The sequence below is a fragment of the Mytilus galloprovincialis genome, chromosome 2 (assembly GCF_965363235.1).
Source record: "Mytilus galloprovincialis chromosome 2, xbMytGall1.hap1.1, whole genome shotgun sequence".
In the NCBI taxonomy this organism is placed as follows: Eukaryota; Metazoa; Mollusca; class Bivalvia; order Mytilida; family Mytilidae; genus Mytilus; species Mytilus galloprovincialis.
The window spans coordinates 111,145,698-111,217,786 of NC_134839.1; the positions used below are offsets into that span (position 1 = coordinate 111,145,698).

The 72,089-nt window shown below is 32.5% G+C and overlaps 1 protein-coding gene across 3 annotated transcripts; it reads right to left on the reverse strand.

The window, feature by feature from the left end:
- Positions 1-4,966: 4,966 nt before the first annotated feature.
- LOC143065373 (calcitonin gene-related peptide type 1 receptor-like) lies at positions 4,967-54,709 on the reverse strand. Of its 3 annotated transcripts, none has more exons than XM_076238909.1 (14): positions 54,593-54,709; positions 31,619-31,693; positions 20,570-20,652; positions 17,742-18,183; positions 16,309-16,400; positions 15,908-15,999; positions 15,058-15,211; positions 13,439-13,589; positions 13,191-13,251; positions 12,380-12,446; positions 11,359-11,441; positions 9,386-9,521; positions 8,687-8,728; positions 4,967-7,576 (listed from the first exon to the last, which is right to left on the reverse strand). In XM_076238909.1, exons 3-14 carry the CDS (start codon positions 20,621-20,623, stop codon positions 7,295-7,297), a joined length of 1,656 nt encoding a protein of 551 aa, XP_076095024.1. In that variant the 5' UTR covers positions 20,624-20,652; positions 31,619-31,693; positions 54,593-54,709; the 3' UTR covers positions 4,967-7,294. The 3 variants fall into 3 exon arrangements, with proteins under 3 accessions (XP_076095024.1, XP_076095022.1, XP_076095023.1); XM_076238907.1 differs by lacking the exon at positions 54,593-54,709 and adding an exon at positions 47,274-47,408; XM_076238908.1 differs by lacking the exon at positions 54,593-54,709 and adding an exon at positions 45,687-45,901.
- Positions 54,710-72,089: the final 17,380 nt, after the last annotated feature.

Here is a 72,089-nt window from a genome sequence, read left to right on the forward strand (position 1 = left end):
TGTCCTCAATTTCTAAACAAACGTGCTTTGGGAAGTAATGTTTCGTGAACACATGTTTTACTATGGTACCGTAACTTTCAGAGATAGTTCATATAGTCGTATAGTCTCTTTCTTTGGACAATTTGGTCTCTAGTAATAGTTGTCTTATTTGCAATTAAATAAAATTTCCTATATACATACGTTTTAGGTCAGATTTATGTCATTTCGAAGACTAAAAAAATCGTAAGTCATCGTTTATCCTGGTTATAAATTATTTTTTGTTTTCCGAATCAATCAAATTCTAGTAGATGTTTTTCCTGGCGACCTTTGTTTCACTTTTCGATGTTCACACTCTTTTTTTTGATTACCTAACATGCTTTGAACATATGTAAACCTTTACAACGAATGGTCCATTTAAAATTGACTGTTTAGTCAATAATGCATTATGAATGTATTTTTAGCTCACCTGTTCCTTATGAGGTGCTGGCCAAGTGTTGTTACTTTTTGCCAAATTTGATATTTTTTATATGATTTCAAAAACCCAAGTAGAATCAGGTGAGCGATACAGGCTCTTGAGAGCCTCTAGTTTCATCTTATTATAACACACTTGAACCAAACTGACTGCTTATAGCTAAATTATATCTCAATATATCTCTTTTATGAATGTTTTAAACAAAACCCTTTTTTATCCTATTCTTGTTGCTTAGTATTTAGTTTTCTATGTTGTGTCGTATGTACTGTTATTTGTCTGTTTGTCTTTTTCTTTTTTGGCCAAGGCATTTTCCGTTTATTTTCGAACTATGAGTTTGACTGTCTCTCTGGTATATTTCGCCCCTCTTTCGTAGCTTCAATGCTTTATTTGGTTAACTAGTTAATTTCTTTTTTCCTTGAAAAATCTGTTACAACGTTTAAGTGGATATTCAACTCTGACTTTTTCGTGAACTAAACTTGCATGCTAAGTATGACCGATAACACAAATGATAACAAACATGTCTCGCCTCACACTGTGAATTGTTTTAAGATAGTTTAAGCTTTGAATTGTTTTAAAAATATCGGTATCTTCACATGTTTCATAGTATACAATGCACATGGCAAATTGTCGTACAAAATTATATCACGCCTAAATTCTGGAAAATATTAGTATGCTTTCTGAAGTTCCAGTACCTATACGCCTGCTACTCTGCACTAACCACTACTTTCTGTTTTTTTTTCTTCAAAATCCGATCTTCAAGCTGTTTGAAGAGAGAAACCTTACACTGTCAACGGTCTTCTTAATATACGTCTCCCCTACTGGTTAACTGTTGGATCAGAAGCCTTTTAGATTTGTTTTTCTAAACAAGGTTCTTCGTCAGCAGGACCTTTCAAGGTTTATGATAAAACGCGATTTTTGACTCGTAAACACATAAACTTTCAAATGACTGTTACATAATTCACTATATTTTGCAAGGCTACCAACATTATGTGTATCTTATTCAGTGTATGTGTGGTAATAATTATCAAAGGTACCAGAATTATAATTCAATACACCAGACGCGCGTTTCGTCTACATACGAATCATCAGTGACGCTCAAATTCAAATAGTTGTAAAGCCAAACATGCCCAAAGTTGAAGAGCACTTAGGGCCCAAAATTCCAAAAAGTTGTGCAAAATATGGCAAAAGTAATTCATTCCTGGGATAAGAAATCTTTTGTTTTTCTAAACTTTTTTTTTCAAATGTAAATTTATCAAAATGACTGTATAATTGATATTCATATGAACACTGAAGTGCTGACTACTGGGCTGGTGGTACCCTCGGGGACGAAACGTCCACTTGCAGTGCCATGGACCCAGTGGTGTTATTAGTTAGGTACCAGGATTATAATTTCATATACCAGACGCGTGTTTCGTCTAGATAAGACTCATCAGTGACGTTCAAATCAAAATAGTTGTAAAGCTAAACAAGCACAAAGTTTAAGAGCATTTAGGACCCAAAATTCCAAAAAGTTGTGCCAAATACGGCAAAGGTAATCTATTCCTGGGACAAGAAATCCTTAGATTTTCTAAAAAAATATTTTTTTTTGTCAACGGTAAATTTATCAAAATGACCAACTTTTAAAGCACAATGGCGAGTTAGAACAGCAAATGTATGAGTGGAGATCGTAGTGACTATGAGTGTAGGTTAGATCTATAGTTGTCCAGCTGGTCTCTTGTTGATTAACATCGCATTTACAATTATACCGGACTCGTTCATTCTCCTTCCAGAGTTTATTCTTTAATTTTTTCCCCTGATTTATATATATGAAATTTGAACAATGGTATCCTTATGTCGCCTCTAATGTACCACCTTTTCTTCCTTTTCTGGAATTTTTACATAGCCTGCTACTGATTAATATGAAGTTGACATTTATAGTAGATCACAGGTATCACGTGCACTAAAAGTACAGTTTTAGGAATGTTGTTTTAATCTGTAGTTTGGTTGAAGAATAACAAAAGGTAATTTCTCTGTGTGGATTTTTGTTCGCTTCCTAATGCAATACTTTAAAACGCCTTTGAAACAGAGAATAATTTCAAGATCATGAGCGTTGCATGTGTTTAAATTTCAGTTCTTATTCATAAAGTAAATTAAATCTACAAAATGCAATTCATTTTAGATGAAACCCAATTGACGTACTTAAAATGTTAGATAATTAGATAATAACGTAGACAAACAAAATTGAATTAAAAATGAAACGATAATCAGTTAACCATATTGCTGAATTGTTAGATATCTTTTAAGCAATCATATTGTCATCAATTGAAAAGTGTACACACATAAGAAATATAAAAAAGTACAAGAATTAATCGTTATCATTAGACAATGATAATACATGATAAATTGTTTGCTGAAAATAAATCACAATTAATAAATAAGGCAAACCTTAACACATAATCATACCAATAAGCAAATTTCTTCACAAGGATTACACATACACCGTCACACTATAATTGATGGAATTAAACACTATCTTACAAAATTGGAATAATATTAATATTAATTTTATCTTCAGGTTTAACCAACCATTTTTCTTCGGAAGATCCCTGTTTCAAGTCAGACATGTGACAGATAGATACTTCATAGGTTGATAAAGTTGAATATTGGTTTTGTCAGTTTTTAAGGACTCTTCAATTTTTGATTTATCTTTGAAATCGGTATTTTTGTTGATAAGTGCGCCTAAATATTAAAAACAACATATCTGTTGGAAAACCGGTAGGTAATTACCAATCATAGATATATAATATAGTTTCCATCGGTACAGTATGAGATGAATAGGTCATACATTTCTGCAATTCGGCATAATCTTAAGCATATTGTTTTTCTATTTAAGGGGGTCGCGGGTCTAAATCGAATTTTTTATTTGATATAGGATTTCGCTATATTTTTCTATAGTTGAACTTTATCTTATACTGAATAGAAAAATAAAATAAAAAAAATTGCCTTCGAAAGAAGCATGCATTTTTGTAAAGGTACCTTTTTTTGTTGAACTAATAGGAGAAATAGAGGTAATATCGAAATAAAAAAGAACTTAATTACAGAAATCACTCAAATGTTACAATAGTTTATTTCAAGTACAGCTAATTTGAAAATAATAATAAAAAATATAGGTCACCGATGAGTTAAAAAAGATATTTTAATTTTCATGCCAAAAAATTGCATTTTTGCACAAAAGGGAGATACTTTTGTGCTTTTTCAATGACATCTATATTTTAAAATTCATCTGTGGCCGACACAAATCGACTTTTTTTAATGATTTTGTACCATATGATAAAGTAACAACTACTTAAGGTTATAAATAAAATTTGTAATGAAAAATAAATGTTTATTTTTTTTCTGAAATTTATACCCTCGAGCCTCCTTAATGCTTTAGAAAAGAGATTAACGGTACCATGGAAGCAAACACCTGAGGTGGGAGAAAAATAGAAACCACAATGATTAATAAAGCAGATGAGCAGACAACACTGCGCTGCTCTAGAAGGATCATTATTTTAGCCCACATGAGTATCATCGTCGCGATACTTCTGTAGAAAATAAGGACAAAAACACCATACTACAGTAAATGGGTAAATATAAAAAAACATGTGGTATGATTGCCATTGAGACAAATCTCCACAAGGGACAAAAATAACACAGAAATTAACAACCATAGGTCACCATACGGCCTTTAACAATGAGCAAAGACCATACCGTATAGTCAGCTATAAAAGGCCCCGAAATGAAAATGTTAAACAATTCTAACGAGAAAACTGACGGCCTAATTTATATATTACAAATATGCAACACATAAACAAACGGCAACCACTGGTTTACAGGCTCCTGACTTGGGACAGGCACATACATACAGAATGTGGTGGGGTTAAATATGCCTTTTTATTTAGTAACATTACATGTATCTTATTCAAATGCGAACGATATATTTAATTTTTCTAATTATAAATCTGTTGAAAAGTTTGAAATGAAAACAACTTCTTATGTGAAAAAAATCAAGAAGGCACATCACACACAATCATTGTATAAATTTTTTCTATTACTTTAGAAACAACACCAGAAATCCCCTCAACGATCCTCTATTGTTAATGCGCACATACTGGAGACGGAGTTGCACACGTACCATCAACTGACACAGATTTCTAGAGTGCTTTGATCGATTGTATCGTTTTGTTGTTGTATACCTACCTGTTTCTGGTTGGTTCTGACCGACTATGAAGACGTGTTTTTAGTCAAAGCTGGTTTTGTTTATTTTGGATAATATATCTATTTATGTAACAGGTATTTTCTAAATTTAGGCATTTTATAAAATGCCTTAAAACTTTAGGCATTTCCTACAATGCCTGTAGGATTCAGGCACTTTAAATAATAACTTATTTTCTGAGGCCTTTTACAAAACAGCTGGAAAAATCGAAAGACATTTTATTAAATGCCTGAGATTATTTAATAGAATGAAATTTAAAAAAAACAATTGAAAGCTTTGAACAAAAGAACATTTTTATTTATGATAATTACTAATTGTTAAAGTTTGCAATTTAAGAGTTATGACAAATTCACACAAGCACATAACTCGACAAGTATTTGTTATTTCTGAAAATGTTTGGATGCCAGAACTGTTACACAATAGTTGTCCTATTTTTTCGAATATATTCATTTGTGTAAAATCTGGTTTAAGCACTTTGAACACATTTTGAGAAACCTGGATCATGAACAGTTTATATGTTCCCCAAAGTGAATTGTATGATTTTTAATTATGTATGCAATGCAATAAATATTACATGCTATTTTTTACGCAATCACATTTTTTTATCAATTAAAAAGAACTGAGCACTACTCACTATTGCCTTCGTATATTTAATAATCAACACTAGTTATACAGTGGGCACTTAGAGTGCATTTAACACATCATACTATGGTATGAGTCGAAAAAATGAGGAACATGTTTTACTGATAATAAATAAACTCATCATAGAAACCAGGATCAAAATTTTATATTTACGCCAGACGCGCGTTTCGTCTAAAATGACTCATCAGTGACGCTCGAATAAAAAAATGCTTGAAAGGCCAAATAGAGTACAAAGATGAAGAGCATTGAGGACCAAACATTCACAAACGTTTTGCCAAATACAACTAAGGTAATCTATTCCTGAGGTAGGAAAGCCTTAGTTTTTCAAAAATTCAAAGTTTTGTTAACAGTTAATTTATAATTATGTACATATCAATGATAACTCAAGTCAATACAGAAGTGCTGACTACTGGACTGGTGAAAAAGAATAATTTTCGTCCTCTTCCTGTAAAAAATCTCCATACTATTATTAACTGTTTGCAGACGATGTTCCGTCTTTTCGACAGCTTGACGTTCTACAATTAGCTGGTTGTGATAGGTCTTTAACTTAATCCAAAATAACTTGATTGATGGTTTTAATATTTTTCTTCTATAAAGGCAAGTTATAGAGAAGTACAATTGAACTTTTACGCACACTTAAAGAATATTAATATGCCTTTAATAAGTCAGATTTTAAAAAGAATTCACAATAATAAATATATAGACAAATATGCCAAAAAGAAGTAGTCTGTAACCCAGATTTGTTTTCTCACAATTGATTTATGACTTTTGAACAGTGATATACAACTGTTGCATTTATGTATTATAACTATACCCATTCATGTTAAATTCAAATTCTAAGTTAAATTAAGTTTTGCTATTGAATCTGAACAATATTACAATGTGTCATGTAAGTATGTAGATTTATGTTAAAATTCATTATTACAGTCCAAGTATTTATCGAATTTAAAACGGTATATAACAATGGAATTTCAATTACTTTTTATGTACAATGTTTCATTTTTCCCTTCAAGTTTTTCTATTTCGCTGAATTAAAGAGTCAAATGTTTAAAGAAATTTGTTTATGAAACTAAAAAAAAACAACATTTAATTTTCCAATGGGAATCTTTCCGTGCACCGTTTATTTCCTGTTTCTAAAATGATGTCATCCATGGATTGTCATTGAATGACGATTTGTTCTGTACAGTATTATGTTTATTTTAAAATCATTATAGTATGTGAAACCAAAATCGTTCAAATTAATTTTTTTTCAAAATGTATATGTTGATTCAGATTGCCATAACAAAAATATAGCATGAAAAACATCTTCTCCTACTAAAATTAATTACTAATACTACATGCAACTGTCCAAGAACACTATCTTACTCCATTGTACCCATACGCGTATTTCTTTTTAAAGAAGATTAAAAATGAAAGCCGCATGATACATCTTGTTGTTCGTGTTGTTAGTGAAATCCCGGATTCTAATAGACCATTTTCAAATTACCGACTTTTTACTCCGGAGTTTAAAATTTTGTGACAGGTAACCTACTCTGTTGTTGGACTTCCTGTTACTCAGTCATGAATGAGCAACTTAAAAAAAGTAAAATCAAGCACAATCGGTACAATTGTTTGGGAAAATTTCCTGTTTTCTGTATTTTTTTAAATTACAAACAAATCGGAAAACAAAAACTTTTCCTTGAATTTTAACTGATCATATGTTTGATATTCAGTTCTTTTGGTTGTTTTGAACTGACCTTGTACCAGGATGTCTTACCGCAGAGTGGGTTACTTGTCGAAATAATATGTAATCCGGAGTCTAAAATCGGTTATATGCAAAAAGTATTTTGAAATTAAAAATGAGGTTATGACATTAAAAATATTTAATAAAACATTAATTGTGTGTAAAAATTCTGTTAAATACTCTTGACAAACAACAATCATAAAAGGCACTAACATTTACAGTAAAAAAAAAGACATGAATCATTTTAAGTACCATTGTTACTTAGAAGGACTCTATTACATGAATTGTCTAAACTGTCATCCTTGAAATTTTCACAAGGAATGTGTTCATTAATGTCCCGACTTAAATGATCTCCACCATTTTCCTCGACTTTATCACATAATGATCTATGAACACATTGAAAGTCACCTTCTGCCCTCGAAGTAAGAGTCATATTAACTGACGTAGAGTTAAATTTACTTCTAGAATGTGAAATACCACGATCCCTAATTCGTCGGCGCCATGTCCGGCGTAGGTGTGAAAATACCTGCAATCAAGATATTAATAATACAAAAATGTTTTACAACGAGATACTTCTTTGATATAATAACGAAGAAGAAAGAATCAATACGAAACTTGTTTTCGTAAAATGATACTTTCGAATCGACAAAAATGCTATAATGTTTGAGAAAAAAAACCCACCAAGATGTGGTTTCTCTTGAAAAAAAACCACAACTCAATGTTCTCGAAATACACTTTCGAATGAAATTAATATTTGATAATAAAAAAGAATTATTACAAATACGAGATACTTGATTCATAACGCTCGAAGTGCGCTGCGAGTACAAGAATTATCAAAGTAACGTCGTAATGAATTTAGTTTGAGAACAAAAGCAAATTCAAAGTTGATGAGCATTGAAAACCAAGCAATTCCATGAAGAAGTCATTATAATAAAACTACTTGGTAACCCACCTCTATTTACGATATGTTATGTATCAACGTTTTTACTAGGAAACATCAATTCGATAACAACACTTTATTGTTTATTGTTTTATTTGGTCAATAGATATAATTAGAATCAAGCATACTGCCTTATTAATGCAAGTAAAACACAATTGACAATAATCGAATAACAAAAAAGGTGTCAAAATTATGACAAAACATTAACGATGTTTCTTGCCTAGAGCAGAAACACAAACATACGACATGGATAATCTAGTCTTTTAATATCTCAAAATAGTATGTTACTGTTTGAAACAAACAGTAATAATTGCAGAGCAAAATATTGACAATTATCAATACTATCAAAACAAATACATCTATTTCGATGTTCGTCTTTGAATTCGGGATCGTTTTTCATTTCGTTTGTAATTTGATTTGTCTAAAAGGTTGTACAAAATAAACTATACTATAGCTGATTGATGGGAAAGGAAAGGGAGAAAATATAAAGGAGTAAATAAAGAGAAAAACTGTCCATTGAGTATGTAGTTAGAACACTGGTAAGTGTAATTATGGTTACCTGCATTTTTTTCTATTTCTCTGTATATCATATTTACATACAATATATTAAAAGAACATGGTATTTTTTTTTTTCGTTTCAACGTGTTATCTTATTAGTATTGTTTAGTTTCAATAAAACTATATTGTTTTACTTACTTCATTGTTTAGGAAACAAAATATCAGTGCAACAAGAAATCCCTAGAAAAAAAAATTCTTCACAATTAGAAAAATGTACATTTTTGGTCACCTTGTTCTATGCATATTTAGTTTTGACACCAGCGGACTTCCTCTCGCTTTTACTATCAGATAATATGTTTTGTGTGAGTAGTTTTGTTGTTGTAGTAAATAAAAACTAATGCGACCCGTTCAAGATCTGTCCCAAATAGGTATGAGAAATGTTGAGACAACTGTTCATAAAGACAAAATGATGCACATAATAATAATTACAGGTCACTGTGCGGTTATGTTTAGTATATATTTTGTTTTTGCAAACTGTAATTAATATTGAACTGTCTAAAAATAAATTAACATCATTTGATCAAATAACATTCTTTGAAAAGCGATCAACATGTTCTTGTTTAGACATTTCAGATGAGTATTAGATAAACTTTAAATTTTCAAGCTGAAATTTCTTTACCAATTTTTAGTTAACAAAATTTACATAGCTAGCACACAAAATAAGTACATGGCACACCGGATGAGTTTGATTTAAATCTTCCAAATCAATAACAAACACGTATAAAGAACAGTAGATGCGTATAGAATTTCGTTAATTTTCACTCAAATGATGGTTTTATTCATACATGCTTTAACAAAAAAAATAATATTTATTCATAACATTATAGATCTTCTTACCTGTAGATTGTTAATAACGATAGAAAATCGTTCGTACTGTAAACCACCTGGTTCAGTGATTGGAACTCTATAAATAGTCACAACCAACTGTATACCAAACAAAGGTATTAACACAAACATTGCCTTTAAAGCTTTTCTAAAAATAAATTAAGAATGTACTCAATATATAGTCAATACCATTTGTCTTCTTTGTTACATATTTGTTTTTGTTTTTTTAGTGATTAAGATTATAACACAATGTTGACTGATTGCTGTATATTTGAGTTTTTAACTATTACATCTGTTTGTTTTGTTCACGCATCGTTGTTAATTAATGAAATTTGATGCGACGGTTAAACTAGCTGTAAAACCAACTTCAGTCCACCATTTTCTGAAATGCTTGTACCAAGTCAGGAATATTACAGTTGTTATCTACTTGTTTGATGTTTTTGAGATTGTGATTTTGCCATTTGATAAGGGACTTTCCGTTTTGAGTATGAATTTTCCACGGGGTATGTTTGTGATTTTATTTTTTTCTAAACAAAGGTAATAACACAAACAATAAGTATGATACTATTGATATAGTCAATATAAAAAAAGAAGATATGGTATTATTGCCAATGAGACAACTCTTCACAAGAGACCGAAATGACACAGAAATAAAAAACGATAGGTCACCGTACGTCCTTCAACAAGGAGCAAAGCCATTACCGCATAGTCAGCTATAGAAGGCCCCGAAATGACAATGTAAAACAATTCAAACGAGAAAACTAACTACCTAATTTTTGTACAAGAAATGAACGAAAAACAAATATGTAACACACAAACAAACGACAATCACTGAATTCCAGGCTACTTTATACCAAACAAAGGTTTTAACACACACATTGCCTCTAAAGTTTTCCTTAAAGAATCTATATGTAGTCACTACCAACGGTATTTGAAACAACGGGTTTAACACAAAAATCACATTTAGTGCTTTTCAAAAGGACAAATATCCGCTTTACAAAGTCAGAACAAACTATAACGCAAAGATCACATCTCAAGCTTTTCTAAAAGTGAAAAAAAATATAAAGTATTCCAAAGAAAGGTTTTAACACAAATATATCATTTAAAACTTTCCTAAAGGTAAAAGTTAGTTAAATTACCATGTATGTTTAAAAATTAGTTCGTGTTAAAGAGGATAATTGAATGAGAAACTATTATGTGCACTTGTATGTTTACAAAAAAGTAAAGTCACCAAAATACTGAACTCCGAGGAAAATTGAAAACGAAAAGTCCCTAATCAAATGGCATGATCAAAGGATAAAACAAATCAAACGAATGGACAACAACTGTCATATTCCTGACTTGGCACAGTCATTTTCAAATGTACAAAATGGTGGATTGAACCTGGTTTTATAGCGCTAAACCTCTCACTTATATGACAGTTGCATCAAATTCCGTTACAAGTTTCTGTCTCTCAATTGATCTTCAGTTTATATTTAAAGAGTAATTACAATTCAGGAGGTATGAAACGTTGCTCAATGAGACTACCATTCATTATGGTTTCAAGGTCGTGGATGCAGGCATATATATTTCGTTGCAATTATTACAGTAAATGTTAAAAAAAATATAGAAAAGGTAAACCAACCAATGAACTGGGAATATATATTAGATTAATGAGTTTAATAATTCGTTAATGAATCATGTATAAATATACTGAAAGTCTAGTTTTAGAGCTTTGACATCACACAGAATAGCGAAAATAGTTTTGAAACATCATATCTTTCAATGATTATCAATTTGACTGAAGTATTCTAAATTTATAAATTATATAGGCACGTGTTTAATGGCTCATAAATAACGTTTGTTTTAATTATTCCTCTTAATAGCATAACGATGATAACTTCAAAAATATTTATAATCGATGGAAAGTTTTGGATTGATTACTATATAATATTTAGGTACTTTCTCATTTGCACAGCAGTTTATACTCATAAATAGCTACCCACCTGAAATTACTGGGTTCATTGGGGTGAGACTGCATCTGTGTGAGTAGTATCCGAAGAATGTTACAAAGGAATATTAGATTCACCTGTTCAAGATAAAAGAACATTATGATAATTATGATAATTAAGATATACATCATAAATCGATCAATACACGTTCGTATTAACGAAGGAGCCTTAACTTTCTTCGTACTTTGTATTTATAAAACTAAATTAAATGAAACCGTGATGACAATTAGACTGATATACATATAAGTATTTTCAATGTAATTTTTCATTGTAAATATGGTCTTACTATGTTGAGTTTTACATAGTTCTCATTTAAAAAGCACTGATAAAACGCTATCATGAGCTGGTCGACCATTGTGGAATATCTGTGTCACAACTGATCACAATTTTTCTCCGATTGCCGTTACAACATTTACCTTCCCTTCTCTTCTCATCAATTTGATCGTCATCTAAATTTCACTTACTCTCAGTAACATAACAGTAGCACTAGTAGAGAAAGAACTGCTCACCTTTATATGTTGCTCAATCTACAGTTTTCTTTGTAGTATTTTGTGCACGTGTTTGTCTTTTCGTCTTCGTTCTTATTGTTTTACCATGGCGTGTTTCTCTAAGAGATCTGCCATTTGTTTGTCCTTTTCGATCTTTCGCCTCTTTATTACAGTTTTTTCGATTTTCAAGTTCTATACTAGTTTTGCTAAATTAGATTGAGCTGATATCAATAACAACAAACTAAACATTTTGATTGTACGACAGTCATTACCTCGACCGACATAATGACTTACTTGAGTTTGCATGAATATGATCCGCTGATCTACTTATGTCGTCCTCAAGACGTGTGATTTTGACATTTATGTTGTGTGTCACTTGTCCATGAATATAGGATAATGTTTATAACCCGGATGAAAACTGTAGTGTTTGGTACACTGACAGACACAAGTAAATAATGCGGCTTAACCATATCTTTATTATAGAATATCAAAATTGGAAAGATGAAAAAATTAACATCGATACTTACAACTAAAAAAATAAGATTTGGTACATCAAATATCCATTCGAAATGTCCGTAGCTAGTTGACCAACAACTGAAATAAAACACAAACAAACCCATTTAAATGTTTAAGTTGATTTTGCATTACAAACAAAAAATACATTTCAGCATAAACAACAAAATAATGTTGACATATAACTATCTTTTTACAAGTTTGAACGAAGACCAAAAAATTTAACAAAGCTTCTTGTCACTATTGCAACATTAAGCATTTACGAACATCAATTGCCACTACTTCAATACTTTGAATAAAGGAAAATTATCAGGCATTGAGATATACTAAGACGAGAGACTATTTAATTTTTGATACATTCTGAAAAAACTATATTTGATGCTTTTCAAAAAGTAATCTTATATATAAGTTACGTTTATGACTTTGTTTAGTTTTCTAACTTTTTTATCAGACAGTCACTGATGTGTCACATGTAGACGAAACGTGCGTATGGTGTATCAAATTATAAGCCTGGTACCATTGATAACTAGTATGACCAACTATATTTGCCTGTGTATAACGAAATATTTAAGGTGCAATAATATCAAAACAGCAAACGTATTGAATGCAAGAGATGTGTCATATATCAAAAAGAAACGTTGTTTACAGATAAAACACTGACTTCATTGCACTTTAAAAAAATGAGGATTTTGTGGCAAGTCAAGCCAATATTTTTACAGAAAATTCAAAGACCTTATCTCAGAAGATTTAAATGTTCATATGTTAAGTATTAAAAAACTGATAGCGTACACAATCCCTTGTTAACATTGATGATTTTTTTCTTACCTTTCATTAGCAAGCACGGCACGTAGAATTGCGTAAATGAGTGTCGTTGTAAAAGGAACAGCTGAAATTGACAATGTGTACACTGAATAACATTTAAAATAATCTAAACATTGATCATGCTAGTAGCATACAAATGATACATTTCCCTATGCATTGCTACCTACTTGTTTTTCAATGTATATACAAATAACACGAATTAATTTGTGCACGATTATTTGGATACAATCTGAGAAATAACATGTACTTACTCCAGCCGGCTATATAAAAAGGTATAAGTGATCTGGGAGGAGAAAAGGCGTCACTCATTAGTCGATGTAAAAACAAGCCTTCACAAAACATCCAAGTAAAGCTGGCACATTTAAAGTAGATTTTCACAAATGAAAGGATCTTACAGCCTGCCTGAAAACAAAAAAAATCGATATATCTTGTATTTTGCATTTTAAAATAGTGAATTATCCATCAAAACAATTAAAAAAATGTTATAAAAAACGGGTGCTTTTGTTTTTTCTTAAACTTATTCTTATATGGTTATTTAATAATTTTAATTGAAAAAACTGCATGTAGTTTCAATCTTCCAAAGCCGCTAATTTCAAGGTTGTTTTTTTTTCATTTTTAGCCATAGCGCTGTTTGTTTATTTTCGATTTATGTTCCTCTGGTATCTTTCGCCCCTCTTTGCATACGTATATTAGAGCAAAACAGACATATATTGGATTAGTTAGGATTATTCAAATAATATACTGACCGACTTTAGAAACGCAACACTAGATTATTCTTTTTAATTCCCATTTTCAAATATGCATTTTTTTGTAAACAAACTTACGAACAGAAAGTTCTTTCATTACTACAATGTTTAAAAAATGCCAGTTCGAAGGTTGAATTGATTACGTCATTTTCATTGTTCAAATATAGTGGTATACACTGAAGCCCTGATTTTCCCCTTACAAATTATCGTGTCACCATCAAAAGCAATGACTGCCTGTAACAAACGCCAAAAGGAGTTTCAGAAAGGTCAACAAATTCTGTTTGGCACGTTTTGGGTTCTGTTTTGCATATTCTGATTTTGCCATTGTTCCACCCATTATATACAATGGGTTTTGGCAATTAGGTGGTTGAAACTTTAAGGCTTTAAATGTTTTTTCTGCAGTCAATTCTTTGGCAGTTCAGTTAAAGGAAAATATATATGGCATAAATCTGTGCAAAATAGTTTTCAACAATTTGAATGGCAGTTGACGTTTCGACCGTAGACCTGTCTCGTAAATGACGTTCCGTAATCAAATTTTATTGACGTTGCATTGTCACTACATGTTGATCTGGTCATTGATGGTCTTCAACAAATCTCGTCAACTGACATCATTGTCGGAAAGACAGTAAGACGAGTTTCTGACATCGAATTGTCTGGTTGCAACAGGTTCACGTTTTCCTGTTTGCAGTATTCTAATGGGTTGATTCACTTTTTTAATCCTCAGTCTTTGCAATATGGAGATGCAACATGGTTTAACTGATTTAAGTGTGGCCAAGGATTGAAAGAACTGTTTCACAAAGAAAAAAAATGAAAAAAATCTTTTATTGGTTCGAAATTTCGCTTTCTGAAATTCCGTGCGATCTCAATAATTCGGTATGTTCAATAACCACAGGTAAGTCAGATGTTGACTTTTTCGAAACAGATAAAAGATTGATAGGCATGAATAGCAGTTGTATTAGGTTCGAACATGATTTGGTAGAATAAATCTACAAAATGAGTGTTGCGTTTTTAAAGTCAGTCAGTATATTTTGAAATGAATATTAAGGAATAAAAAGCAGGAATGAATGAAATGTTTTACTACTAACAAACAACATGTTGAAAAGTATCAATGAACGAAACTTTACCCCATTCCCCGCAAGTACTGTACTGCTTGTATCAATATTGGTCATTCTCTCGTACGTTACTAACATATCCCAGCATGCAACAGCAATCTCTTTAAGCAGTAATGATAGGAATAAATTAATATGCAAACGTATTCTGTGCTGCTTCCGGAGACCTCTGCAATGGATTTAAGCAAAACAAATATTTAATTTTTAATCATATGTATCAAGACGATAAGTATGAATCTGGATTCTTATTTTCATAAGTTTCTATCTCATCGAGATTTATCTACGTATATCAAATGATGGGACTGGTAATTAATACAATAACTCAATCTTGATAAAATACTCTTAGACCTGTCATAATAAATTACATCAAGTTTACAAAATATAGCTTTAACAGAAACAATGCTCTAAGATATAATCGAAAGATTATTACCAAGATTCGATGAACATAGTACAGATCTATTCTTTGGTCAGGCAATAATAAATTAAGGTTAATATGGTATTGGAGGCAAAATAATTGCTTTCTCCATTTCATCAGATTTTTTCATTACAGTGTTAGATTTTTGTCATGAGGTAATTTATCCCTATTACAGTATCCAAATGAATAAAACATTAAGAAATCTAAGAAAAACTTCCATACTATGAATCAATTTAAAAGCATATCATTCGTTTTGCCATTTAGACTGTTACGCATTAAGAAGTCGTGATAAATAATGTAACAGTTTCAATAGCATTTGCATACTGTAATTATATAAAACAATTGTATATGATTTGTTAGTCCAAGATGATCATTTAATCATGGAGCAAAATTAAAATGAAATATTACAAGACCAACAAACGACAACAGGTATTTATAAAAAAAACTTACTGATATCGTATAAAAATGAAAATAGCCGGAAACAGGACGAGTATACTACATATACTACAGCCAAGGCCAACAAATATTGACGTTTTCAAATCCTAGAAAAGAGTATACAGAATTAAAATTTAATATCAACAAAGCAATTATACCACATCTTCTGATTTATCTATATATGTATTATTTTTTATATGAGCGTCACTGATGAGTCTTATGTAGACGAAACGCGCGTCTAGCGTACTAAATTATAATCCTGGTACCTTTGATAACTATTAAATGCTATAGTATATGATACATTATCAAAATGATGATAGGCTTAAACATGTATATAAATTTGTTCTGCAGGTATTTATTTACATTTTGCAATCATAGTAAACTGATATAACTTTAAACGAATAAACTAATCTTACATCAACTTTTAAACATGGCTGATAATTTGTCCATTCTCTACCATCACGTCTTTCCCAACTAGCATTATGATGACAAGTTTTCACTGCCTGTCCTGAAAATATTATATCGTATACACAGCATAAAAATGAACCCGTAATTGTTATTAGGCAAAAATATAAAACAATATTGAGGTTTGGGTGACCTTGTAGTCGTTATCAATTCGTTTGTCAGTGTTGCATAGTTTTAATATTTATTGTTTGTTTGTGTAACAGGTGCATTTAGTACCAATTCTAATGGTTGGATATAATACTAATAATAATCGTCGACAGTTTGTACACATTCTCATTGTTCTTACTGTCTTATACTTTGTAAAGATCATAGACACGACTTGATACTAAAAAATATAAGACAATGACGTCATGTATCAGTATAGAAATATCACGTGGTGAAGTCCATCCATAAAAATGCACGCAACCAACTATTTAAACGTTTTGTATGCGTAAAATAAGATTTAATAAATATGAGCATTTTACTACATAATCGTAATCAAAATTCATTAGCTCGAATAGCAGGTCGCACATGTAGTCTCGCTTGATATGCTTGCTGATAAAGTTGGTATCATCAACGAAAATTCCATTACTCTATAAGTATCTAATACTTTATTTCGTTCATTAGATACTAAAATATTGCAACAACTGTGACACCCGAGGAAAAGAACGATAACCTAAATGTGAAATTTTCTTGTTACAGCGATTGTTAGAATCCGTACCAGTTGAAGATTCTAAAACCTACGAAATTTGGAATGCAATTCTATATTTGAAATGATATTTGTAAGGCAAGATAAAAAAAAATCCATAAATCGGTTTTGTTGAATTCGCAACGATAAACAATTTTAAAGATTTAAGGCGTGTTCGGTAAACGTCGATACGTAAACAATTCAACAACACACACAAAATAAAACAAATAAAAGAACACATGCATGTCAATATATGGCGGTCAAAACATTTACAGAATATGCCAGCCCTAAATCGACCCATCTTAAACACGTTGTTATAGTATTTATTTGTCTGCCTGATGTCTTTTACCATATGAGCTATATCAGGCTAAAGACAGATTTGAAACCATTATTCCCGTAAAATAGGTGTATGAACTTAACGAAACATTCGTTTGATGTGTTCAATTGATGTTGCCATGTTAACGAGGGACTTTCATTTTCCTCGGAGTGCAGTATTTTTATGATTTTACTTTTTTATTTGTCTTGTAGTCGTCGATTTTTAGAAATAATTAATCTTTTTGAATTGCATGCTATTACTCACTCATATTAAATATGAGACAGAAAATAAAATGGATTAGTATAACTGGCCACATATCTGCTCCGAGAAAATAGACGTGTAAAGACAAACAAAGAACAGGTTTTGGGGATATCACTTCTCTTGTTTTAGTCTACACTTACGTATTGGTAGTGAATATTGCAAATAAAGTGGACATGACAAATACACTCGCTTGTCTGGTTCTGTGTCGTCCCAACATCCCCATCCATCCCATGTCCGACCGCATGTTTCATTTTTGTCTCCAAGATGTGTAGATAACTGTCTTCTACAACAATCATTGGCAGCAACACAACAAGATTTCCATCGATGACATTCATCATTGTCAACAGTGGAACATACTTCATTTATAATTGTCTGATTATTGATATCTGGTGAAATAAGAAGCTTCTTTAAGGGGTTATATAAAAGGGCAAGTCGATCTGAAGCATACAACTGTCGTTGAGGTTTGATGCTAAACAAGTGTTCATAGCACCATGCACAGGAGAAAAGTTCAAACACATCTGGATTGTTGTATCCCAGTCTTGAATGACATTTTCTTTCAAGCGTAGAATAAACTACAGTAACCTGAAAAGTGCAAATATGGTTGCATAAATGATAATACGTATACAGTATATCCCTTCAATGGTGGATGACGATATATCACGTTCGAACACGAAAACATCCAGTGTCTTCTTGTTATGCGAAACATTTCGTTGCTTATAAAGGCAACAGTAGTATACCGCTGTTCAAAAATCGTAAATCTACGGATAAAAAACAAAATCGGGGAAAACAAACTAAAACTGCGGGAAACGCATTAAATATAAGAGGAGAACAACGACACAACATTCAAATGTAACACACATAGCAACGGACTAAGTATTAGACAAAATCCGATAAGAATAACCAATATAACATCAAAACCAAATACATGAATTTGGGATAGAAAAGTACCGTGACACGTCTTATAGTAATGTGAATTCAAACTCAAATATAGTAGAAAACAAACGACACAACGTACGGAAACACAACGTAAAATGTTACACACACAGAAACGAACTATGTTATAACAATGGCCATTTTCCTGACTTGGTACAGGACATTTTTAAAGAAAAAAATGGTGGGTTGAACCTGGTTTTGTGGCATGCCAAACCTCGCACTTTAATGGCATTGTTAAGTATAACATTAAAATAACAACATAATAATATAGGACTTCAATACAAATAAAGAGGAGAACGTATTAGGCAAAGAAAAACATGAATAATAAAAGGCATCAGGTTTAAAATTCAATACGTCAAAACCGCGCCTCGTCCACACAAGACTTACCAGTGACGCCCAGATATAAAAGTTCGAAAGGCAAAAAAAGGGTCGTAGTTGTACAGCTCTGAGGATCAAAAGTTGAAAAAGGTTGTGCCAAATACGGCTAGGGTTTTCTGCTTGTGATAATAACATCCTTATTATTTAGAACAATTTATGCTATTGCAAACAGTAAATTTTATCAAATGAATATAAAAGATTTACATGATAAAACTGACGTCTTAACTAATTACAGAAAACAAAACCCGAATACATAATACATTGAAGACCAACACAGAAAATAGACACACCCGACTTGGTCCAGGCCTCAACGCAAAAAGTCATAAAATGACGTCACATACGAAGTAGTAAAATAGCACAAAAATTACGTCACGCAGACATTTGAATTTCTGAAACAGCACGAAAATGACGTCACATTTGGAAAATAATTGTAAGTTTATCACTTTTAAAAATGTAAAAATAAGAGATATAATCAAATGCCAACAAGAATGTGTCCCTAGTACACGGATACCCCATCCGCACTATCATTTTCTATGTTCAGTGGACCGTGAAAATAGGGTAAAATATCTTATTTGGCATTAAATTTAAAAAGATCATGTCATAGGGAACATGTGTACTAAATTGCAAGTTGATTGGACTTCAAACTACCTCGACCAAAACCTTTAACCTGAAAGCGGGACGAACGGACGGACGGACGGACGCACAGACCAGAAATCATAATGCCCATAAATGGGGCATAACAAATGTATATGTCAGATATACTGTCATTATAAATTAGAACTTTTAAAATCGTCTAGAACATTATAATCAAATATAAATAAAATTAGTTTTACTCATAGAACATATAAATATTGAGTTTGAGTGACTTGAAGTAAAGCATTATCGTTATTTTTCTTTCTTTATCAAAGAAATTACATACAGTGTCTCTATCGATTGTTTGATTGGTTAATTGAATTATTGCCAGAAGAAGTTTTAACACGCGCAGGTGCTTTGAAGTATTTAGTTATAAGTATTACATGAATTCCCAGGAAATCTCGATACAAAAGTAACATCATAATTGATCACTTTAATCTATCAGATTGCTTTCCCTAATAAGCTGAATAAATATCTACGGGCAAAGACAGAACGCTTTGTCTCTAAAATTCTCTACAAGTTTTTAATTTATCAGATATTGTCTATATCTAGAGCGGTATCAATACATGGTAAAGAGATATTATTAACAAGTAACAATAGTTTCGTTGATAATAGCACAAATATATTACTTTAATCTCGATGCCTTTTTGCTTAAAACGATAGATGTGCTTGTTCATGTCTTTTAAATTTCGAAATTACTCGATGCTTTACTGCATCAAGAAATATATATTACAAATTGCTATAAAAATTTAAAACCTAATTCAAGTTATGCTTAATGTTGCCTTTCAAATAATGTCAGCTCCGATAAAAATAGGAAAATTAATTGTCCGCAACCATAGACATAACCTAACCGTATGTGTCATGTTGAACAAATAAAATGACACACTTTCATCATACTGAAATCTTATTTCCAAATCTGAGTCACCCTTCAAGCTACGAATTTGGAGTCAAGTACATGCATTTTATTTCATCCTGAAGTTGAACATTATACATTTTAGCTTTTAACTTTGAATTAAATCATTACCTGCGAAAAGTACCAGCACAGGAAAAATCTGTTTACTATTCTGTTTTTAATCATGATCTGCTGTCCATTAAAATTGCCAGCGTCTGTAAAATAAAATAGTTACATGTACGTCTAGAAATTCGTATGTGTGGCTATGTATCTATATCTATGAAGAAAGCAGTGTATGTTAGTCTTGTTACCTTTCTGTCAATACCTTTGTCTAAATTTATATCATTTGAAACTTGTATTTTATGGAACATTCAATTAGAACCAACCTATGTAATGTATCACCAAACTCTAATGAACTGAACCAGAAATTTACCAAATGCGGCGGTTACACGGATATTAATCTGCCAAAGGACGGGTGCTATGTGAAACCAGGAACTGCTTACTCTTACACAATATATAAGAGCATCCTTAATTTTGTTTTAATTTTGAGTGTTTTTTGCTCTTTATTTTATTTTATTTTGACACTACCATCTCGTTTATCGTTGTGTTTGTAAAAAACCCATTTCCATTTTAATTATCGCAGTCTGTCAAGGTGTATAATTGAATTCACATGTGCAATCTGTTAAAACAAAATACTTATCTATCGGTTGCAAAATTGACTGAAGAATATATATATGTAGCACCACAAGTGTCAGTAGGTCAGAACGAATCGATTACCCTATGAAGCACTGAGTTTAGTTTCTTGGTGTTTCCTTTTAACCATTGTCAGTGTTTTGTATTTTTTTCAAATAGAATTAATTTTCCATTTTACTACAAATTAGTATTTCCGACTGCTCACTTAGGATCTTCAATTTTATTTTGCATTGTGGTTGAAGTAAAACGGTTTATGTTTGTTAGGAAAATGCAATTGAAAGTTACAAAGGACTTGATCATTAGTTTAAATATTTTATCTAATTAAGGTTAAACCATGGATTAGTTGTGTTAAGTAAAATAAAAGCAGCAGTAGTATACCGCTGTTCAAAAGTCATAAATCGACTGAGAGAAAGTACGGGTTACAAGCTGAACCCGAGGAAAACACATCAACTGTATGAGGAAAACAACGGAACAACGAAATCACTGAGGAGCAACACAAACAATAGTTATCAAAGGTACCAGGATTATAATTTATTACGTCAGACGCGCGTTTCGTCTACATAAGACTCATCAGTGACGCTCATATCAAAATATTTATATAGCCAAACAAGTACAAAATTGAAGAGCATTGAGAATTCAAAATTCCAAAAACTTGAGCCAAATACGGCTAAGGTAATCTAGGCCTGTGATAAGAAAATCCTTAGTTTTTCGAAAAATTCAAAGTTTTGTAAACAGGAAATTTATAAAAATGACCACATTATTGATATTCATGTCAACACCGAAGTGTTGACTACTGGGCTGGTGGTACCCTCGAAGACGAAACGTCTACCAGCAGCGGCATCGATCCAGTGGTGTAAATAGTTATCAAAGGTACCAGGATTATAATTTAGCATACATACATAGAAATATATACATAACAACTGCAATATTCTTGACTTGTTATGGGACACTTTAAAATAAAATAGTAGGTTGGACCTTGTTAAATTCGTTTAATTATGATTTGAATTTGACTTTCGATATCACATTTGCATACAAATATTCCATTATAGTCCGGTAATTGTCTGATTGTTTTAAGATGATATCCCTGTTATGCTAATGTGTTAAGAATGAAAAATAAATAAAATTATTGTTTCCTGCAAACGCATTTCTACAGAATATACATATTGTGGTATGATCCTTGCCAAATAAAAACAATTATGCATAACATTTGAAAATAAAAAATATCAACCGAACGGAGCATAAACGTATGTCAGATTAACATAACAAAAAGGATTAACTCTATATTTAATTTAGTCAGCTATATAAACGTATTGACACTTTAGTATTTAGATTTATTTTGTCTCCACATGACTTTAGAACAGTCTTGAAATAACGTCAAGGAACAATAACTATTTTAAATTGTGCTGTTACGAGAACTTGTGTGATTTTAAGTAATGGCGAACAAATGGATTCAAGTGTAAATAGTCTAATAAATGATAGTTAAACCCATAAAAACAAAAACGTTATGCAAAATAAAAAAGAGTGGAAATAAATAAAAATAAAACTCATGGACTACAGATTACATAGCAAAACCAGAAACAAATGCTGGCACTACACAAAATGAAATCAATACTAAAATTAATTTTATGTCTCAGCATTGATTTCTTTTTGGAACACAATCCACCACTAAAGGTATATTGACTTATATATGTAACGGATAGACTTTTGATGCAACATTACAAGTTTCTAAGATGTGCACATTGGTTGTATTTTATCGCATAATGACTTGATACTTAGGAAAGACACAAGAGCGTGTTGTCAATCCCATTTCAGATTATTTTTCCTTCAAAACGAAAGAAAAGTTTAAAAAACATTAAACCTTTAAAAAAGTCATTAAGATTCTAGTTCACAAAGTCGAGTAGGTGACATATACATTCTTATATTATACTTACAAGGATAAATTAATCCCATGGCATAAAGTTCTTACTTTAAACTTATCTTTTTTCTCACGTTATACTGAATAAACAAAGTGCGTATCCCATAAAACCTTTATATGTACATATTACACAAGTATACTCAGCCTCAGGTTGATGGAACCACACTGTCATGACAACAACTCGTCAACGATACCAGGTTTATCATTTTGTACGCCAAAATTAAATCAACAAAAACATTTTGATATGATTCTGGACGAACACATTAGAGGTTCACGGATAGACGAACGGACTAACAATAGAAGCAGACAAACAGCCTCACCAGGCCAGACACATAGTGCTTTTCCCCTGTTGTTTTTATAAGACAGATCATTTTGATAAACGTTTTAGGTACTTGTATTTAAGCTTAATGCACTCCTGTTAAAACATTTTACAGTCAATAAAAATTTGCATTCTGCATTTAAAAAATAAACATACTTCGATAAGAAAATCGCAATAGAAATAATCAAATTCATGGCAGATTTCATAGACAACGATAAAGATAAATGACACAAAAGCACTATTATTACGAGGACCATTACAAATAAATGATCCACGAAAAACACACAAACCATCATTGCTAGAATGAAAATCGACGACAAAAGACTACACAGAATATTAGAGAATTACAGATATGAAGCAGCCAGAAGCCGATGTTTTATATGGTGCCTCAGAAGGATAAGGAGATTCAACAAAACCGGTATCACTAGTCGTGTTGCTAGTGACAAGTAGTGAATATGCAATCAGTCACATTTGGTGATTTAATAATGGAGGACCGAAGAACAAGATGTTTGTTACAATTAGAAATATGCATGGCAATCAGTTGCTTAATAATGAGGTCTGTATACTCCAACTGTACAAAATCATTGTAAGCAGTCACCATCAATTAAGAAAATTATTATAGGAAATGCAATGTCTTGGATATTGTTCAATATGTAGGCGCTGCTAAAAGATTGCTACATATAGTGTTATTTGTATTCGTAAATATTTTCAATATAGTTATGCAATGGTTTCAGGGAAAGATATTTACTATTATTAATATTAAATTAATATAGAGTCTATTTATATATTGGATATATGTTATTTGATGAGACGTGTTAATTTTTCTAAATTTTATATACAAGACTGTATACTGATCGACTGAACCTATTTAGCTTTCCAAGGTGTCGCATTAGAACTGACTAAATTTACAAATAAAGGCAACAGTAGTATACTGCTGTTCGAAATTCATAAATCGATAGACAAAAAACAATTCCGGACCACACACCAAAACCGAGGGAAACGTATCAAATATAAGAGAACTACGACACAACAGAAACACAACATTAAAATGTAACACACACAGAAACAAACTATAATATAGCAATGCCATTTTTCTGATCGGATGCAAATGGTTTAAATTACCTACATCTGAATTATTTATTTACACTATTTAAATCATTTGACATTTTTTAAGAAAGAAAAAAAAAGAAATATTGATTATCAGAATAATATGAATGTAGACTTTCATTTTTGCGATTCCATTGCGTGTCCATGACTGTAGGTGCATGAAATACATTTTATATTAACATTTAAGATTGACTTTTGAGATCGCCATATATTGATTGGAAGTAGGAAAAAAAGCTATTGCTTCCCCTGCTACAAACACAAACAAATCTGTCAGACGTAACCTTAGGACACAGTTATACCACTCACACCAAACAAGTATTATGGAGGGAGTCCATATCAAGACGGACATTTTTAATACCCCATACAACTACCAGAAAGCATCCAAACCTAGAAATAAACGTTGTAGAATAAATTGTACAGAGGGGTTGAGAAATCGATTGTCCCGTCCTACTTCGTACACGAACACAACAATCTCAAGAGGCAAATCTGACTGCCATAGCCTTAGAACAACGGACAGATATTCCGTCCCAAACTAAATAACCAGGTCGGAGTAAGGGGAAAAAAGGAAAAGAACAACAGCAGATCCATCGCTACAACTATAAGCTCATGGAGTCCGCAATACCTACCCAGGTAACTGGACACCAAGACGCAACATTATTACCTCTTTTTTTAATGAGAAAGAAGTTTAACAAAAGATATAATTCTAAAGCAAGTAGACAAAAGACATTATAGTAAAATAGAACATTCAATATCAAAATTGCTAAACTTTTAGGAGATTCTTTTTTTGTAGTTTTAAATGAATTTTCAAATTGCACAAAACAAATTAAGTTATTGACTTTTGTAGCGATATTTTGTTCGAATTAGAAGGAAATTAGATATTTGTCGATACATACTTGTATAAAGATCTTTAACATCATATGTTTGAAATAATACCTGAACAAAAATAGAAATGACTTTAAAGAGTCGAGTGAATGAAAATGGTACGCCTAATTTTGATATGTGTTAGTGTAAAAGCAAATATTGCTACCAAAGTCTATGCAACGTTATAAAATATGGATTTACAAAAATATTAGAGAAACTCAAGCGTTTTCAATCGATAATAGAATATACCTCAAAGATATGTTAGACAGGTTATATTCGAAGGGTTGTCATTTCATCAATTTTCACAATTATCTGAGATATTATACCATTAAAATCTAGTAAATTAGACTTTCTTTGTTTTGCAATACAATATATCCTTTAGCATACTGTAGTTATAAAACGTGTAGGTTTTTTATTCTATATGATTCACTTAATCTAACTAGAACTAATATCAATCGTCTTAAGATGTCCAGATAAATGTCAAACCTAAACAAAGATACCACACCTTGATGAAAACAGGAACAAAGAAAATCTAAATATATGCTTCACAGCTGAAGTTAATACACACAACGTTAATTACGCTTACATTAACGAATGAAGATAAATGTCACTTGATGAATTTTTGCAGATAGCTTTCACTGATTTAAGAAGAAAATTATAATATACTTATAACACCCGGTTTAATCCAACATTGCCTACTTTACTACGAAAATGTCTGTATCAAGTCAGAAATATGACAGTTGTTGTCCATCCGTTTGATGAGTTAGATCTTTTGATTTTGCCATTTAATTAGGGATTTTCCGTTTTGATTTCTCCTCTAAGTTCAATATTTTTGTGATTTTACTTTTTACCTTATTTTTCAAAGATAAAGAATAATGAATTCAAATTATATTTAATGATCGCTTGGTGAAATATTTTCTGCCTGTCTGTTATTGTTTATATCAACGTCAAATTAAGGAGTTCAAATTCCCGATAAGGACAATGGTGTTAATGTCTAATGTAAGTGAATTCTTAGAAGTGTCTGGTCTTAAATTTGTAGGAGTTTAAAGATTAAAATCGATGAGACATGTCAGTCTTGCTGTCAATTTACCGCAATATCCACTGTGGTAGATTCAGTACTTTTTAAACACTGCATAATAAATTGTGGGGTCTGTTTATATTCAGAATGTTTATTAACTATTTTCACTTGCGCTGAACAATACATACTGAAAGATCTGAAATACGACTTAAAAGTTCAGGTTTGACTGTCAGAGAAATATTATTATCTGAATAAAAAACTGCATTTATGTTCGGATATTTCAAATAATAATGCAAGTTCCAGACAAAAAGTAACAAATGAATATCTGTATTTGTTTATATAATAATTTTTACATCTATATAAAAACGGCTATAGGGGCTATGAATTATTAAAACACGAGAATATTTCTGTTCCTGAAACTTTTACATAAATAAATAAACAATTCTTCATGGTTCTTGTTTTCCAGGTGCATTATTAAAGAGACAAATGAGTGTTAACATGATTTATTCACATATATTTCAAAGGACAATGGTGACTGCTGTCCCCTTACTTTTGATATTTGTATGGTATGTTTGTTTAGTTCATGCATCGACAGTTGTTATCCATTCGTTTGATTTGTTGAACTTTTGATTTTGCCATTTGATAAGAGACTTTCCGTTTAGGGTTTTCCTCGGAGTTCTGTACTTTGTTATTTTACTTTTTCATAGTAGGCAGAGACCAGTGCTCGTTTTTAACTCTTTAAGATCGTTTAAATATTTCTAGACATCGGTTTATTTTGACTTGTTTAGTGATGTCTACTTGATCACAGCCCTCATGTTGAAAACAACGGAAAGTATAATATTTTGTTACATAAGTTGTAGTAATATTTTACATAAGATAATTATAACATATTCACACTCTAAATGCAGCACTTTGGTATTTTAGCTTCCATAATCTTTAAAAGATTACAAAAAGGTCTTGCTTGTCAATTAGTCAAGAACATCAAAAAAGAAAACTGTTGTTTTAACCAGCGGACAAAGTAACCAACTCTTATGCTGTTGTTTGAAGGAATAACTGTGCTCTTATACATTAAATCATTTATTTTTGTACTTTCATTAATATTTATCTACATTGGACGAAATATCGTTGATAAACAAATATTACATCGTAAGTTGGAAATTCAACGTCTAAGTATTCAAACTATGCACATGATTCCTCAATTACATAGAATACACGATTCCATTAATTCCTGCTTTAAACAAATTTCTTTTACCAATTTTCGTAACAAAGGTTATTAACTAATCTAATAGTATTTAAATAGCTGCTTGTAATTAACAAGATACTATGAAACTGCAGTATCAGAAACGCAATGTTGGTTTAACCTTCATTATAAACGTTGAAAAAAAATCAATTGAAAGTCAGGGATGTTTAAATATTGAGAAGCTTTATGGTCAAACGGGATGGATATGGCAAAAGATTTCAAGAGAACAGTTGATAAATGAAAGATTGATTCAAAGTCTTCCAACTGGACAAATCGATATAAAAATGTAACGACGTTTAAGGATTTGACGTTAATTTTCATATTTTTTGCAAATGTTCAAATATTGAGTTTATATTTATGAGTTGCTCGACATTCACGTGTTTTAAGTAAAATTCTCTTATTTACACATACATTTTTTGTCATGGTTTTGTCCTTATGAGTTTGAATGTCCCTTTGATATCAATGGCCTCTTTTTTGCAGTTTAATTAAAAGAGTTTATTAACAAACCCGGATATTATATATCGGGACATTTTAAAGCATATTTATTTATCACATATATATATATATTTGATCGATTGTCAATCAACTCCTTCCTGAATTGACTTTTTGGAAGACTATTTATAAAATTGTTGATATAAATTAATTGAGCCTTGTACTTTTGTACATTATCAACTGTCATACTCAGACTTAAGCGTTTTCCTTTGTTTTTTTTTCCTGATTTTTCAATACGTACATATAATCAACCTATACATTGTATTTAGGTTATTCTGTATATTGATCTTACTTATAATGCTGTTACACCTTGTTACACATGCAATCAATCAATGAATACAAGCAAAATCATGGTTTCAAAGTCTTATTTGTGCATATTTTTTGTCCACGACTAAAGGCGAGAAGGGGACAATTAAATATCATAAGTCTAAGATAAACAGACAGCCACATGGTAAAAACACAATAGTCAACAAAACACAAAAAAAATCACGTGAAGAGACAAACAACAACAGAAAACACTTGAAAAGAAAAACTTAAGTGAACAAAAACACTGGACAGAAAACTAGAATCAAGCAACAAAATCAAGTGATTAACTCAGGTTCCACGAGAGGATGTAGTTCCTGTATCGCCTTTTCAAGTAACAATAACAAAAGGGTACACACTCCAGGAATAAACCACAATAAACCTGTTTAGACATACAAAATCTGACCAGAATTCAATACAGGTTATTATATTGTTATTTCTATTTATCAAAGAGCTCACATGTGTAGGAATAGTGTTGCATTCATGAAAGCATCTTTTAATGTCGATAATGATATTAACCGTGTAATAAAAGAAAGAAAATTGGCAGTTGTTACGGGTCTAGTTCTTGCTGTTCATTCTCCAATAGAATATATAAATGTGTTCAAATCATTAAACGTTTATATTATAATGTTATCCATTCATTTGATGTTTCTGAGGTTTTGATGCCATTCGATTAAGGACTTCCCTTTTTGAATTTTCCACGGAGTTCAGTATTTTTTTCACTTTACTTTATTTTTTTGTATGCAAAATCTTTATACATATATGAAAAAAAGTTCATAACCCTCATAAATACGCCTCAATTTCTGTCATGTAGATACTAATTTTCAATGCATTTTTGCTTTTGTCTATGTGCCAGCGTCATACTGTTAGACTATAGGTGTAGGGATTTATTAAGTGGAGAGATTAGCAGGTTAATTACATGTAGTTGATTATAATGTTGACCTCTGTTCTGTTGGTGGATGGTTGATTCATTAACCATCATACCGAATCTCCTTTTATATAATTATAACATTTTGTAATATTTCCTACCATCACGGTGATAAAATGGCCACCGATAATAAGTTACAAGTTACAGAAGTTATAACAGATTTTAAATGGATTAACTTTAATATGAAGTTTTAATAACATTTATTGCAAGGTAACATACATAAAGATTTTATGCAAGTTCTTTCTCTGCATAGACACTTTTATTCTTTTCACAAAATAGTTCAAGAAGTAATGATCATATTTAAAATGTACCATAAATAAAGCAACAGTAGTGCACTGCTGTTCAAAAGTCATAAATCGATTATGAGAAAACTAATCCGGGTAACAAACTAAAACCGAGGAAAACACATCAACTATAAGAGGAAATGAACGAAGCAACTGAAACAATGAAATGCAACAAAAACACACGACAATTCAATACACACATGAACATTGCACACATCATTAGATGAACGGTCTAAAGCGGGTTGCTAAGATTTGGTGTTTTGTTCTATCTATTGTCAATGTTCGATTAGTGTTTAGATATCAGTATTGTGGTCAATCTTAAACGACTGATTCAATCATTTTCAGACGGCTCGGTATGTACTGATTAGCTAATTAAAATAACAGTTTTGTGCACAGTAAGGCGTTAAATGAAATGATTGCTCCTCATATAAGATAATGAGTAATTACAAGGTAACAGTAGCCGTTGATGGACTGAAACCATTTTTGGTTTCTACGGTATATCTCTTGAATTATATTCCAATCATTTATGAAAATGGAAAATGATCCTAGGACAGAAAAACGATCCGGTAGATATTTGGGTTAAATGTCACTTAACATAAATTCTCAGTAGACTTTGCAGTCGTCATCATTAAAACCCTTAATTGTTATTTCCTGGCTCAAAATTGATGTTTCTGCAACTATTAATCCATTTGGATTGGAACTCGGCTTAAGCACCCACGATACATCCGGAGATTTTGGTAGATATCACTTTCACTGTAAATATATTAATTTGAAAACGTAAGAGAGGTCGGTCAATTTAATACCATGTGTGAAATAAAGTTAGTCTTATCTGGTTTTATCTTCGATGTTTTGGAGTATCAAAACATGGATCACTTTCATACAATGTTTTGATTTGTTTGTCAACATTATTGAATTCTGATATTGTTCTTTTCCTGTTAAGATTTAACTTATCTAGAATATTAAATTGACCATATCTCACACGGACCTTATGAGTTCGTCCGAAATAGTTAACTTTAAACACTTGACGATGGCTTGCGATAAATAAAGATCCTATATTAAAACGGAAAGTTGAGCTTTGAAAAATGTTTAAATAAAGACGCGATATTACTTTTGATTGAATATTTTCGTTGTGTTTGCTTCAAATTTATCTTTTATTTATTTAAATATTTCTACAGATTTATCATATGTATCAATTTGAACTATTTCAACCGCTTGTGGTGGACTATATCACTATGACAAGAAAACGTTTTGACACTTGAATACAGGTCTCCCTCCTTTCATATTGTATAATTAGCAAAGTAGGGTATATTTAAAATATATATGATCCAACGGTACCGTAATCGTACATTCTGCAAAAGAGTAATTATTTTAAAAGGAGTATGTAAAGTTTCTAACATATAAATGTAAAATGCAGATGGTTTAATGTTGACAAACTTCCCGTTTGTGAACATTTTCAGGCCATGGTTTGCAATTGCTAATGTGCTAATAGCCTTGATCTGTAAAATATTAAATATGTTGCATGTACACTGACTTAATAACGTCCCATACGTCCCCACTTGTTCCCTTGATTAAATATTACGTCCCATACGTCCCCACTTGTTCCCTTGATTAAATATTACGTCCCATACGTCCCCACTTGTTCCCTTGATTAAATATTACGTCCCATACGTCCCCACTTGTTCCGTTGATTAAAAGAGTTTGATTTTATCACTTTGTATGGACTTCCGCGTTATGAATTTGCCTTGGAGTTAAGTGTATCTAATTCTACAAGGATTAATACTTTACAATGTACAAATATGCAAATGCTATTAAATATTTCTGTCACTTCCATCATGATAATTAATTTAGTAAAGGTACAAAAAAGGAGAGCTGAAATGAAGTAAGCTTCAACGTCAATACATAACTACTTATCTACTAAATGAATAACATGATTGTCAAGTAATCTCAATTAATAAATATAGATTAAGAAACAAAATCAAATTTACAATTCATACTTTAATCAACAAAAAGGTTACTCTTACCGTATCTGGTCTCGTATCACTTCATACTCAGTCACACATATAATGCAGCTTGTATTACTCCATCAAGAATTTAAACTGGAAAATATCAAAGCAAACCATGACAAGCAATCACTTTATTGATGTGTAGAACCAATTGATAAAATACTTATCTATTCACCTCCTCCTGATTTTAATAGGAAAAGCATGACTTGAAATACCATTCTTATCTTAAAGCGATAAAATACTAATAGCTATACCACTATAATTCTCATATCGTTTATCAATATTAAGTACCCTTTTCTGTTCACTTTTCTTTCAAAGTAGATTTTTCAAAACCTTTAATTTTTATCGGGGGAATAAACCATAATGATTACGAAAACCTTTGTATTTGTCATTTCTAATTAAAAAAAACACAAAAAAAACACAAAAAAAACAACAACAAAAAAACACAAAAAAACAAAGACCTCCCCCTGACATTTGTGTATAGTAACACTCTGAATTTTCACCGCATTTTTTCTTACTTTTTAAAGGATGGAGTTAAGAGCATACAAATAGTAAAGGCTCACGTTTTTTTTACAATTGCATCTATTGTATTGTCGTTCCTTGACTCAACAGTTTTAACAAGGACCACTTCTGACAAGTTAATGGCATTTATCCAATCAGCCTTGTTAGTAAGCAAATTCGGTCAAGTTATAATGAGCATATATGAAGTCAGTAAGGACCTTGGATATAATTATGTCTCTCGATCCACTATTACTTCAGAGGTCCTCCTCGAAGAAAACAAACACGGCACTTGAAATTATTCAATATGATAATTATAGATAACTGTTAATAGTTTTAATAAATTCGTTTTCCTGCCACTGATCATATATAAGGTTAATGAAAATATCATACATCACAGAAAAGTGCGAAATACAAACAACACATTATCGTACAATGATGAACCCCCAAAAATTTAAGAATGAAACACAACACTGTGCCTAATTACGTTAATAAGATTATGACGGAAGCACTATAAAATTTTGCTGGGAAAAAAACCCATTTCATTCAGAAATCTTCATTTTCTCAGTTTGCTGATATCTGTCGTCTTTATACAAACTTTGTCCATTTAAACACAGAACTTTGCACTAAAAGGGGTAATGCTCGAGCAATCTATCATTGAAAGATTTAGTTTAAACATATTTTATTTGCTGAATTAAAGCAAAATGGATTAAACACAAGTAAATCATACTTATGAAGTCTTCTCCATAATACAATATTAAATTACAATAATAGTATAATATACAGGACATGCATATAAAGCAAACAGTTTATAGAATATAATACTAGCTTCCATTTGTTAGGTAAAAAAGAAGAGAGAGAGAGAGAAAAAAAAAGAGAAAAAAGAAAATTTGTCATACGATTCTGTTACGATGACGTGTGTACTGATGATGACGATGACGTTCTCTGCCAGTAACAATAACGCTCTATCAAGGCATTAGAAATCTGTTTGACCTTTTTATGAAATTTTGAACATGTTTGAAAATTTGAATATTTTGTTCATTCGAAAGTTTCTAGTGTCCGTAAGTTAATAGTTTTGTATCTAAAACAAAGTTTTCGGATATCCAGTTTAGATTAATAAATAAGATTTTTCTACATGATGTGTATTTTGGACAAACAAAGAAGTAATGGTAGACATCTTCAGGATCTGACCCACAATGATAAGAAGGATCATAATATTAGCTCTAAACAGTCATTGTTTAAGAATGAAGCGGTACATCTCAATTGCATTAAGATGATATTCAATTTCCTAGGGCCGTACAAATAAAACGTTTCAATTTTACATATTGGCCTATCGTTTTTTAATTCTTTCTTAAATTTAGAAATAGAGTCGACACTGCGAACTTTTGGATCAAGTTTATTCCATTCACGTATTGTAGATGGAACAAACGATTCAGTAGTAAGGGAAAGTCTACAAAATGGAACAATAATATCAGGGCCATTTCGCAACTGATAGTTAGTTGGTTGTACTTTGTACACATCAAAGAACCCCAAGGATTCATTTTTTGTTAATATCAAACTAAGTTTAATTTTGGACCCTTTGGACCTTAATGTAGACCAATTTGAAAACAGGACCAAAAATTAAGAATCTACATACACAGTTAGATTCGGCATATCAAAGAACCCCAATTATTCAATTTTTGATGAAATTAAACACAGTTCAATTTTGGACCCTTATTCCTAAACTGTTGGGACCAAAACTCCCAAAGTCAATCCCAACCTTCCTTTTGTGGTCATAAACCTTGTGTTTAAATTTCATTGATTTCTATTTACTTATACTAAAGTTATTGTGCGAAAACCAAGAATAATGCTTATTTAGGCCCTTTTTTGGCCCTTAATTCCTAAACTGTTGAAACCAAAACTCCCAAAATCAATCCCAACCTTCCTTTTGTGGTCATAAACCTTGTGTCAAAATTTCATAGATTTCTATTTACTTTTACTAAAGTTAGAGTGCGAAAACTAAAAGTATTCGGACGACGACGACGACGACGATGACGCAGACGACGACGCCAACGTGATACCAATATACGACCAAAACATTTTCAATTTTTGCGGTCGTATAAAAATTAATACTGTTAAATGTACTAGTATTTTATACATCTTTTGAAATAGTCTATGATTACAACCATACAAGGGTCATATAAAATTGTTGTGTGTTACAAATTATAAACAACTTTCAGTGTCAATAAAATCACTGGTTTCCATCTGTTTTTAGCTGTCTACCTAAAAGATGTCCAAGAAAATTATATCTAATAGTCTCTAAGGACCAATCTTTGACCCAGAAGAGTCAATATTAAATCTCGGTGCGTCTTGAAGCAATAAGTGTTTCAGGAGGATTTAAGTATTTATTCCGTGGGAAAATTAACCAGATGACTGCGAAAATTAGTTTTTAAGCTAGTCAAATATTAATGAATGGACACCTATGTAAATTAAATTGACAAAACTAACTTATATGTAAGTTATATTCAAAAGAGCCTCGTTTTCAACGTTACTTGTATAGGTAAGTTTGAAAGTTACTTGTACACTCATAAATCGAACAATTGAAAAAATACAAAAACGCAAATGAACAAAGTTAAAACAATAAAAGAACTTTTGTTTGGTAGTGTCAATGATACAACAATTCTACTACAACAAGCCGAGTTTTTTTTATAACTGTTTGGAAATAAACACACAGCTCTGCTTTGAACGTCAATATCTTCAAATAACCAAGAACATTAAGATAAATATGACATTATACAACAACTAACGAGGTTTCTGACTAGAGACAGGTACTTAATTTAGATCTCACCCTTTTTTTATCTTGATAAGCAGACCAACAAACGGTACATAAAAGACCATACAATAATTACATATATTTATCAGTACTAGGTTAAGAACTTCCTGTAAAATAACGTTGTAGTTGATAACAGACTCAAGCTCTACGTACTACACACACTAACCAAAGTGGTACTTTACATGCAGGAGATTTCAGGCTGCAACTCAGAAACACCATACATCTTAGAAAATAACAAACTAGAAACAAATACACATCCTGATAATTTATTTCACATCTAATATTGCCGGCCTTTATGGAATTTCCTCCTTTACTTGGTTTAACTAAAATTGTAATTATTTTTTTTTAAAGCTGTACAATGTATTTATTTTAGTGTATTTCTTTAAAATGATTTATTTTCACAGCCATCACAATACACGTTTATTGGAGATAAGTAAACTAGCACGAAGTTGCGAAATATATTTAATATAAATGCTGTCGGCCTATAACTGACATTATTTTTTTTTATTAAATTATATTAGTAGTCCGGTCTGGTATATTGACAATAGATATTTAATAAAGTAAACATACCTACAATAAAAAATACAGTTTCTCTACTGAATATTTAACTTATGAAAGTAAATTAATCAAAGGAGAGTCGCAGTGTTTGTCATTGAAATCCCGATAAAACGTTGTCTCGTCATAACACAACGTATATATACTATGGGAAACAAAAGTTACAAGGGACAGTTTTTTTTTGTGTGTGTGCAAATTCACAAAAGGCACTCATATAGTTTAAGCAGAATTCTAGCATTTAATCGGTACTGCTTAGATATTTCGATAGCAGTCAATCTAATATCGTTTAGATGTTTGTCTAGCATTTAATCGGTACTTTATTTTCTTTTATATTTTGATGTTTGGACAACAAACCAAACAACTCGCCAAAACAGACCAAACTGTCACATACCGTAATATTGACATATCTTAACCGGATACGATCCGGACATTATTGTTATGTATTATGATACCCTCCTGTATAGAAGGTTAATAAACATCTTGTTAGAGTCAACATGTCTTCCTCGTACATATATAACATGGTGTCAGACTGAACCATCGCCCATCATAATGAAAATAAGCCATCCGTAGATGGAAGCAATCTTAAAAGTTGCATGAACAATCCAGCTACCTAAATTATCATAATCATGGATGCACTATCAGGATCTCACCCCAAAATGGACTGGGAAGCGACAGACCTAGTGACCGCTTGAAAATCTTTCCAACAACATACAGAATTCTGGTTCGCGGGACCTCTAGCCAAAACTGCTGAAGCACAAAAATGTAACTATCTAATGATATGGATTGGCAACAAAGGCAGGGACATATATTCAACCTGGGATCTTTCGGAGGACGATAAAAAGAAACTTGATGTGCACTACCAGAACTTTGAAAAACACGTACGCCCTAAATCGAACAAGATTTATTCACGATACAAATTTTTAAGCCGTGTACAAAAAGAAATTGACACTTTCGAAGAATATCTCACAGACCTCAAAATATTGGTAAAAGATTGTGGATATGCGACGCCGGAGGAAATGGTACGTGATGCCATTGTTTTTGGAATTAAAGACCACAAAGTTCGGGAGAAATGTATCAATGAAGGGTCCGAACTCTCGTTAGAAAAGGCTATAAATTTCGCTAGAACTTATGAACTTTCAAAGGCTCCTCTTAAAACTATGGAAAGCGAAGATAAAACAATTAACATGTTAAACAAACAAGGATCAAGATCATCAGGTAAAAAGTATGGCAAGCAATACACACCACAAAGGGACCACCTCAAAATAACAAGGGGCAATCACACAATTTCACAAACAAATGTAAAAACTGTGGAGGTAAACATGAGCGTAGAAAATGTCCTGCATTCGGGAAACAGTGCAACAAATGCCATAAATACAACCACTTTGCGTCCGTCTGTCTGTCATCAAATAAATCATCAAAGAAAATGCACACTTTAGACATATGCAGTGAATCTGATGACGATGAACTTTTTGTAGCAACAATTGATAATCAAGAATTAAATACCGACGAATGGACCGAAACAATCAACGTCAACGACGTACCAGTTAACTTTCAGCTAGACACAGGTGCAAAGTGCAACGTACTTTCCCTAAACAAACTGAAAACCATTTGTTCGCATCCTATCATCACTAAACAAGTATCACCACTCCGTTCATACTCAGGACACATCATTGACACTGTTGGAGTAATTAATCTTAGGTGTAGTTATAAATGCCGAGATCACGTCGTGAAATTTCACATTGTAGACCGTAATGTACAATCTGTAATAGGTGCAAAAACATGCGAAGCGATGAAACTCCTGAAGCTCATACATTCAATCACTCATACAAACAATCCGCAAGAAGCGTCAAAACAATTTTTATCAGAAAATATGGAACACCATATGGAGATTTATTCACAGGCCTAGGATGTCTACCAGGAACACATACGATACGTATCAACAAAACTGTAGCACCAGTTGTACAAACACCGCGTAAGATACCCATAGCTATCAAAGACAAAGTCAAAGCTGAACTTGATCGTATGGAGGACATTGGTGTAATCTTCAAACAGCAAGAACCTACACAATGGGTCAACTCAATGGTTACTGTCATTAAACCAAACGGCAAAATTCGAATATGCATTGATCCAAGTGATCTGAACAAGGCAATTTTACGTGAACATTATCCGTTAAAAACCGTAGAAGAAGTTATCTCGCAAATGCCGAACGCTAAAGTCTTTAGTAAACTGGATGCCACCAGTGGATTTTGGCATATTCAACTAGACGAACCTAGCTCAAAGATATGCACATTTAATACACCATTTGGACGTTATAGATTTGCTCGCTTACCTTTTGGGATAAATTCAGCATCGGAAGTATTCCAGAAAATTGTGTCTGAAATGGTATCTGACATAGAAGGAGCAGAAGCGATTATCGGCGACATTTTATTTGGGGATCAGACCAAAAAGAACATGATATGCGTCTTAAACAGGTTCTAGACAGAGCGCGAGAATACAACTTGAAACTCAGTGCCGGAAAATGCGAAATCAGCAAACCGGAAGTAACATACGTTGGACACCGTCTAACAAGTGAAGGCGTGAAACCAGACCCAGAAAAAATCCGTGCAGTCAATAAAATGTCAAAACCGGAGTGCGTCAAGGATCTACAAACCTTCATGGGTTTTATTCAGTATCTTGGCAAGTTTATGCCAAACATGTCAACAGTCAGTGCACCGTTAAGAACACTCTTAGAGAAAAACACAGCATGGCACTGGGATGAAAAACAAAAACTAGCTTTCAGAAGTTGAAAGAAATGGCAACAAATGCACCTCTGCTGCAATACTACAATCCGAACCAACAGCTTACAATCAGTGTTGATGCTAGTTCAAAAGGACTTGGAGCTGTACTGATACAAAATCAGAAACCAGTTGCGTATGCCTCACGTGCTCTTACTCAAACACAACAACGATATCCGCAGATCGAGAAAGAAACTCTTGCAATTGTTTATGGATGTAATTAATTCCATGAGTACGTATATGGTCGCCGAGTTCAAATAGAGACAGACCATAAACCGCTACAATCAATCTTCCTGAAACCGCTTCACCAAACACTGCCTAAATTACAGAGACTTTTAATAGCATTAGAAAATTATGATCTTAAAGTTGACTATAAACCAGGCAAAGAGATGTATCTAGCAGATCATCTCAGCAGATCGTTCCTAAAAGAAACAAAGGAAGTATTAGTACCTGACTTACACGTGAATGACATTCATTTGATATCATACTTGCCAATTGCTCCAGAAATGTATGCTAAATTTCAGAAGGAAACTGCAAATGATGAACACCTTCAGGTATTACAAGATGTCATATTTAATGGATGGCCAAATGAAAAATCTGAACTTATACACTCTTTGAGGCCATATTGGACTTACCGTGATGAACTTTCAGTCATCGATGGACTATTGTACAAGTCAAACAAAGCTATTGTACCAAAAGCGCTACAAAATGAAATGTTGGACAAAATACACGAATCACATCTTGGAATCGTAAAGTGCAAAAGCCGTGCACGCGATGTTCTATTCTGGATCGGCATGGGACAAGACATCGAGGACAAAGTTAAAGCATGTGGACTTTGCGCTCAACATCAGTCTCTAAACGCAAAGGAACCGATGTTAATGCCAGAAATACCTGAAAGACCCTGGTCAAAAGTTGCTACCGACTTGTTTGAATACCAAAAACAACATTATCTATTAGTAGTAGACTACTACTCGAAGTGGCCAGAAGTTATGAAACTAGACAATGAAACTAGCAAAAACACCATTGATTACTTAAAAGGACTAATGTCAAGATTTGGATATATTGACGAATTAGTGTCTGACAATGGTCCTCAGTTTTCTTCATTAGAATTCAAAAGATTTGCTACTGAATATGGATTTAAACATACCACGAGCAGCCCACACTATGCTCAGTCGAATAGACAAGCAGAAAAAAGTGTTCAAACCATCAAGAAGCTAATTATGAAATCGAAGGATCCACACAAAGCTCTATTAGACTATCGAAACACACCTTTGGACATTGACCTTTCGCCAACACAATTGTTTCTAAATAGGAGATTAAAAACATCACTACCTACTTCATTACCGCTATTGGTGCCACAAAACGTTAACAACAGCAAAATTATCAAAAAACTCGAAATTCGCCAAAGGAAAGCTAAAACCAACTATGATAAACATTGTGGACCTGAATTGAAACAGCTAAAACAAGGAGACTCTATTGTAATGTACACAGATGGTAAATGGAAAGCAGGGAAAATAATTCAAAAACACCACACTCCTCGCTCCTATGTAGTACACACATCAGATGGCAGGCGTTACAGAAGAAACCGTATGCATATAAGACCAACAGCTTACAATAGAAACACAGTTGATAATGAACATTTCAACAACAATCACAATTCAACCGTCCGTAAAACTTCAACTGTCTGTAACACTTCACAAACATTAGACCGCAGCGAAACCGTTGCGTCCGAGGAAAATGAAAGTATTGAACCATCTAAGTCACCCGTGACAAGATCTGGAAGAACAGTCAAAGTGTCAACCAAATTAAATGACTATGTAAAATAATTTGTTGAACTGTCAAGTAGATTTTAGAAAGCATTTAGCTAGTTTTAGTTAGTTATCAGAAAAGACAATACAATGTATATAGACTTTAAAGTTAAATTGGGAAAGAGACATTAATCTAGTCAGTATTAATTTCTAGTCAAAATCATTCAGTATTAATTTTAACTGGGTAATACTCAAATTCATTTATTCATTTAATCATTTCATTTTCATTTCATCTTTTAGAAAAAGGGGGATGTCACATACCGTAATATTGACATATCTTAACCGGATACGATCCGGACATTATGTTATGTAATATGTTACTCTCCTGTATAGAAGGTTAATAAAGATCTTGTTATAGTCAACATGTCTTCCTCGTATATATATAACACAAACGACATAGAAGTTTTTAACATTGTTTCAATCTACTTTCGTACATTTATCCAATGCACGAAAGTAGATAGAAACAATGAAACAATGGAACTATGCTACGTCCTACAAGATCTCATAAGATAAAATGTAGGCTTTTTTGGTTCAATATAGATTAACCTCGAAACAAAATAATCGTATGGTTGAAGGGTTTTTTTTTTTGGCATTACGCTAATCAAGAGCAATAAAATGACCAGAACCGCCAAGAAGAAATTTAGATGGCTACTAGTAGCTTTATAGTCTGTCTGTAATATTCTTCGGTTGATATTTTAATTGTATAGTATATATTTTTAATGAACCAGATCCCTTCAGATAATCAATTTATAAATATGCCGAAGAAATTATAATGGTTAAATGCAATGCATCATACATACGTCTTTATTGTTTTTAAATATAATTATCCTTTCAAAAAAGGTAGACGTTTCGTTTAAGTAGTATTTTTTCCCCGGTTCTTGCTCTCATGCAACCTCACTTTTTAACAAGACAACGTGTTGCACTTATATCACCTCTATGTGACCTAGACATTTGACCTTAGAGTCAAATTAGTTGATGGCGTGGCTGGTGGGAGTGGTTGTAGGTGGTGGGGGAACGCGTGCCTTAACTCTTTTATATAATTAATTATCAAATGTTTTGGAAATTATTGTCATGTCAAAACATGTTAACACTGCAACGTGGATTTTTCCTATATGGAAGTGCTCCCCTCTCCTTAAACGAAAAGTGCTAAACATACCACAGACTGTTAAAAATCCCAACTACACGAATGAAACAATTAAAATGAAATTGAATATTCTGAAAGATGTTCCAGGATCAACACCAATGGTTATCTTAAGTAATAGAATGTCTGATTGGCGTAAATAAATCCATACTAAAATATCAAGATTGTGCCTATAACTGTTACAGAATTTGGACTTAAATCGTAAATTTCAACGGTTTTAATTTGTTAAATGACAAACGAGTTTGTATTCCTCTATCATTACAAAGCTATCAATCGTTTCACGTGTGATAATGAATTCAATATGAAGATTTCCAAAGATTAGGCTATAATTGTATAGAATTCTAATGACGGTGGACATTTGCATATAGATTTATCTTTGTTTTTGAAAGTGCAGCCTTTTTACGACGTCTTTAAAGTTAATGACATTACAACATGCAAACATAATTGTATGTTTAGAATATAAAGAGTGTAACACCTTTTAAGACACGTTTCAATAAAAATGGTTATTTTATTATTTCTGTTATGACAAATTGTGAACATGGACTGTAAATCACAAAAGTGTTTATCTATTGCAAACTTCCTGTAGATGGGAAACAGAAAAACAAATTAATCGTTATATAAATAAGATGTGGTATGACTGCCAATGAGAAAACTCTCCATCTAACGCAGCAGTTTGAAATTATATGTTTCCATACGACCTTCAACAATGAGCCATTTAAACCATACCGTATAACAAGCTATAAAAGGCAACAAAATGACAGATACAAAACAATTAAAATAAAAAAAAACAAATATTCAACTAGGAACAGGCACTCTCTTAACCTTTGACAGTGGTGCAACAGCACAAGAACAAACTATACAAACAAATTAATCGATTGATTAAAGGATTGCTTTACGCCGCAACAGCACAAAAAGTATTTTCAAAATACTTCTCTCTGTAATTAAACACGTCTGCTCTCTTGCAGCTCAAAGTTAAAAAGATCGTCAACCTCAAATTGACGTCACCACTATACACCCTAACGATTACATATGAATTTATAAAGGAAAGCACTGCAACGGACGAGATTAAAACTTTCCACTAGAATAACCGAATTTATGTTTATTACATAAATTCTACTATCGCGGCGAGCAAAAATTGGAAAGTGATGTACCAGCATCATACATTTGTACGACTATACAAATTAGTTTTAAAGGCGCAAACTCATTAGATCGATACAATCGCAAAAGCAACCAAAAAAAATACACAAAAAGTACAAAAAATGTCCATGTAGTGTACACAAAAAGAGAGCTGCATTTTTCAATTCACCATTAATTGAACATTAAGCCGCACTACTTCGAAACGGAAATTTAGAATTTTCACCGTTTTTTTTTGTTTTTTTTTAATAATGAATGAGAGAGAGCCACCATCTTTTCTTTAGAATATTCAAAGCAAAACTCAATAAGACATATAATTGGTGCTGTTATAGATCAAAGTCCCAAGACAGTGCTATCGTAGAACTAAAACATATGTTACCATGACATCCCCAATACCAATCATTATCATTAACTTTTGTGCTACTTAGAAAGCCAAGTTGAATCATGACAGAAAGAGCTCAATAAAATGATTAAAAAACTTATATATTGCATGAGTCGTTCTAATATTATTCGGCACAATTTACATACGACTGTGACATCGTATCCAACACACAAGTAAACAGTGGCAATGCGGTTCCGTGACAGATTTGAATATGAATGTCAAATTATAGTAGTGATTTTAGGTATTCGTATAGTCATAATTTTATGATGAATACTCGCAGTGAATTTAATGAACAATTTTCCCTACTAACAATATCTTGCTGTATAAATTCGTGCTTAGTTTCTTACTATCATGTTTTTACCGTCAACAGCTGGACGGGTTAGTGCTTGAAGCAAAAAATGCTTTTACGTCTGTAGATCCTAAATCTTTCTGTAGGTTTTAAATGGGTGCATGTCATTTTGTGTGATCATGAAGAAAATTAATTACAGTGAGACGTGTAGGTAGTATAAACTTTTCATTTGACCATATGCCAATGAGGGAATATAGTATAAATATTATCTGACTGTTCATAACGTCTTTACATTAAATCCATTGGATGTTGGATGTGTACTGATTGATAATTTAGTCTAAGATCCATACCTTTTTTCCAGAAGTTGTTATTCGCTTTTAACTAGCTGTCAGTGACTGCGAGTACTCTCAGATCTGTACTTAGTGTCTTTTTGTTTTTGGGATGTATATGTACCCAGCATGTATTTTTACTTGAATTCATCTGATGAGTTATGCCATTTTCAACTGATTTTTATAGTTTGTTCTTATATTGAATCGTTACACCACTGTTCCAGGTTAAGAGAAGGGTTGAGTTTCCAGACATGTTCAACCCAAACACTTTCTTGACGTGCCTGTCCCAATCTAGGAGCTTGTAGGTCAGTAGTTGTTGTTGGTTCATGTCCGCCATATTTGTTTTTGTGAACTGTTTTGTTATAATTTAGGCCGTTACTTTTATTAATTGAATTGTTTCATATTTTCATGTCAGTCCTTTTCTAGCCAACCTTATGGTATGGGGTTTTCTCCTCGTTGAAGGCCTTATTGTTGCCTATAATTGCTCTAGATTTACATACTGCATTTCACTTTTGGTTCATTTATTGTGTATATTAGTTCATATGTGACAGTTTTTATAAACACACTTTAATATGTGTCCTCTAAATGGATATAGGAAGATCTAACGCTGGTCAGAAAAATCATCGAAGTAGGAGGAAAATTTGGACAACAAACTCGGAACCAAAGTAATGACGGCAAATAATCTAGAAATACATTTGTTTTCCCCATTTTGTTCAAAATAAATAACTATTAGGAAGGATACAACCATCAGTGTGTAGACCAGATAGCCATATAGACTAATTTGACCGGGAAGACGGAGACAGGTCTTCTCATTTAGTATTATAGATAACTTATTAAACAACCTTGGTCTATACAAATGTAGCACATTCATACACAGACACACATCAATGTGTGAAAAAAATCTATGAGATAGTGTTAACAGATTTAATGATTTCCTATCAAGATGTACAATGTATACATTATTGTTTATCTTTTAATTATTAAAACAAAAACTCTTTATAAAATACATAGTTTAATGCTCAAACAGACGAAAAATACTTATTGCAATTGACAATTTTGTCATCGGTAACTGAGGATAAATAGGAAGACCCATGATTCACATTTTCAACGATAAATATCACTCCTTGTTATTGTTTCATTTTTGTTAACAGAAACAATGATTCTAAAAGAATTGTAATCGGCTTTTTTGTAGTTTATGTTAATTCTATTAACATCGATTTAGACACGACACGAATAAGATCTATCAAAAAAAAACTTCTCTGTTGTTGAACATGATGTGTTAGATAGCTTTTTTTGTTTTTTGTTTTTTTTTTTGTTTTTATTTTTGCTGTTTTAACAACGTATGGTCAATACTATACACCTTTAATTTTAATATTTTAAAAAGAAGATTGGCATCACAAATGTTAACTATAAATACACAATAAAAATTCAATAGTAGAAAAGAGACGGAAGGAACCAAGGAGACTTTCAAATCTCATAAGTGGAAGAAAAGTGACAACGTCAATGAAAAAAAAAAACGGCGAACGATAAAAGACAAACAGTACATTAAATACAAAATAAAAAACAAGAGATTAAGTAGCACAAAGCCCATCATAAACTAAGTGTAAACTCGCTCTGGAAGGGTAAGCAAGTCCTGCTCCATTTTTGGCGTTCGTCGTGTTGCTAATGCAAGAATAAATCCGGTCATGTGTCTTATCCGGTGATGTATCTAATATAAACATGAGGATGGGATTTTGGTAACGACAATAAAACATATTAGTGGACAGTTGAAATCATGCTGTTTATACGTACTAATTGCAAAAGAAATATCATGAAACTTTTCCTGATAATGCCTTCATAAGGTTTTTAATTACGCTCAGATATCAACGTTTCCCACCAATTTATCATAAACGAAACAATGACTAGGTAGGAAATGAGTTTTAACAGTTTTGTTTCACTGTTTTTGTCATGATGTTTCAAATATATGTAAAAAGAAATAGGTTAGTTTCGTTTGGTTTTCGGTGACAACATATACACTTTGATGCCGACGCATGCATCAGCATACATTTTGACATAATGTCTGTTATTACTTATAAACTATTTGATAATATTCAATATGTCGATCACAGCACTCTATATTTTTTTTTACATAATTTAGATTTAAATGTCGACACTTAATTAGAAAGAAACGTAAAAAATATTTTCTCATGATTATGAATCAACTTGAAAAATTTTTCATCTTGAAATACTGAAACTAGCATTGGGGCAAAGTAGGACCATTATCGCTCTCACCTTTTTTTTTATATTTTTAGATTAAATCTAACCAAATCAAGAGTTAATATTTTTCTACCCTATTTATTTTAATAAATAAAAGTAAAAATTTACCTTAACTCGGCGCACAGTTCAGTCAAATCGTACAATGTAGATATCCGACAAATAAATGAAGCAACAGAAACAGAAATCACAGTGTCAAATATATCAATCACTTTATAACATTTTCATAAAACTATAAAATCATCAAAAGAAACAGTTCGAGTCAGCGATTAAGCTTTGTATAGGCGTGTTTATAACTGTCTTTCATCGACAGAGAAGCTTTCACAGATATCAATATTATAGCGTACACAAGGTAGGTCCCATTGATTTATACAGAACATATTTTAGTTTGAACATAAAGCAATCAGGAGTGAGTAAGATAGGATAATTCGTATATATATTGACAGATCTGTTCATTTTTATACTTTCTTATCCTTCACTTTATATCGCACGATTTACACGATTCATACTATCAATTCAAATGATTTAAATATTTCACTGTTTTTTCAATTTCGAGAATTTTATTACAAAAAAAATAAAATAATTATTTTGTTTCGCACGATAACCTGTAAAAATATGAAATCCTTTCCTGACCAACAGCTTACTGTTGTACTGCCTGGGCAGTATTAAAACTCAATGAATTGTTACAATGGAATCAACTGTAAGAAAGAGGAATGTAAATTACACAGAATAACAATTAGTCATAAAACTAAACAAAACAAAACCTAAATTCAAGTAATTCATTCAAAATTTGTGGACTTGATATCGTAAGATACTAGTACTTTATAAAAACTAATATGACCATACTGGCGGGGACGTCAATCGTTGCCATTAAAATTGTGTATGCTGTCTTCAAGTATGACAGAGAGAACTCACAAAAACCATTTAAGAACTTTCCCAAAGATGCTTACATCCACTTAATTTGAACGTTGGTGGATAGTTTGTCTCATTGGCAATCATATTTCATCTCCTCATGTTTATATAGGTGTTAGAATGTGTCGTTTTAAACAATTTTGACAATATTCACCACGCATGCATGACTATCAATGATTTATATTTGTTTTTAGACTGAAGACATTTTGCATAGCATTTTTTATTTAACCTTTACTTTACTTACAGAAACATCGTCAGAACTTAAGCCATCAGATAAACAAGTGTTATGTTAACATTCTTGGTATCGAACTTCCATCAAATGTTTCCTAATTGATCCCAGTGCATGTAGTTTAAGACAAGGTTAGATTACAGTGCAGTTCCATTAGTAGAAACGACGTTAGTTTTTCAAATGGAATTGTTTGTTTTACTTCCAAAGATAATACAATGTCGCCTAAAACATTAACATTTTCTAGACAACATATCGTTATACTGTGTGATAAAATCATTATTATAAAGAACAATGATAGAATACACTGATATTATGTTTAAATGCTTACTCTTTTAAGCTAAAGATCAAATACAAGCAGCTCAATCACCCATATTATAACATTGCTAAAAAAATGTTGATTAATACTACATTTAGCATCCGAATTCCACTCGTAGGACAATGAATACTTTATTTGCTAGAAGCATATACATGCTATGACAATACTTAAGTGTATATACTTAAATGTGTATAAAACTTTACGATAACATTCATTCAAAAATAATCAAACTGTTCTTTACCTTATCTTTTGTCAACAAAGTACAAGTATTCAGTTCTGATTTTAGGTAAATCCTAATATATTATCATCAACCTCATTCCTGAACTACATTAATTTTTGATGTTTTGAAAGACAATAATTGTAATATACTTGGCAGGAAATGCCTCCTTCAGTTAGTTAAACTTATATCACTTATTAAATTATTATAGTTTCGACGTCAATTTTATAGGCTCTAATTGACTTGATTTGGGAACAGCGAACAACCAGGAACGGTGTCAAATTGATTAAATGCATTTTGTGGATTTTATTTAGCCGTTCTCTAACAGCGAGTTCCACTATAAACTGACTTGTTCTTTTGCCATCTGTCAACTTCAGATTTAAATGTTCTTAAACGAAGTGTTACCTTGTCTGATTGGGAGATAAAATTAGATCTTGTGTTGATGCTTTTTCTAATAGATATAAGAAGATGAGGTATGGGTGCCAATGAGACAACTTTCCAACCAAGTCACAATTTATAAAAGAAAAACCTGTACGGTCTTCAACATAAAGTTATGGCTCACACAAAACACACACACACATATATATATATATATATATATATATATATATATATATATATATATATATATATATATATATATATATATATATATATATATAAAGTGCCTAGAAAATCAACCTAACGATGTTAGAGTAGATTTGATTCGTAACTTCCTCCCCGGCGCCGGGGCTGGAACCTGTACTTTTTCTAACTTCTACGACAACACCGCCTAGCATTGCGCAGAGACCTTATCCCCTCCTCTAACTCTAGCTTATAAAAATAAGCTTTCGTTTCGGGAGGTGTTACCTGCTTGTAGGAATTAAACAAGGATCTCTGATACAATACACGAAGTATTTATTTTTAGTGTACAGAAATGATCATCTACTCATCTCTTCAGTATAATTGCAGGATGCTAATCTATTAATAGAAGCATACAATCACTGTAAATAAATATATGTATATGTCTATATATATATATATGATAGAATACAAGAACATTCAATTTTTTTTAAAGATATTGTCTTTGTAATCAAAGCTATCATACCTAATTATAATGAAAAATGTGCTATTAAGTCATTCATAACTGCAATGCACGATATAACAATCTATGTCACAACCATTCAGTACAGTCTGTCATAAACATGCAGTGCAATCTGTGATATAACAATGCGGTGCAATCCATATCCATATCACAACCATGCAGTGCAATCGTTGTCATAAACAATAAATGAAATTTATATACATTCAGTGAATTTCTATCCGAAACTAAGCTGAGTATAGTTTATTTCACATTGATGTAGTGTATTTAATGTCACAATCATGCAGTGTAATCTATGCCACAATCATGCAGTGTACTCTATGTCACAATCATGCAATGTAATCTATGTCACAATCACGCAGTGTAATCTATGTCACAATCATGCCTTGTAATCTATGTCACAATCATGCAATGTAATCTATGTCACAATCACGCAGTGCAATCTAGGTCACAATCACGCAGTGTAATCTATGTCACAATCACGCAGTGTAATCTATGTCACAATCATGCCTTGTAATCTATGTCACAATCATGCAATGTAATCTATGTCACAATCATGCAATGTAATCTATGTCACAATCACGCAGTGTAATCTATGTCACAATCATGCAATGTACTCTATGTCACAATCATGCCTTGTAATCTATGTCACAATCATGCAGTGTAATCTATGTCACAATAATGCTCTGTAATCTATGTCACAATCATGCAGTGTAATATATGTCACAATCATGCAATGTAATCTATGTCACAATCACGCAGTGTAATCTATGTCACAATCACGCCTTGTAATCTATGCCACAATCATGCAGTGTACTCTATGTCACAATCATGCAGTGTCATCTATGTCACAATCATGCCTTGTAATCTGTCACAATCATGCAGTGTAATCTATGTCACAATCACGCAGTTTAATCTATGTAACAATCATGCAGAGTAATCTGTGTCACAATCATGCCTTGTAATCTAGGTCACAATCACGAAGTTTAATCTATGTCACAATCATGCAGAGTAATCTGCGTCACAATCATGCCTTGTAATCTAGGTCACAATCACGAAGTGTAATCTATGTCACAATCATGCAGTGTAATCTATGTCACAATCACGAAGTGTAATCTATGTCACAATCATGCAGAGTAATCTAGGTCACAATCATGCCTTGTAATCTATGTTACAATCATGCAGTGTAATCTATGTCACAATCACACAGTGTAATTTATGTCACAATCATGCAATGTAATCTATGTCACAAGCACGCAGTGTAATCTATGTCACAATCATGCCTTGTAATCTATGTCACAATCATGCAATGTAATCTATGTCACAATCACGCAGTGCAATCTAGGTCACAATCACGCAGTGTAATCTATGTCACAATCACGCAGTGTAATCTATGTCACAATCATGCCTTGTAATCTATGTCACAATCATGCAATGTAATCTATGTCACAATCATGCAATGTAATCTATGTCACAATCACGCAGTGTAATCTATGTCACAATCATGCAATGTACTCTATGTCACAATCACGCCTTGTAATCTATGCCACAATCATGCAGTGTACTCTATGTCACAATCATGCAGTGTCATCTATGTCACAATCATGCCTTGTAATCTGTCACAATCATGCAGTGTAATCTATGTCACAATCACGCAGTTTAATCTATGTAACAATCATGCAGAGTAATCTGTGTCACAATCATGCCTTGTAATCTAGGTCACAACAACGAAGTGTAATCTATGTCACAATCATGCAGAGTAATCTGTGTCACAATCATGCCTTGTAATCTAGGTCACAATCACGAAGTGTAATCTATGTCACAATCATGCAGTGTAATCTATGTCACAATCACGAAGTGTAATCTATGTCACAATCATGCAGAGTAATCTAGGTCACAATCATGCCTTGTAATCTATGTTACAATCATGCAGTGTAATCTATGTCACAATCACACAGTGTAATTTATGTCACAATCATGCAGTGTAATCTATGTTACAATCACACAGTGTTTCTATGTCACAATCATGCAGTGTAATCTATGTCACAATTATGCAGTGTAATCTATGTCACAATCATGCAGAGTAATCTATGTCACAATCATGCAGAGTAATCTATGTAGAGTAATCTATGTCACAATTATGCAGTGTAATCTATGTCACAATCATGCAGAGTAATATATGTCACAATCATGCAGAGTAATCTATGTCACAATCATGCCTTGTAATCTAGGTCACAATCATGCAGTGTAATCTATGTCACAATCATCCCGTTTAATCTATGTCACAATCATGCGGTGTAATCTATGTCACAATCATGCAGTGTAATCTATGTCACAATAATGCTTTGTAATCTATGTCACAATCATGCAGTGTAATATATGTCACAATCATGCAATGTAATCTATGTCACAATCACGCAGTGTAATCTATGTCACAATCACGCCTTGTAATCTATGCCATAATCATGCAGTGTACTCTATGTCACAATCATGCAGTGTCATCTATGTCACAATCATGCCTTGTAATCTGTCACAATCATGCAGTGTAATGTATGTCACAATCACGCAGTTTAATCTATGTAACAATCATGCAGAGTAATCTGTGTCACAATCATGCCTTGTAATCTAGGTCACAATCACGAAGTGTAATCTATGTCACAATCATGCAGAGTAATCTGTGTCACAATCATGCCTTGTAATCTAGGTCACAATCACGAAGTGTAATCTATGTCACAATCATGCAGTGTAATCTGTGTCACAATCATGCCTTGTAATCTAGGTCACAATCACGAAGTGTAATCTATGTCACAATCATGCAGTGTAATTTATGTCACAATCATGCAGTGTAATCTATGTTACAATCACACAGTGTTTCTATGTCACAATCATGCAGTGTAATCTATGTCACAATTATGCAGTGTAATCTATGTCACAATCATGCAGAGTAATCTAGTGTAATCTATGTCACAATCATGCAGTGTGATCTATGTCACAATCATGCCATGTAATCTATGTCACAATCATGCAGTGTCATCTATGTCACAATCATGCCTTGTTATCTGTCACAATCATGCAGTGTAATCTATGTCACAATCACGCAGTTTAATCTATGTAACAATCATGCAGAGTAATCTGTGTCACAATCATGCCTTGTAATCTAGGTCACAATCACGAAGTGTAATCTAGGTCACAATCACGAAGTGTAATCTATGTCACAATCATGCAGAGTAATCTGTGTCACAATCATGCCTTGTAATCTAGGTCACAATCACGAAGTGTAATCTATGTCACAATCATGCAGAGTAATCTGTGTCACAATCATGCCTTGTAATCTAGGTCACAATCACGAAGTGTAATCTATGTCACAATCATGCAGTGTAATCTATGTCACAATCACGAAGTGTAATTTATGTCACAATCATGCAGAGTAATCTAGGTCACAATCATGCCTTGTAATCTATGTTACAATCATGCAGTGTAATCTATGTCACAATCACACAGTGTAATTTATGTCACAATCATGCAGTGTAATCTATGTTACAATCACACAGTGTTTCTATGTCACAATCATGCAGTGTAATCTATGTCACAATTATGCAGTGTAATCTATGTCACAATCATGCAGAGTAATCTATGTCACAATTATGCAGTGTAATCTATGTCACAATCATGCAGAGTAATCTATGTCACAATCATGCAGAGTAATCTATGTCACAATTATGCAGTGTAATCTATGTCACAATCATGCAGAGTAATATATGTCACAATCATGCAGAGTAATCTATGTCACAATCATGCCTTGTAATCTAGGTCACAATCATGCAGTGTAATCTATGTCACAATCATCCCGTTTAATCTATGTCACAATCATGCGGTGTAATCTATGTCACAATTATGCAGTGTAATCCATGTCACAATCATGCCTTGTAATCTATGTCACAATCATGCCATGTAATCTATGTCACAATCATCCAGTGTAATCTATGTCACAATCACGCAGTGTGATCTATGTCACAGTCATGCCATGTAATCTAGGTCACAATCACGCAGTGTAATCTATGTCACAATCATGCAGAGTAATCTAGGTCACAATAATGCCTTGTACTCTATGTCACAATCACGCAGTGTAAGCTATGTCACAATCATGCAGTGTGATCTATGTCACAATTATGCCATGTAATCTATGTCACAATCATGCAGTGTCATCTATGTCACAATCATGCCTTGTAATCTGTCACAATCATGCAGTGTAATCTATGTCACAATCACGCAGTTTAATCTATGGAACAATCATGCAGAGTAATCTGTGTCACAATCATGCCTTGTAATCTAGGTCACAATCACGAAGTGTAATCTAGGTCACAATCACGAAGTGTAATCTATGTCACAATCATGCAGAGTAATCTGTGTCACAATCATGCCTTGTCATCTAGGTCACAATCACGAAGTGTAATCTATGTCACAATCATGCAGTGTAATCTATGTCACAATCACGACGTGTAATCTATGTCACAATCATGCAGAGTAATCTAGGTCACAATCATGCCTTGTAAACTATGTTACAATCATGCAGTGTAATCTATGTCACAATCACACAGTGTAATTTATGTCACAATCATGCAGTGTAATCTATGTCACAATCACACAGTGTTTCTATGTCACAATCATGCAGTGTAATCTATGTCACAATTATGCAGTGTAATCTATGTCACAATCATGCAGAGTAATCTATGTCACAATCATGCAGAGTAATCTATGTCACAATTATGCAGTGTAATCTATGTCACAATCATGCAGAGTAATATATGTCACAATCATGCAGAGTAATCTATGTCACAATCATGCCTTGTAATCTAGGTCACAATCATGCAGTGTAATCTATGTCACAATCATCCCGTGTAATCTATGTCACAATCATGCGGTGTAATCTATGTCACAATCATGCAGTGTAATCCATGTCACAATCATGCAGTGTAATCTATGTCACAATCATGCCATGTAATCTATGTCACAATCATCCAGTGTAATCTATGTCACAATCATGCAGAGTAATCTATGTCACAATCACGCAGTGTGATCTATGTCACAGTCATGCCATGTAATCTAGGTCACAATCACGCAATGTAATCTATGTCACAATCATGCAGAGTAATCTAGGTCACAATAATGCCTTGTACTCTATGTCACAATCACGCAGTGTAATCTATGTCACAATCATGCAGTGTGATCTATGTCACAATCATGCCATGTAATCTAGGTCACAATCATGCAGTGTAATCTATGTCACAATCGTGCCTTGTAATCTATGTCACAATCGTGCAGTGTAATCTATGTCACACTCATGCAGAGTAATCTATGTCACTACCATTCAGTGTACTCTATGTCACAATCACGCAGTGTAATCTATGTCACAATCATAGTGTAATCTATGCCACAATCATGCATTGTAATCTCTGTCGCCATCATGCAGTGTAATCTATGAGGGGGAGGACAGGGGGTACCCTTCTCCCTTCTCCCACCCCTCTTCTCCTTTCTCCTACCCCCGTTCTCCTTTCTCCCATTAGAATAAAACATCTCCTTTTGAGATATTTTTTCTTGAAATATTAGATCATTTTTTAAAAGGAGAGATATTTTATTTTTTCTCCTTTCTCCAACTTTTTCTCCTTTCTCCCAGCCTTCCTCTCCTTTCTCCTACCCCCTTTCTCCTTTCTCCTACCCCCTTTCTCCCTGTCTCCCTTACCCCTGTCCTCCCCCTCATCTATGTCCCAATCACGCCTTATAATCTATGTCATGGTGTGAATCATGTCGAAAACATACATTGCAATCTGATAGCTTTATAAGTTATTTAAAATATGACCTCAATGAAACTGAAAAATTCAGATATGAGACTTGTATCTCACTCACTATCGTCTTAAAAATAAAATTACAAATTGCAAAATTTCAATTTTCAAAAGATTTAAGATTTTAATGCACTTATGATGATACAACCTGTACAGGATTCTCACACTTATATAGCTATTAGATACGTTATTATTAATTCTTTAACACGTAAAGCTATCAAATTGTAATGCAGGTGGAAACATCAAGTCAGCATCTAAATTTGGTCTTTGTGAGAAGTTTAGTAGTTACCGAAACATGAAGTGTTGAATTGTCGTTGTAAATATTAACATTACAATTAAGACATCCACGTTGTACATAATATGTTTTTTTATAAATCTAATGACACAGAAGACAAACGTATGTAAAATTAAATTTTACAGACCTGATATCGATATTTGTTCCTTTCATCGTTCTGTTCATCTCTCACATTTAAGTATGAATAAAAGAAGGTGTGGGGTTTACATCAATGAGACTCAACAACACAAAACAACATCTTAAGGTCATGCTTACGGACTTCACTTTTTATAAATAGATTTTTAGATTAATCTGAAACAGAAAAGCTTTTTACTAAGAGGTATATAGATGACCTCTTTCATATTTACTTTCTTTAAATTGCGCTACTGACGAGTCTTGAACAAAACGCTCATCTGGTGCATTATTATACGATAAGCCGATATCATTGATTATTAACTTTGATAATGAAAATGTTCTACTTTCTGCTTTCCTTGGATTATTATTGGTATGATTAGCTTAACAAAGGCTAAATGTGTAGTCTCGTAACAGTATATATATTCCTGGTGTAGTTTAATTAGGAAAAGCTTGCCAACCCAATTGTAGTTTCTGGTGGTGTATATTTGCCAAACTCTCAACATCAAACCCAAGGGGGTGTCATTTCCGAAATAATATATTAATTATATTTAGATGCCAGCAAATATTAATTGTTTAAGCGTACAGATGAACGAATGGCAGCAATTCCAATCTTTGAGGTTAGGAATGTTGATGTTAAATTGTAATTACCAGACTGTTTAAAACAGTAGTATCCGTCCATTTACCATTACATAACAATCTACCATCTGCATACTCGGGTAATTTTTTACAATACAAGCAATGGTAATGGCATGTCAAAAAAAACATTTGTTAATTTATTTCTAGAATGAAGAAGCAAACAAAACCTGATTGCTGATAAGAATCTGACTGACGTTAGATTGTTGTTGTTACATTAGAAATATTTATATTACAATCAGTGAGGTAGTTCCTGTTCACTTTAGAAACGTTTAAACAATTCCTTATAGTAAAACTATCATTGTAGTCATTCTTTTTTCTACTAAACTGAATAGAACATCCATTACAATGCTATAGAACGTAATGTCAGGTATCGTTGATGGCATACTGTCTTGTAATTGCTATACAGTATGTAATAATACGACACGCGTTATTACCTGAATTTGAAATGGCCAATCATATCATTTATTGAAATAAAAATTCGATAGTTGTTGACACTATCAACAGAAAACTGTAATTTCCAAATGTATTTATATAAAAACAATATTGCACATTTTCGGACAATTTTAACAGGACGAGTACAGAACTCAGGTTAACATGTCATTACCTTGTATGACCACCTCTTGCATTTATGACCGCCTGACACCTCTGGCGCATGGAATCAACAAGACGTCGAAAAAAGTCTCGAGGGATGTTGTTCCATACCCTAAAAAGTGCTGCTCGGATTTAGGCGAGCGTTTCTGGTGGATTTTTGGCTATTTCTGATACGTCGTCCAAGTTCTTTCCAAAGATGTTCAATTGGCGATAAATCTGGAGATATTGCTGGCCAAGGCAACTCACGACTATGGTTATTCTCCAAAAAGGTTATCGAAATGTGTAAAACGTGGTTAAAACGGTGTCTTCGGAGAAAAGGGAGAACAACTGGAGCAAGCATTTCTTCCCTATACCTTCTTGCGTTAAGGTTACCAACGATGATTTTGAGCTCGGTGCGTTCCTGGTAGGTTATTCCGCCCCATACCATGATTCCGACACCACCAAACCGATCTGTTTTCTAAACGAACGCATCAGATATCGTTCATTGTGCCTCTGGTAGATCGTAGCTCTGCTGTCCCTTAATTTCAAGTTGAATTTAGATTCTTCGGTAAAAAGAACTTGTCTCCATGTTTGCCTTTTCCATCGAATTCGTACCCGAATCCAGTGAAGTCGCGCCATCCTGTGACGCTGCGTAAAAAGAGGTCCCTTCAATGGACGACGAGCTCTTAGACCAACTTGACGCGATCGGTTACGAACTGTGTGAGCAGATATTGTTGTTATGTCTTTCGTGGGTTTGTTGTGCAGTTTGTGACGCGTTTAAAAATCGTTCCCCGGAGATGAATGATGATAGAGGATAAGCATTTTGCAACAATTGACATGCTTGGGCATTCAATGATGCGGATGTGCCTGTCTTGACGTAACGTCGTTTCACGTTGCCTGCTGCTACGGGGCGATCATCTGTTGTGTCAGTATCTCCATGACAAGTCTTAAGCCTTGCAATAGTCATTCTAGAGACATTAAAATGATTTGCAATCTGCAATTGAGTCACTCCTGCTGCCAACATCCCAATATATAGCTCGTTCTGTCTCATTTTGTCGTAGACGGGGCATTAACTTACGTGTAACTTTTTCAATATTTTTATGCGACCTTTTGTTAACAATCGTGTTCGACACAATTAATGAGCAAAACGACAACTCGTTTTCATCTCTATACAGATAAATTTTTGAAAAAATTGTTATTTTTTTTAAATCAGAAAATGACGTCACGATATTTATATAAATGAGTAAATTTGATAGATAAATCATTCAGGTTACTATATTTAATCATGAAAATATTTGAAATATATATATGTGATATTTTCAAATAAAAAACCAATGTAACGTTTCTTTTTTGCCTAGTATATATTTACAATTATCATCTTACAAATTTGCGTCAGAGAGTGTAACCTTCCATTATAAGTAAAGCATCAGAAAAATTTACATGTTATAATGTTATTAATATAAGTAGACTTAGTGAAACAAGTCTTAAGATAAGCAGCATTCAATAAAAGTACCTCTTTTAATACTATTTCTAATAATAATAATAACAATACAAATATTATATTGTACATATTCCAAACTTATCCGTATAAAGTTTTGTGTATGTTTATTATGTTTGTTGCTTCTTTTTATTTGTATTTGTTGATAACTGACAAAAAAGATGTTAATACGTAAATGATGCAGGAATTCCAATGACACAAATAGCAAAAAAGTTAAGTGTAGTCGGACTAAAGTAAAATCACAAAAATACTGAACTCAGAGGAAAATCAATACGGAAAGTCCATAATCACATGGCAAAATCAAATTACAAAACGCATCAAAAACATGGACAAGAACTGTCATATTCCTGACTTGGTACAAACATTTTCAAATGTAGAAAATGGTGGATTGAACCTGGTTTTATAGCTAGCTAAACCTCTCACTTGTATGACAGCCGCATCAAATTCCATTATAATGTCACCGATGCGTGAACAAAACAAACAGACACAATAGGTAAAAATGTCAAAAATAGGGGTACAGCAGCCAACATTGTGTTATCATCGTAATCACTATAAAAACAACAAATGTAACGAAGAAGCACAAAAGGCATACATCAAATTTAACATTCTCATTTTGCTTATAATATACGATTTAATTTATCTATTTAAAATGCACCCATAAAGGATGGAGAGTTTTAAGTACTGGTGTAAAATTGCGTGTTTGAAATTCGCACAGGTAGACATGAAATAATTTTGTCGTTCAAAGTATGACGGGATACATAAATAAAGTCACGTAAAATAGATATACCAAAAACAGACTTAACAGTAAAAGTAATAATAATAAATAAAATAATAGTGTGCTGGTACTGAGATGACTGTGTAAGTCAAATTCGAGATGTAAGTCTAAAAATGAGGCGGAGGAAGCTGTGTCTGTTGTTTCTTTAATCTCTAGTTCTGGGGGATCATATATTAATGGAACCCAATCAGAAAAGTTCGGATTGTTTATAGAAAGAACATCATCAATATATCTGAAAGTGAAATTAAATAATCTGGCTTCTTTGATCCTCTTGTTTTTGACAAGTGTCTGGAGGAACTCCGATTCATATGAAAATAAGAAGAGGTCGGCAAGCAGAGGCGCACAGTTTGTTCCCATTGGAATGCCGACAAATTGTTGGAAAAGTCTACCTCCAAACTCAACAAATATGTTGTCGATAAGAAACTCCAGCATACTGACCACTTGTTCTTCTGTGTAGTATGTTTTACCTTTTTGTTTGTCACTATTAACGAAATATGCCTTATGAAATTCCAAAGTAATAAATTTATAGCGTATGCTACCATTTTTATGTCGAAAGGCATTGTGGATTATTTCCTTAAGGCGATTTTTCAATTTCACATGGGGAATGGTGGTATACAGGGTTGAAAAATCAAAAGTTTTAATAGAACTAATTTCAGAAAAAGACCGAGATTTAAAATTGTCTAGATAATCTCTTGAATTTTTTAGAATCCACATATGGTTAATACCACTACGCGAGTAAACAGTTTCACAGTATTTCTGAAGACCCTCTTTCACTGCGGATAGAATTTTAGTCAATCTTATGGACAATTCTTTAGTGGAACATGAAGATGAGCCAGCAATATACCGTTGTTTGTACGGAATTTTATGAAGCTTTGGTATCCAATACAAACAAGGTAAGTCCTCCGATTTGGTGTTCAATGTAATGTTTATTGAAGCCATGAAGGACTTATGATTTGATAAAAACTCATCCTTGTCAAATGATATGTCTTTGTATGTGGGATTACCTGAGTGCTCCTTTATACCCAATTATATTACAAGACATTCGTAGTAATACGATTTACATACAAAGACAATATTATTTGAAGCTTTGTCCGCAGGAACAACAACATACTTATCATGAAGAGATGATAGACATTTCATGGCCTCTTTGTCTCTGAAAACGGACTTTGGTCGATCGTTCACACAGTTTTTCAACTTGTGAATGCGACGTTTTATCAGAGACCTGATAGTTTTAACCCATTCTGACAAAGTGTTCAGTTCAACTTCTTCTCGCTTAGCCCATCCTCTGGCGTAGTCCTCAATGGAATCCAAAATTATTTTGAAGTTGTGGTAGTCACTTATTAAATCAAAATTGCTTTTTTGACAATATTTACTTGATGGCAATTCTTACTATGCCGAGACAGGCAAATTTCTGTTTGAGAGTTGTCTCATTGGCTAACATACCACATATTCTTTTATATATATATATATATATATAAATATTTTGTCGGGTGATGGTTATGACAATGTTAAAGTCAGTATCGTTAAAAAGAACACGTACATACACAACTCTATTAGTTTATTTATGTCGTTATGAAGGTTTTATAAGGATAAAATGGAATCAAACTACACGTCTAGAAATCGGCACAATAGATATTTATTATGAATGAATAGCCATCAACTTGCATAGTAAATACTCAATGCCACTTAATGATGTCAAAAACTTTGACATGTTCTCTTATATTTGTTTCAATATGACTGACGTGGAGTTAGACGAGAGTCTGTTTATACGGTCTATTGTTAACATGACAATTAACTTTACTTCAAAAAATGAATATCTTACATCCGGCCAAACGAAAGTCGGAACAATTCAGAAAACAATTAATTAAAATGATGGTCTCTTATGATCAAGATCAGGATCTACTCAAAACATACATTCCACTTGATCGTTTGACGTTGTGATATATATATATATTCCAATCGATATATCGGACAACAAAACATGTATGCACGCCTTCTTTTTTGGTCATTGGAGTATAATACCTCTATGATCCTATATAATGATTATTGAGGAAATGGAAAAAGTAATTGGACGGTTAAGTAAAAAACACTTACGCTCTCTCTATATAAACATACACTTACACCTTCTTATATGTAAAAGTAATATTTCCGCATAATGAATTGAATATAAACTAGATTCAGTATTCAGTATTGTTCAAACCGTACGTCATAGTAATTTCGTCTAATACAGTCCTGTTAAAGTAACTTTTTGGTATTAATTTGAGCGTTTAGTTTGTGTATATATGGTACTTATGACCTTACTAAATCAACATTTTACTAAATATGTTGCAGCATGTCTAAAATATGGCAAAGAAATTAATATACAAAAGTGTCTAATTACGGGGTTAATGTTTTTGTTAATAGGGGTTCCACTGTATCTTTCTTGTAGTTGCTATTTATCAATTTTATCACTTGTTCTCGTTCAAATTAGCATCTTAAAAATAATTGATATTCTTAATATGAGGGTTTAGATGGGGTTAAATGATTAAAGAATAATGCCCGTAAAAAATGAAGATTAGAGAAGAAAGGGTTTAATATTTTGAAGATTAGCGATAAAAGGGGTTAATTTTTCTAATGATTAGAGAAAAAGGAGTGAACATTAAATGTTTACAGATTAACAGACCCCCCCCCCCCCCCAATCCAGACCCTCTAATATAACTCAGGGAACTAAGCCCTGTCCCTATATTTAAAGGGAATTTCGATACTCTCTCTCTCTCTCTCTCTCTCTCTCTCTCTCTCTCTCTCTCTCTCTCTCTCTCTCTCTCTCTCTCTCTCTCTCTCTCTCTCCACTTTGTTCGACCATGCTCTAAAATCATGACATTTGTAGAGCTTACACCAGATTCGTATGCTTGGAGACATATAGAGGAATGAACAAATATATTTACAATTATATATAATATATGTACAGTGTCGGGAAATATAAAATTTATTTGTATGAGCTTAAGAAATTTTTTCTGTTTCGCAACGAGTACAAATAAATTTTATATTTTTCGACAATGTACATTTAATGTTTTTATCCTGAATTTTACTCCCAAAACTTGAAACTTTAGCTATTTAAATCTAAATCATTACCGTATCACCATGATAAGTCAGAGGCTGGACGTCAGGATCAGGTAAATCTCATATATATCCAACTATAGCAGTCATCACGTGACTTTGATGACGTCGCACATCACCCGTATTAAGCCCAAGTAAAATGTATAGAAATGCACAGGGGCTTTCAAGAATCGATAAAATAAAGTACTTTAAGTTCATGATACAAAAAGTGTGGGAATATATAGTAATTCCTCATATATTAAGAAATATATTTATGCCGTTTGAAAAAGTTTAAATTTTGGTCTTCTCCCTTCCAAATGCTTTTGAAAATTTGTCTTGTTGCCTCGATAAGTTCACACTGTTTATCATCCAACTCCGATAAATATTGGATTTTCTGTCGTGCTAAACCTAAAATTGCGATTTAAACAAAACATATGGAATAATTGTGGGAATATGTGCTTATTACTATATTCATAAATATATGAAATATCGTATGTGCAATAGTTTAATTTTTCATTATGTCCCTTCCAAATTGATTTATAAATCAGTCATTTTCAGAAAATCTGGTATTATTTTTCAAGATGGCGACCTCATTGACAGCGTGGGACGACTTGGTAAAAATATATTTTGTAAGATTGTTACATTGAAAATCAAATAACCGTTGGATGCTCGCGTTTTCAGTCATTGTCTTACCTTAAAGCAGCATAGAATCAAACAATGGTTCCTTTTGATAAAGCTGTTACATACTGTTTATTTTATAAAATTTTGAAAAAAATGGCGACCAAATAATTTTTAAATGTGGACGATGTTCGACACTTATTTTGTACATGCACATAATTCAATTTAATTTCACTGTTTACATTGCAATTAAATATGACATGTTATAGTCACTATAATGATAGCCAAGGGCATAGCTAGATAAAGGAGATACTAATTAGTCTTAACATCAACGTGATCAAAGATAAAAAAAAATAAACATGGCACCTAATCACAATGTAAGTTTTGACAATACCTAAATAATAAATAATAATAATACCAATGTAGATTAATTAGTGTTCTCGATGCAATTTATTACGATATTATTTTATATTTATAAAAATAGACTTCGAATGGATATTAAATAACCAAGGTGAAATAAATATATTGTTTAATTTTCTTTAAATCATTCATCGGGTAACCAGTAAATTTTATTTTATGTGCGTTCGGATAAAAATCATGATAGTAGGTCATCGGTATAAATTATAATGAAGTGTTCATTTGCTATCGTAAAGAGCTATGTTTATTAACAAAGCACTGTCAATTTAGTGCAATTAATTAAATCAATACAATTCTGTGAAACGAAATCACGTAATCTTGAAATTATGTTGCAATTTTGGTACGAGGCTGTATATCTATGTATCATTGATATTCTTTAAAAATAGAACAGTTATGCACACAATCTACACTTTAGACTGTGTATTAAAACGGTTGAATGATTGAGATACTTTAGTGTCAGATTTCTTCGTAAGCATAGATTTTAAATAGTAAATACACAAAACGTATGCTCTATGTATAAAAATTATAACCATTTATTTTTCATTGCTTGGAAATATTGATTAGAAAATATTAAAATCACGGAATTTACCGAAGATGTCATTTCGTTTCCCGCGCTTTCATCGCTTCATTGATTTCTGGTGTTAATAAACAAAATCAGAAAACAGTTGACTGATTAGAAGAATACAAAACTTACAAGGTGAGCAATATGGTTTCTTATGTGCAAAGAAGCCTACCCCAAGCATCACAGTATAGTTATCGGCAAGGGTTACAGTGCACTATAGTGTCAGCTGTTGCAATATTATTTTTTTACAATATGGGATAGTCCAAATAATTATGACGTCTAAATATGGGACAGCATCGTACACTTGAGTAACTGAGAAACAATTATGACTATGAGCTATATTGGACCTGGGACTATTATAGTATAATCAGTCATTGTCCATTGATATATCAACAGCACTGAGAACTGCATTTGATATGTCTGATTTCAATTTATTCACATCATCATTTTTTTTTTATTTATTTTAATTTTTTTCTGGGACGCCTTCCTATGATAAATTACATTTGTAGGTCGCAAAGTCCCCCCCCCCCCCCCCAAAAAAAAAAATTTGCTCTCAAAGTCCAGATATAAAAATGGCTTCAGCGTCGTAGGAAGGTGTCCCAGAAAAAAAAAATAAAATAGCCTTGCCAGACGTCAGTCCTAGGAAGGCGTCCCAGAAAAAAATTTAAAATAGCATTGCCAGACGTCAAAGACATAATTATTTGGACTAGGAACATTTGTGATGTACAGTTAGTAATGGCGGACCTGTACAAATTGTAGCAATAAGGTGTATTCAAAGCACACTAATTAATATTAATCAATTCAGATGGAATTTTCATAAGTGGATGGAAGCATACTGATCAGTCAAATTTCTTTATTTTTCACACAGCATCGGCATAGAGTGATAAGATATAAATCAGGAGATTAATCATTGTTTTAGAAGTCAAGAATGTTTATATTTTACTTATTTGGGTAGATACATGTAAGATAACATTTATTTTGTCATTTTACCTGTACGCTCAGCATTCTTCATGACAACTAGCATACTGATTTTAAATCATTTTAGGAAAGCACTGTGTAAGCAAACATTTCAGGAGGCAAAGAGTCTTAAGGCTGACTGTAATAGTCTATATTATCTGAAAAGCTTAGCTCTTGTCAACTTCCTTATTATTTCAATTAGCTTAAAATTTTGAGCTTTTTTCAAATCATTTTCATTTATTTTCAACCCAGCCAAGAAATATGCGGTTAACTTTAATATGGCTGGATTAAGGGAAAGGCGACCTGGCTCACCTCTTACAAAGGCTATATATATATTTATTGTCAATGCAGACATTTTACCTGTTCAACACCAAATGCTGTCAAGTTTGGGGTCCCTGGCCAGGGCTCTTCTTTTTTCATTATTCATCTTACTTGTACATCTCTTTTGAATTTGTTTTCTTATTTGTTCTATGGTCTATGAATATCTATATCTATATACCACATTTCATGGTCCTATAAAGATATTTAAAATGTATTCATTTTACTTTTTCCTAGCTTCTCTCATGTGATAGCGGTACCTTTTTGGTCACTATTTATGTGTTGCGTTTAAATATGCATTGTAACACTTTATAGTGACTGAACAGGTAAAACAAATACTTCTCAAGAAACAGAAAAAAGAAGACTACTTGGAACAGCACCAGACTATGTATGAATAAAAACTCAGATCAAAATAGATTGGATATGTTACGTCCTTGTGAATAAGCAAGGAAAGCTTTTAATAATAGTGCATTTTTTTTTTAAATTTATTAGGTTTTTCATTCATTTCTGTTCAAATTTCTACATAATTTGTCAAAAATGCTAATCTAACTTTACTGAAACTTTCAGTGGTGGATCCAGAAGTTTTCATAAGCAGGGGCCCACTGACTGCCGAAGGAGGGGCCCGCTCCAGTCATGCTCCAGTGATTCCCTATATAAACAACCAATTTTTTCTTACAAAAGGGACGGCCCAGGCCCCCCTGAAAAACCCTCTTACTCAGCCTCTGACTTTAAAACAATATGACAAGTGTTTCATTCACCAAAATACTGGTGCGTTTTTGTGATAAATATCACGCGCAATTTTATGAATGAAAGGGGATACCCTCACAACCAATCAACTTATACAGACATTAAATTATCAGAGAGTACACATCAAAAAAAAAAAAAAAAAAAGCACAAATAACTGATAAATATTATCAGGTATTACAGAATTAAATATGTTTTAAATTTATTACAAAAAAATGTTTTCAATCTTGTAGATAAATATAACTGGATCTCATATAAGTACCAAAGACAACTGTCTATCCAGGTCACAATTTATAAAAGTAAACCATTATAGGTTGTAGTATGGTCTTCAACGCAAAGCTTGGTTCACACCAAACAGCAATTCTATATTTAAAACATATCAATCACCAGAGGCAGATTTAAGGGGGCAGGGGACCCGACCCCCCTCTTTTCTGGGAAAATTTTGGTTGGTTATATAGGGAATCACTGAAGCATGACGGAGGCGGTCCCTCTTAGGCAGTCTGCCGGCCCCACTTATGAAAATTCTGGATCTGCCACTCACTTTCTGATCATGACAATAAACATTAACAAGTAAAACTAACTAATAATCCTGCTGATAATATGTATTACATGAAATGGTTGCCATCATGATCAGAAATGAAAATATAAATATTCAAAGTAACAAAAGCTTGATTACACGTGCAACCAAATATAAAGCACTATAAAAGGCTAATACTAACATGAAGCTCTCATCTACAAAACTCAGGGCCGGATTCAGCCATTTTAAAAAGGGGAGGGGCCAACCCAGGACAACAAAAAGGGGGGGGGGTCCAACTACATGTCCCCATCCAAATCAAAAGTGTGAAGATTACAAACTTGATATATTAAAAAATATAAGAAGACAGGTGACAACATGTTGAAAATTATTTGCAATTAATATTTCATTCCAAATCCCATTACCATTAAAATATCTTTTTCAAGTATTATTACATCTGGAAATTAGTAATAACAACACTTAACGTGTACCGTCAAAAATAATTGCATCTTCTAAGACAAAAGTCAGATAAGATATCAATCACTTCTATACATGTAAGTATAAGATGTAACATTCTTAAATTTGAAAAGCCTTCTGTAGTAGTCCATTTTGTCAAGTAGTAATCCTCAAAGTACATATAGGTTATATGCTTTTTTTATCAAGTTGATTATAGACACAGTATGCTTTTTATTTTAATATTATTCCCCATTTTCATTCTCAATTATATTATTAAATATCCTTCCATTATAACCCTGGTCCACCAATAATACAACTAAAATCACAAATTAGTAGAAAATAACGCTATGCATTCATATTGCTTGGAGTGCAATATTCCAAAAAAAAATAACCTATACTTACAAACCACTGATCTCAATATAATCAGCTTAAATACGGCAAGCTTTCTAGAAAAGCTATTATTTGTTGTCACTAATCTTTCAAAGAAATCGACACAGTTTAAACGCGGACCGTGAAGAGGACCCCAAATTGAACTGGTTCAGAAAAAGGAATATCCACATCACATATTGCTCAACATGGAAGCAGGATAACAGGAGACTTTATATGTACATGGAAGTATTATATTGACAGGAACTATGTACAAGTACAAATAAAGCAAACATTTATTTGTCTACCCTTTATTTGCACAATAGTTTGCTAATTGCAGGATAAACAAATGAATGTATGACGTTAAGGACAACACATATGTTTATAACTCTATGTGTTGTGTACTAAATACCGTAACAATAGACACAATGACCGTCATTTTTTGTTGTCTAACGACAAATATATCAAGTTCAGCACTACTTCAACTATAAACATATTTATCTATACCGTCAAGTTCAAAATTATCTCCATTGTATAAAGTTGTGGTTTTTCAAACAAATAATGCAGTATCTGTATCAATAGATTTGTTGGCATTTAGATAAATAGCTGTTTGTTATTTCTGTAAAAATTAAAATAAATAAGCTGTAAACCGATTGAAGAGTGCACTATACTGCGATCAGATAAGCTATAGATACGTGCTATACATATAGATAAAGCTTACTGGTCGTTTCATAAATACTAAGAAGCAACCTTTATATTTTGAACGGACTTGACTGACCTGTTATATTCTACTCGTCGACTTGTCGATGGATTTGTCTTGACGATCAAAATTTGCTTTATCACGGCTTGAAAAATTCAGTTGGGATTTGTTTAGTGAACATTAGATATCTGGGTCATTCTCAAAATATGAGGATATTCAATTTTTAAAAATGACTGCAACACATTTAAGATACCTCTCTTTACATTTCATAAATTGTAAAGCATTTAAGCAATTCTCTCAAAATATCTGCAAACAACACACAAAGCACAAAACAAAGTGCTTTCCATATTCTATGACATGTAATGATTTACAAAATCCAATCTAAAATCGAAGATGTTCTATCAGCATGAAATTTATCAAAAAAAAAAGCCAGTCAAACGAGTAAAGAATTTCGCATGCGTTGCTCGCATAAACAGTTTCGCTTTTTCAAGTTCTTTGACCATAATTTATATGATTACTGATAAAGGAAAGTACATTATATTGTGTTTTAACCCATGAAAAAGTATCATTTTCTATTTTCTAATTTAAAGTACAAATGTTTATTATGCAGAAGTCTTGTTATGATTGATATTTAGATTAGTTTATTCCAGGCAGATCACATTCATTACAGTATTATGATGCATGTAAAGATAATCGACCTTATAGTACAATCATTTACTCGGAAACGATATTTGAACGTCTTTCGTGGTTTAATCATAACAGACCACGTGTTTAGATGTTTGATTACGGTTAAAAATATGATAAAAATAATTGTTTAAATAAAACGATAAATGTAAAGCGGAGAAGTAAAAAAATAATTACCAATTTCTTTCGTTTGACCTAGCCGTTGATCAAATCTACACTAAGCGATTTCCAGAAATATTACGCCTATCAAAGATATTATACATGTATATAACCTTTGTATGAGGTCGATACGAGGTTGAGTCGACTAAAAGAAGCATATAATGGACTAAAGAAGAAGGCCGAGTTCGATATGCTAATGTAGGTTGGTCTAACATCGTATTGACCTCAACCAACTACAAAATCCTGAATACCATAAGTGTTAAATTAAGGTATATAGGAAATTTTTTCTGAGACAAGTGCCTGTGTTGTTAAGTTATTTTAAAAAAAAAGATTATTACAGGAACAAATGCTAACATTGGTGCAACAGCACAACACATACTTCAAAGAACAATTAACAAGTAAACCAACGCGAGAAATAGCAATAAACGACGACCAATCAATTACAGGCTCCTAACTTGGAACAGAACATATAAAATGCGGTGGGCGCCAACCCTACTTCTACTTCTACTTCGCAGTGGTTCTAACAATATAACTTCAAGGATTAATGCACTTTTTCAAGCTTATCGGTGCAAAATATTGGAATTCCGGTTAAAGAAGTAAAAGAAGTTTGTTGCAGAGTTTGATTTCGTTAAAATGTTGCCCGGACTTTAAATCACTGTTTGTGTTTGGTTAATTCGATTTGTCGTGTGCTGATTATTTCTGTAGTTACATTGTTGTAATATTGAATTAACAAACATTTATCTATATAAAAACTTAAGCGGATAGCGGTTTATATCAGTAATAGAAATGAAAATAACACTTCATGAATGGGGTGAGTACTTTTGTGGATTAACAGAAACGTACCAACAATAACAATGAAATAGATAATTAACTTTTGTGGTAAACAGAAACGTACCAACAATAACAATGAAATAGATAATTAACTTTTGTGGAGCTGTACCTCCATTAGATCCAAAATGCACATTAGGTCAACTTTACCTGCGGAGTTTGATATCTTAGGTTCGTAAATGTTATGTCCACGAGGGTGTAATCAGCTCAGTAGTTAATGATTTAGTACTTACATAATGTATATAACATACCACTCTTGAATTTACAAATAATTAATAAACTCAGCTCCGTATCAATTAAGGTATTTTCATCATTTGCTATCACATTTATTTGTTTTGAAAGTTTCTGGTAAATGTAAAATCCAGTAAATCCAGAAACTTGTTCAAACATACCAAATTTATATAGGGTTATTTTCTTTGAATAATCTATTTTCACGTAGCCAAATAGACACATGTAGCAGATTATTGTAGAATTAATGATTTTATCATTTAACATGTCTAACTACAATAGTCAATATAACATGCATTTCATTTTGCTACAGGACTATGATCTTTGTCATATATTTGAAATATACTCTCAATACACCATTTATTACATGTGATCTTCTATGATTATATACAAACTGTAAAAGAGATCAAATACAATTATATATTGGATAAATACTTAGAAATAGAATATCTGTAATACCCATACAAAAACAATACCCTGTCTAAATCGGTTACTAGAAACCGTAAAGTTGAAGAATTCAGCTAAATCCAGGAAATCTCAATTAATCACAGAAACATATTGAAATATAATATTACATGTAACTTGTCAGTTTCTCCGAAAAGAATCAAAACTCAATTAGTCTCAAGTTAGAGATATATTCAGGCTTTTGTGCTATTGGATCGATCACCAAAACTACCATACATACATCATTCCCTGTAGTCTACATAACAGAAGTATTGGATATTATTCAATGTGCCAGCACTCTCCCAATAACAGAACTTAACACAAACTAAAACGCGGATGATTGGTATAGGCTAACACTGTCTACTTGTTTATTAGAAATTATGCAACCAAACCTCATACTAAGTATCAAACTTTATTTTAAATACTGTTTAAGTTTACTTGCGTCTGTTTTCTTGACCACCTGGAACAGTTTATAAATAGAATTATAAAAAAAAAAATCATAAAAAATATATTTGAATAAGCTTTCTTTGCGATATAGCCTTTTTGTGCTCATGTGGCGTAAAGCAAACAACAATCAATCAATCAATCATAAAAGAAAGAAAAAAAAAAACCGTTTCTAAACAAATCACAACGTTATCTAGAATTAATACTCCTGATATTTCTACATTTGTCATTTCGTAAATAAAGGCAATTGAGTAAGACAAGAACCAATCGGGGTTACAAACTAAAACCGAGGGAAACACATCAACTATAAGAGGAAAACAACGAAACAACAGAAACACTGGAGTGAACAAAAACAAAAGACAGTCAAAAGACGAGACCGAAAAGTAATCTTCGCTCATACCGTGTGCTACATAGGTTGTTGAAATGGGGAATTTATCGAAGGGATAACAACCCGACTAAAGAGCAGATGTATACCAAAATAACGTGGTATGATAATTAGCACCGACAAGGTACCGTTCTTTGTTTGGAATAATATTACTATAATTCTTTTTTTGATATATTCTAGATAATTTATGTCATAATGTACTATTTAATACTTCTACGAACTACAATTAACAAAGATGGAGAATGTCAAATAGTGAGGTCAGATCAAATTGTAATGATGATAAGAAACCAACATTTATGTTCATTGGCAAAGCAGATAATATTAATCTAGCTATTATTTCTATAATCTCGTCCGTATTGGAAATTAAGGTTATAAGAAAGCAATAACGGACAATCTTTATAAAACTACCATGGACATTGCTATTCCTTATCTGTAGAGTCAACTCAAAGTTCAACGTATCATTAATAGACAGATATCAAATCTCCATTCAAATACCATACATTTTGTAATTTTAAGAGGACACAGGATGGAAAAAACAATGTTGAGAAGCAGAGAAAAAACTGAGATAATTTGAGTGTATGGAATACATGTGAAGTTATATCAGTTATTCTACTCCCACCAAAACCCCCTATGATATGATTGAATGTACCTCATTATCTACACTCGTACTGAAAGTTTAGGGGAGCATTAAATGTCGGATAAGATTCATACCCTGTTAACATGCATCCAGTTGGATATCATATCTGGATTTACCATATCAGAATTGCATCCAGTTTGTTTTTTTAATGTGAAATTGTTATTCGTGATTGAATTCCACATACGAATCAAAGGAATATACATGCATGCATATCGTTTTCTCGACGTTTACATAAGAATCATTATTAACACTCGAATGACGTTTAGATTACACAAGAATCATTATTATCACTCGAATGACGTTTGGATTACACAAGAATCATTATTAGCACTCGAATGACGTTTAGATTACACAAGAACCATTATTATTGTATAGCAATATAATATTTCCCACAGAAAGTAACCAAAAGTTAGCGTGCAATAAATTCAAATATTGCACTAGTGCAATAGATCTTCAAAATTCATGACGTCACCAACGACCAAATTTTAGTTTAAAACAATTTTTACTTTCAAATATTATATTGCTATAGAATAAAAGGGTTATTGCATGAATATTCGGGAATATTGTCCCTCGTAGAACATATATTGCACTCGCAAGCTCGTGCAATATAAAATTCTACTCGGGACAATATTCTCCAATATTCATGCAATAACCCTATATTATCACTCGAATGACGTTTAGATTACACAAGAATCATTATAAGCACTCGAATGACGTTTAGATTACACAAGAATCATTATTAGCACTCGAATGACGTTTAGATTACACACGAACCATTATTAGCACTCGAATGACGTTTATATTACACAAGAACCATTATTATCCCTCGAATGACGTTTAGATTACACAAGAATCATTATTATCACTCGAATGACGTTTAGATTACACAAGAATCATTATTATTGTATAGCAATATAATATTTCCCACAGAAAGTAACCAAAAGTTAGCGTGCAATAACTTCAAATATTGCACTAGTGCAATAAATCTTCAAAATTCATGACGTCACCAACGACCAAATTTTAGTTTAAAACAATTTTTACTTTCAAATATTATATTGCTATACAATAAAAGGGTTATTGCATGAATATTCGGGAATATTGTCCCTCGTAGAACATATATTGCACTCGCAAGCTCGTGCAATATAAAATTCTACTCGGGACAATATTCCCCAATATTTATGCAATAACCCTATATTATCACTCGAATGACGTTTAGATTACACAAGAATCATTATAAGCACTCGAATGACGTTAAGATTACACAAGAATCATTATTAGCACTCGAATGACGTTTAGATTACACACGAACCATTATTAGCACTCGAATGACGTTTATATTACACAAGAACCATTATTATCCCTCGAATGACGTTTAGATTACACAAGAATCATTATTATCACTCGAATGACGTTTAGATTACACAAGAATCATTATTATCACTCGAATGACGTTTAGATTACACAAGAACCATTATTATCACTCCAATCAAAATGG

Bases quoted from the DNA above. Each gene is read 5' to 3' on its own strand.
- LOC143065373 (XM_076238909.1), bottom strand. From the start codon at position 20,623: ATGATTAAAAACAGAATAGTAAACAGATTTTTCCTGTGCTGGTACTTT. The intron at 16,401-17,741 runs GTAAGTGTAGAC...TAATATTTTCAG, and splicing joins GCAATATTCACTACCAATAC to GACAGGCAGTGAAAACTTGT. The intron at 9,522-11,358 runs GTGGGTAGCTAT...ATTTATTTTTAG, and splicing joins AATGAACCCAGTAATTTCAG to AAAAGCTTTAAAGGCAATGT.